This window comes from Rosa chinensis, chromosome 2 (genome assembly GCF_002994745.2).
Source record: "Rosa chinensis cultivar Old Blush chromosome 2, RchiOBHm-V2, whole genome shotgun sequence".
Lineage (NCBI taxonomy): Eukaryota > Viridiplantae > Streptophyta > Magnoliopsida > Rosales > Rosaceae > Rosa > Rosa chinensis.
Genome location: NC_037089.1, coordinates 10,433,257 through 10,490,679, shown reverse-complemented (window position 1 = coordinate 10,490,679; position 57,423 = coordinate 10,433,257). Strand labels below are relative to the sequence as shown.

The 57,423-nt window shown below is 40.3% G+C and overlaps 1 protein-coding gene and 2 long non-coding RNA genes across 3 annotated transcripts; 2 read left to right on the top strand and 1 right to left on the bottom strand.

Moving 5' to 3' along the window:
• Positions 1-41,561: 41,561 nt before the first annotated feature.
• On the bottom strand, positions 41,562-42,923 carry LOC112190419. The gene is made up of 3 exons (XR_005806435.1): positions 42,825-42,923; positions 42,164-42,237; positions 41,562-41,616 (listed from the first exon to the last, which is right to left on the bottom strand). It is a non-coding gene; the product is annotated as an uncharacterized LOC112190419 (long non-coding RNA).
• Positions 42,924-46,952: 4,029 nt separating this feature from the next.
• LOC112185758 lies at positions 46,953-49,346 on the top strand. The gene is made up of 5 exons (XR_002930436.2): positions 46,953-47,145; positions 47,236-47,310; positions 47,642-48,347; positions 48,471-48,506; positions 48,679-49,346. It is a non-coding gene; the product is annotated as an uncharacterized LOC112185758 (long non-coding RNA).
• A 340-nt stretch (positions 49,347-49,686) lies between these two features.
• Positions 49,687-52,368, top strand: LOC112183675. Its single transcript, XM_024322033.2, has one exon. The coding sequence runs from the start codon at positions 50,104-50,106 to the stop codon at positions 52,297-52,299; it is 2,196 nt and encodes a 731-aa protein (XP_024177801.1). The 5' UTR covers positions 49,687-50,103; the 3' UTR covers positions 52,300-52,368.
• The last annotated feature ends 5,055 nt before the right edge of the window (positions 52,369-57,423 follow it).

The window sequence follows — 57,423 nt, the reverse complement described above, 5'->3', positions numbered from 1 at the left end:
CAGCATAAACACATTGCCTGAGGTGCTTTTTCTATCATCATGATCACCGACATAATCGTTGTCCGTATATGCAACCAACTTAATTGCACCTTCTCTTTCATAGAACACACCAAGCTCCAAAGTTCCCTTTAAATATCGAAGCACCTTTTTGGCAGCCAGCAAGTGCTCTTCAGCTGGACTGGCCATATATATGCTGACAAGACACACACTATACATCAAATCAGGTCTTGTAGCCATCAAATACATGAGGCTACTAATCATCTATTTGAACTGAGTTGCATCGACCTTCTTTCCTTCACCTTCCATTGTCATCTTTGAACCTGGTACTATGGGATTCTGTACTGAATTGCAATTTCCCACACCAAATCTATCAAGAATTTCTCTGGCATATTTCCTCTGACACAAATGAATACCCTTCGTACTTTGATAGACTTCAACACCTAGAAAATATCTCATTTTCCTAGGTCTGTCATCTCAAACTCAGACTTCATTGAACACTTGAACTCCTCAATCAAACAAGCATCATTACCAATAAAGATTAAGTCATCTACATAAAGACTTACAATTAAGATCTTCCCTCCAGCTTCTGCTTTGACAAACAAGGTAGGCTCATGACTGCATCTTTCGAAGCCTTCTTTGAGAAAATAACCCTCAATCTTATTGGACCAGGCCCTCGGTGCCTGCTTTAGGTCATATAAAGCCTTCTTGAGTTTGTACACCTTCTCTTCTTCACATTTTTGCTCATAACCTTGTGGTTGTTCAATGAACACAACTTCCTTTAACTCCCCGTGCAAGAAAGCACTTTTAACATCCAGCTGAAACACCAACCAACCCTTTTGAGCAGCCAAAGCTAAGACCATTTGAATCGTATCCCACCGTGCCACTGGAGCAAACACCTCGTTATAGTCTATCCCATGTTTCTGAGCATAACGTTTCGCTACCAAGCGAGCTTTGCATTTATCGATCTCCCCACTTTCATTTAGCTTAGTTTTATACACCCACTTAACCCCAATCTTCTTTGCTCCAACCAGCAGATTCACCAACTCCCAAGTTTCATTTTTCACATTGGCTTCTATCTCCAAATCCATCGCATTCCTCCATTTCTCACTCTTTGCAGCCTCTTCATAGCAGGCTGGATCTTCTTGTGAAACAAACAAAGCAAGATTCTGCATATCTTCCTCTTCAGAAAGACCTTCCCCCTCACGTAATCTTGCATCCATACGGGAGTTTTTCTAGCTCTCTGTTCAGGTGAACTCGAAGAACTATCTTCAGATGAACTTTGTCTGCTACCTTCATTCAAGTCAGTATGAGCAGGTGATTCATCTTGGTTACCCTCTTCTTTGGTACCTTTATTATTCTCATCAAAGCCATTGAACTCATGCTCTCCATCTCCCCAATCAAGTACATCGAGCTTCACCTCTTCTTCACTCCTCCCCCAGTTCCAGCTCTCATTTTCTTCGAAAACCACATCTTTGCTGGTTACAATTTTCTTGGCAATGGGATCGAAAAGCTTGTAAGCTTTTGACTCTTCAATGTACCCAAGAAGCACACATTTATAACTCTTGTTGTCCAGCTTTGATCTCTTGTTATCTGGTATGTGAACATGGCCGATGCAACCAAAAACGCGGAAGTAATCCACGATTAGCTTGATTCCACTCCAACACTCTTCTGGGGTCTTATCTTTCACCACTACAGTAGGGCTTCTGTTTAATACATGTATTGTCCACCGAACCGCTTCTAGCCAGAATATCTTGGGCATTTGCTTCTCTTAAGCAAGCATAAAACCATATTCATGATTGTTCGATTCTTACGTTCTGCAACCCCGTTTTGCTAAGGGGTGTACCCTACCGTAAGCTGCCTTTTAATGCCATGAGCCTTACAAAATTATTAAACTCATATGAGGTGAATTCACCACCTCGGTCAGTTCTTAAACAATATATACTACTCCCTACTTCCTTCTCAACAAGACTTTTGAAATTCTTGAAAGATGTAAATGCTTCACTCTTTTCAGTCAAATAGTAGACCCAATTCTTCCTACTATAGTCATCGATAAAGCTCAATATGTACCTCTTGTTGCTGTTCGACATTGGTGTGATGGGGCCGCAAATATCGGCATGTCTCAATTGCAGCCTTTGCGAGGCTCTCCACTAACTTTTCCTTGGCATAGCCTCTCGATGTTGCTTTCCGATGTTACATATAGTGCACACCTTCTTCGCAGCTTTCATTTTTGGCAGCCCTTTTACAAGTTGCTTGTATTGCAAGGTTCTAAGGCTCTTGTTGTTTAGATGACCATAACTTCGATGCCAGAGATCAGTGGTGTCTTCAGCTATGACTTGGAGACAGTTTGATGTTTGTGGTTTTACAGAGGTAAGCAATACAAACATTATGTTCGTTGTCATCTGAGTGTGAATTATGAGACCTTTTCTGGGATAATAGATCTTGCATGCTCCCTCCTGAATCAGAATGGTCAGCCCCTTCTCTTGTAGCTGACCAATGCTTAACAAATTATTTATGAGCTCAGGAATGTAAAACACATCGGTCACTACCTGAGTTACTCCTTCGACTTCTAGCTTGATATTTCCCTTTCCCATTACCGGTATTCTTGAATTGTTCCCCAGCTTCACTGAATGCCGAAATTGCTTATCAAAATCCACAAACCACTGCTTATTTCCTGACATGTGGTTCAAGCACCCTGAGTCAAGAAACCAGACTCCTTCCCTTTTTGCATCGTTAAGTTCAACATGAGCCATCAAAAGAATCTCCTCTTCTTCATCCAACTCCACATAGTTTGCAGCCTTCTCCCAACTAGGGCATTCGTATTGAAAATGCCCTAGCTTGTGGCAATTATAGCACTAAACCACTGCTTTGTTAAAAATTTGCCTCCCTCGGCCTCGTCCTCTACCTCTGAATGCTACACGTCCCCTTCCTCTACCACCAACTCTATCTTCAAAAGAAACCTTCAATGCTTGTTCTTCGCTGCCACGTTCATGCCCTTTCATCCTTTGTTCATGCACTAGGAGACTACCTTGCAGCTCGTCAATTGTGAGTTGATCCAAATCATTCGACTCTTCCACATAACAAACAACATAATCCCATTTGGAGGTCATAGACCTAAGTATCTTCTCAATAATGACAACTTGAGTCAAGGTCTCACCGTGCATCTTCATCTTATTGGCTATAGTGAGAGTGCGTGCAAAGTATGCATCTACCCCTTCTCCTTCCTTCATCTGCAGAATCTCAAATTCTCTCCTCAAAGCTTGCAACTAAGCTCTCCTCACTTTTGTAGAGCCCTGATATTTCTGCTTCATCGAATCCCCAAATGGCTTTGGCCGTCCCTTTGTCTAGTATGGTCTCCATAATTTCTCTGTCAATTTCCTGAAAGAGAAAATTCTTGATCTTCATATCCTTAAGCTTTGCCTCTTCTAAAGCTTTGCGTTATGCCTCGGTTGCAGCAGCTGCACCTCCACGAGGTAACACCGGATGCCCCTCCTCTACCAGATTCCAATACTCTTTCGATCTCAGGAAATTCTCCATCAACATAGATCAATGGTCGTAGTGACCATCAAATCTAGGTATGGTGGCCTGAAGATACTTCTCTTGAGATGTCGACATCTAAATACCTTACCCCGAGTCACTTTCTCTCAATCTCGAGGTTTTCTCTCACTCTCTTTACTCACGCTTGATCAGGCCCCTAATCGGAGCTCTGATACCAGATTGTAAGAACAACTAGACTCTAAGAAAGAGCGCTTCACAAACTTTCTCAGAATCCCCTTGTTATTCAATTGCAAAAGTAGGGCTGGGATTTTAGACCCGAGAAACCGAGGAACCGGTCCAAACAGACCCGAACGGGTCGGTTCGGTTCGGTTTTCTCTCTTAATTTAGTCTTTTTTTTTCGGTTCGGTTCGGTTCGGTTCTTGTGTGATAATAACGGTTCGGTTTCGGTTCCTGTATTCAGTTTTTACCTTTACCCGAACCGAGGTGCTTTTATTATATTATTGTATATTTTAAGTTTTTTACCTTGTTTGATGTCAGCAAGTGGGGCTCTCTCCCATCTCTCCCATATTATTTTATATTAAACTCATCTTTTTGTCTCTCTCTTTCTTTTCCTCTTTCTCCCTGTCGGCCCTCACCCCCTTTCTTTTTCTCTTTCTACCATTTGTGAGTTGTCTCTATCAGCCAACCACTCACTACCTCCCTTTTTCTTCTCTTTCTCTGTCCTTTATTTCTTTTTAATCATTCTCCTCCATCTCTTCCCTCTTATCACCACAACCATTCTTCTCTTCTTCTTCTTCTTCTTCTTCTTCTTCTTCACTTCTTTGCCACAAGTCCACAACTATTCTTCTTCTTCTGTCCTCCTCCTTCTTCACTTCTTGGCCACAACTATTCTTCTCCTCCTTCTTCTTCTTCTTCTTCTGTCCTCCTCCTCCTTCTGTCCTCCTTCTTCTTCTTCTTCTTCTTCTTCTTCTTCTTCTTCTGTCCTCTTCCTCCTTCTCCTCCTCCTTCTGTCCTCCTCCTTCTTTCTTCTTCTTCTTCTTCTTCTTCTTCTTCTGTCCTCCTCCTCCTCCTTCTTCTTCTTCTTCTTCTTCTTCTTCTTCTTCTTCTTCTTCTGTCCTCCTCCTTCTTCTTCTTCTTCTTCTTCTTCTGTCCTCCTCCTTCTTCATAGCAATTATTCCAGTTTTTCAGATAGATTATGAACCGAGGAACCAAAAAATCGAGGAACCGAACGAGGAACCGAAAAACCGAGGAACCGACCCGAGCATGGTCGGTTCGGTTCTACCTCGGTTCTTGATCCCAAAAACAGCAAACCCGAACCGATAAGCAACAGTCGGTTCCGGTTCCAGGTTTAGTACTAGAAACTGCAGAACCGACTGAGGCCAGCCCTATGCAAAAGTGACTTGGCTTAAAAAGCCATTACAAATAACAGAAACACGAAAATGCAGCCCACTTCTTTTACAAGGTCTAAGATCATGGTAATTAGCTAAGGAAATAGTCAAGTACTTACAGAAACAAAATGAGCTCCTAAACAATAGGAATTATTGACTGACTTGGAATGGAAGAAACCTACCAAACCACAAACTCTAACAACCAGACATTCAAAACTTTCAAACATCTCCAACATTTTACTCTGTTTATTTTGTGTTTTAATTGCATGTCAGATTGTGGAGTGGAAAGTATAGCCTATTTGTGCAACTGGGTTACTCTAAATGGATATCCCCTATTCCAGTTGTATTGAAGTGAAAAGACATGTAAATTGAATTCTAAATTTAGGACCGGAAAGTTAACTTTAACATGTATGCACAGATGGGTTTCAAATGGTGTAGCATAAGTTTAACAGATAAGGCAGAGCTTGTTATTCAGCAATGTATGCATTGCGTTGTGTAGAAAAGCAGGCAACTTATAATCGCAAACAAATTGGAGGAACTTATAAAATGTGAAAATGAATGTACTTGAAGGGCACAACTAACTGGGTCATCATATTTGAATTGCTCTACGAGTGTTATTCCGTCATGCTTTATCTTTCTTATTTCTTTGTCTTTCTATTCTATCCTTTTTCAGGTATACAGGAACATATTTGGCTCTTTTTGTCATTACATTGGTTCAATACTTCGTTATTTCCAGTTCTTCTCCTGGGTAAATCTAATTGCACTTGTGCTGCCTCAGTTGTCAATGTAAATCAGAAAACTTCATGTGATTGTATTCCAGTTTCAGCTCGTTTCTTCTTCTTTTCTTTTTTATCTATGTCTTTAGCTATGTCATTAGTGCAATGAGGCCAGTGAATGAGGCAAATTCAATATTTAGAAAGATAGCACCATTATCGAAGTAAGCGTTACTGTCAATTTCCATCATGGAACCGTTATCCGGAGGCACATGATCAAAAAAGTGAGGGCAAAACAGACTCTCTCTCCCAATTCCCCTAAAATCGATTAAAAACTCAATTCCTTCCAAAGGAAGCTTGGAGGACATGAGGTTCGAACCCCTAACCTCCCTCACAACAACTCAACTCCCCACCACTGGAGCACGAACTATCATCGACAAAATAGCTCCAAACTTTATATTTATACTCTTTTTATGAGATACCGAATAATTATGCAAAATATACAAACCTTGGAAAACATGAGACTCGAACCCCCAACCTCTCTCACAACAACTCAACTCCCCACCACTGAAGCATGAACTGTTCTCAATATAATATCTCCAAACTTCGTATTTATACTCTTTTTAGGCTATACTGAATAATTAAACAAAATATATAAACACATGAGATTCGAACCCCCAACCTCTTTCACAAGAGCTCAACTCCCCACCACTGAAGCACGAGCTGCCGGTGTTATAACCTCTACGAACTTTATATTTATATTGTTCTTAGGTGATAGATTAAACACGAAAAAGAATTTTCCTCTCTCTCTCTCTCTCTCTCTCTCTCTCTGTCCTGGTCTTCGACCTTTCTTCTCCTCTTTTGCATTTAGTTCTGCAATTCTGCTCCATCTTTTTTTCTTTTTTCTTCCTCCCCAATCCCCATCAACGTCGTAGTCATGGCCGCAGTGGGGCGAACCGAGTTGGACCGGAGCGGGCAGCCGGGGGAGAAAGCGAACTCGTCGTCGGCGTAGGAAGAGGAGGCGGGGAAGAGGTCGGAGGAGGCGAGGGAGTCGCGGCGGCCGGGGAGGCGGGGGAACGGGATGGGCGGCGTCAGAGGAGTGACATGGCGGGGGATCATGACGGGAGAGAGAGAGTTGCTAGATGGGGAAATGTCGGAGACGGGAGGGGAGGAGGAGATGGGCTCCGAGGCGGTGAAGAACCCGACTTGGCGGACTTTCGGGTTGCTGACGAAGAAGCTGAAAGAAAGCAGAGGGAAGAAGAAGCTGAAAAAGAAAAACAAGAAAGAAAGAAAGCAAAAAAATAAAGAATATAAAATAAAATAAACTTTTAAGGGTAAATTAGTCTTTTACCCTTATTTTGTGCCACACGTGGTCATAATTAATGGTTCCATGACATAAATTGACCGTAAGTACGACGTTGATATGAAAAAATGAGTTCAGGTATCATATTGATAACTTTGAAAGTTCAGGTATCATTTCAAAAGTTCTCGAAAAGTTCAGACACTGTTAAAGTAAAAAACCCATATTTTAATATTGATAATGTTTAAGCAAAGACAGCCTGTTTCAAGCAAAGGAAGCGTGGTTGTGACAGTGGAAGGCAGTCAGTTGGGAAGACCTCTTCTTAAAGATAGTGGAACACCTTGGAGCAAACTTGTGTTGGACTTGTATCCTCCCAGAACATCTGTTAGGTAGGCTGTATATCATGTGATTGATTAATTGAGCTCTTCTAGTTAAAATGTTAAGGCTAAACTTGTTCATCTTTCCATATATCTCTTGGATCGTTGATTCTGCTCAGTTATAGACTTAGAGTAGTTTTGATTACTAGGAGTGGGCGCGGTGCGGTTTGGTTCGGTTTGTGGCCCAAACCGCAACCAAACCCCTTTTTTCAGTTGGTCTATATATCAAACCGCAACTGCATTACAAAATGGTTGAACCGATTATTTCGGTTGCACAATTTTTCGGTGCGGGTCGGTTTCGGTTTCGAGCGATTTATTAATTTCAACTAGAAAGAGAGGGCCAAAATCAGGCTTATTTTACCTAACAATTTCAATAAGGCATAAATAATTTTTGAATGCATTTAGAGTCCACACAAATCGGCAAATGTCACCCAAATATCAAGCAACTTGCAGAAAGACTATAGCAACTTATTACACACACATAGATATATATATATATATATATATATATATATATATATCAATGATCAAGCAAACATAGCAACTTATTACAAATTGAAAACCTAATCAAAAATGGATTTCTTATATATTGAAAACCAACATTTCCATCAATAGAAAAATAATTTATAAATAAAATGTAATTAAAATAAATTCAGTGTGGGTCGGTTTAAATCGGGTGGTTTATGACCTGAAACCGCAACCGAACGGTTTTATACGGTTCGGTGCGGTGTGATCATAAAACGACACCGTTTTAGTTCGGTACGGTACTTCTGGTCGATAACAGCATGCATTTTTGGTACAAAATGCCCACCCCTATTGATTACTATTTGTTAACCTTCATTAGTTTGCATCATGTCTTTATTGAGATAGATGAAATGACTTATAAATCGTATTCTTAATGTGTTGTATAGGTTGGCTAAAAGATCCATTATTTACTGATACTTGCAAGTAATTAGTTTTCCTATTCTTAATATGTTGTTTAAATGCATGAAACACTAAATTAAAACAAAAGATAATTAGTTGTAAAGGGAGGAAGGCTAAGAGGGCTCCCACTCATCCTTTCTGGTTTTTATGCCAAAGTGGCTAAATGCTTGTCTTTAGCTCTCCGTCTTGTATCACTGGGTACAGTTTATGCCTATTTTCTGCCAGACTTGGTGATGTCTTATCTTTAAGTTCATAATCTTTTGCAATACAAACATAATTAGTGCCTTATAGTTTACGGTGATCAATTTGTTAGTTGATTTATTTCGAATTCCAATTTCTCTTGAATTCCATATCAAATGAAGACAGTCGAGTAAAAGCGCTCTTATTTTAGTTTAAAGTTTGGCAATATCACAAGTGTTTTTATTGATTGCTTCTTTTTCCTTATTGCAGAAGTTTGACTCGCTTCTACTGTAATGTTGAGCAGGTACCGTCTTAGTTTTACTTTTTTATTTTATACATTTATTTATTTTAGATCTCTTGCCATCAAAAATTTATCAAGCAAAAATAAAAATTTCATAAGAAAGTAAAAGATAGTAGGAAAGAAAGATAACAGGTTCATGAGACTAACAGTAGAAACCCCATAATATAGCACCCCCTTCAGTAAGCCATCAAAGTAGGTCAAACCAAAGGGAATGTTCCCAAAATGTTTCTATGAAGGAGGATGATATCTGTTCCTCCCCAAAGAAAATCCTCCTCCTATCATCTCCTGAAAATACCATTGTTTCTTGCTGTCCAAACAGTCCAAGCAATTACAATGTTGCACGACACTGCAGATATTATATATACTAGTGTAATAAATCGCGTTCCAATTTTATTTATTTATTTTTTCCATAAATTAAGATTCAAGTACTGCAATATCTTCTTATGTTCAGTGGCATTTTAAGGGTGCCTGAATATCTATTTCTTGCTAAGCAGCTTGGCATGAAAACCTGTGTTCTTAGACTAGGTGCATTCAAGTGTCAGCTTTCCATCCCAGAAGAACTAGCAAAAGATTCTTCTCTGTTGTTATCGACTTAAATCACTTTCCTCCTTTTTCTCCTGGACAAGTATCTTTACAAAATATTCAGTCAAATGAGCTTGAAACACGAGAGACATTGGAACATTCAAAATAATATGGCGCTTAGCAAACAAGATTGTTGCCGTAACCTTCTACATGTCACACTCCCCCAGCTTTAGTACGTTACAGCTTATGCAGAAAGACAATAATGTATTGTCGCCCTTTCCTTGCAGAAGTTTAGTGGAAAGGGAATCTCACATCTACCTCTGCTATTACTCTGATGATTTGTTATCTTAATATAATGCAAAGTTCATGATCATGTCCCTTGGCTCTGACTGTTGACTTGTATAGCCGTTGGTTTTTTTTTTTTTACATAAAGTTGTTTTTTTTTTTTTTTATTAAGGATGAACTTTATTGATACTAGCATGGAGGTAATAACAGTCCCCAAACTGGTGAGCTGCCCCTTCAAGCTCTTACACTATAGTTTGCATTAATCAAATCAGCTAGCCAAGGAGGACAAACCTCTTGGCAATACATCGAATGAACTAGACTCAAAGCTTTCCTAGCCAAACCATGGGCAAAGAATGGGATTTTCTTACGAACATGTTTCCAAGACATCACCTCTAATTCCACCTTCAATTTCCTGACTTCATCCATCACAGCACCCACCTCACTGACATCCAGGCCACCATAATCCAAAGCATTTATCACATTCAAAGCATCTCCAATCACTTCAAACTTCTTCAACCCCAAGACTCTACAAAATCTTAATCCAAACAATAAAGCAGTTGCCTCAGTAGCTAGAGGACTTAGTTTTGCTTGAATTGGGATAGCAAAAGCACCAATTAAATCTTGCTGCCCATTCTGAATTACTGCACCTAAACCCACCTTATTTGTCTTAGAATCACATGCACCATCAAAATACATACTAACCTATTGGTTTACTGCTTGCGTCCCTCGGTTGTCATCCCTCTCAGCCGCTCCACTATCCTCTGCTTTATGCCTTGCAGCAGCCAAATTCAACCTTGTATCCTGGAATTGCATATTTTCGGCATGCCAGTCTGCTGCCCTAGCCAATAAAGCAGCTGGTTCAAATCCTATCTTGCCATGCATCACATTATTTCGTTGATAGTAGTTTCAACCAGGAGAAATGAGTGGTAATTGCCATAGCTTCATAGGCCAACTAGCCTGCCTACAGTTCAGTAGAGGTCTTTCAAGAGAAGTACAAGGAAGCTGCCACGTGCCTTGTATCAACAAAGTGTCAATTTCTTTGAGTATAGCTTGTTGCCATTTAGAGGGAATTGAATAAGGGATAAATGCCTTGTTTTCTGCAGCATCCTTAGTCAAGTCACTATTTTCTTTTTCCTCTGATCCTTCCCTAGAACATGAACTGATTGATGTTGTAGCAGACGAATCAACTTTATTTTGTTTTTGAGATGTGACAACCCAACTCCTTGAGTATTGTGTTTACTGTTCAACAACTTGAAAGGATTCAAACCCAGCATCCCATCATGATCTCAGACAGCTTGAATCGCTTCCCATCTTACATCATTCACCTCATGGGGCTTGTACATGTCATTGCTCATACTACTGGAGCTGCTCTTATCACTAACATCATTAATGGCTTCACTTTTGTAGACCTGAGAAGAGTTTGCATCTTGGATTCCAATTTTTGTGTCCATCGGCTTACTAGAACTATCAACTGCTGCACTTAGGCTTACTCCATCAGCTTTGACTTGATTTCGCTCAACCATATCCTTGTAATCAACCACTGTAATTAAGCTATCCTCATCAGGCAAGCAAAGTTCAAATGGAAAAGTGTCTTTTTCATCAGAGCTCTCCTCCATAACCTTCTCTGGCTGATTTCCCTCATCACCAGTCTCACTTTCAGACTCAACCTTCTCCTTAGAAACCTCCTTTGAAACCACTTCTTCCTGTTTTTCTTCACTTGTACGCACATACTCGTCCTGTGAAACATTTTGAGTATTTGCAATATTGGTTTCACTGCCATTGTCATCTTCTCTTGTTACAGGAATCTGAGAGTAGCCCTGCACTTGAGAACCACCATAGAGTACTTGCATTCCCACACAATTGACATTTTGTTGCATAAAAGTACCTGGTTTTTCACAAATCTGAAAAACAACTGAGCCCGAGTAACTTTGACAAGTGTTGTAACTTTTGTTGTTGCTGATGTGTGGTCTACTGTTGCTGTTCTTGCCATTGTTATCAGAATAGCTTTGCTGGGAGTAATTCTCACTAGTAGTGTGGCTCACATGTGGGGAGAAGTTACCGTTTTGATGTGAGAAGTCATGTTGCTGCATTAGTCCTCTATTAGGTTGAAAATTGTGTTGTTGCTGAACACTTGCAGTTTATTGAAATCCTCTAAGATTGAATGCTCCATTATGTTGAATTCCAGCATTCCCATATCCATCATAAGGCAGCTGCACACTTTCACCATTTTGAGCAATAAATCCAGTGGGTTGAGCAAAACAGCTACTTTGTTGACTAAATTGAGATGACAGGAAACCAGATGTATTGGTAGCTGAGGCATTATTCATCATATAGGTAGGTGAGGAATTGGCAAGACTATTTTGTGCAATCATGGCTGCAAGAGAGGATAATGACAAAGCATTATGCTTTAATTCAATCTCATACTCAGCAGATAATAACAAACACCTAACTTCCTCCATTTCAATATCATTTTTGCCTCTGATAATCTGTCTAGTGGGACCATATTCAATAGGAAGACCGGCAAGAATCAAACCTTTAACATCTTGATCTGATATTGTAACACCAACAGAAGCTAATTGATCTCTAGCACTCTTAAATTTCAGCAAATATTTTCCTATACAGTCGGAACCCTTCTGAATACTTTGCAATGTAGACTTTAAGTTCATAATATGCAACTCTGAAGTACTAGCATATCTTTGTTTAAGAGTAAGCCATACCTCCATTGATGTCAGACAACCAACGACTAAAGTAAGAGCGTCCGGGGAGAGTGTAATGATAATCAGAGAAATAACAGAACTATCTTGCTCCATCCATTTTTCTCGAGCAACAGAGTTATTCTTGAGAGAGCCATCATCAGTAACAAGAAATTGAGGTGGACAGGGATGAGAGCCATCCACAAACTTTAAGAGACCATGACCTCTAAGGTGATGTTGCATCTGAAAGACCCAAGTCGGGTAGTTGGTCTCATCCAATCGGACTGAGATAGTATTGCAAGTTTGACAACGAGACGCCATTTCTTCAAAACTTAATTGATCTAAAAGATTGAATCTTGATGAAATTTTTCTTCAAGTATCACAAAGACCCACTAATTGTAGCATCAAAATTGCTCAAGAAGATTATGAATAGCCCCAAAATCTCAATTCATGAACACCTTTCCTTGAATTGAAGACAAACACAGAAGATCTAAGAGTATGAATGAGATTGACGAACTGATACAGATAGCAGCGGAAAAAAAAAATGGCGGTCAGCGATGGTCAGGCCTCTATGGGCTCTGATACCATGTTAAAATTCATGGTAGGGTTGATGAAAGCTGAAGAAATCTAGAAGAAAAGCTATGGAGACTATTGAGAATGAAGAAGAAGAAGAACGAGAGAGAGATAGGGAAAAACTGATTATTGGAAATTCAAGGTAGTTTTACAAAGATGACATCCATACAGTAAAGCAAAGTCCCTATTTATACTAACTTGATGTTGACCATTTCTGTTGACTTTGACCCTATACTCTTAACAAATAACAACTACTGGTCTCTGCTACATGCATAAAAAGTCAATAAAACTGGGCTCCAGCCACACTTTATAAACATTCCTCAACCAAGTAAGCTTCTCCATTACCAATCCTCCATCTAGTACCCAACATCAATAAATCTCTCTGACAGGACCCGCCCCGGATTTCACCCCGAAATCTGGAGTGGCCTTGCGGGGCCCACCTTAGTGATAACTCTACCGAGAACTGGTCGAGTCACTCCTAAAGTGGACTACCCAAAACAGTAACCCACAATAGATCAGAGCCAAACAAAGAAGTGCGGAAGCTATTCGTCAACTATGCCTCGAACCACGTACGCACGACCTCAACTAATAACGCCTGCAAACTGGGCATTAGAAACTGAAAGGCCCAGGGGAAAGTAGATGAAAAACGTTAGTGTGAGTGGACAAAAATAAACAAATTAAAAAGAAAAAGATTTCATACTTTCCCACATTTATTTTGTTAAAAAAAATTCCCGATGCATGCAACATTTATAAAACGTATGTCTTTAAAACTCGGAGTCTCGTGAAAACATACCAGTCCCCGCTGGCTAAAAGAATCGGACTAGCCCCGCTATCAAGTAACAAATAATAGAATAAGGGGAAGGGACGTCACCATACGGGTAAAGGAGCCCCTTAGGCTCAACCTACCCTCGACTACCACTCACACATAGATTGTGTGAGGAGGAGAACTAATAACCTCGACTGCCACCCACGTGAGGAGGAGAATAAATCACCTCGACTGCCACTCACAAACACAAAGTAAGTGAGGAGGAGAATAAGCTACCTCAACTGCCACTCACAAACGCAAAGTAAGTGAGGAGGAGACCTAATCGAATGACCCGAGTATGGTGAGGAAATCATTCAAAATCCATAAAATCCGAAAGGCTTTCCCAATATCTCACGAGAAAACAAATAAATATATTCCAATGACGTGACCCCGCACGCCAAATACTCTCAAATTCAGAACCAAACCCGGAAATTAGTACGAGCCCAAATTCCTTCGGAAAAATCTCATTTCCAATAATATTCCAGAATATCTCAAACTTGACTACTAAATATAATATGTAATCCAAAAATCATCTCGGTAAAATAAATAGTCGAAAAATCTCGTAAATCATATTTCCAAATAATAATCATATATTCCAAAACCAATTCCGAAAGTCATACCGAAATAAATCATAATTAAATTCCAAAATCAATTCATATGCTCGGAAAGTGATAGGTTAAATAAATAGAATGTACTTTAGTAAATAAATGCATGCATCACTTATTTAAAAAAAAAAAAAAAAAGTCCACTCACAGTACTATTGGGCGACCACGCAAACGAGTTCCTTCATCGAGCAATAGCTCGGTACGTCGTCCTGTACACAATTATGTTTCCGTAAACGGCAATCCGATAAAATAAATACGAACCTAAACGAAACTCGAAAATCCCTATCTCCATTACTTCTCAAATTCCACCCAAATCTCTTCCACAACACTACTTCCTCAATTTACATATTCCACAATGAAAACGAGGGAAATCCGACGGCCGGATTTCCCACAATTCCATCACAAAACTCCAAACTTCGGAAATTCACAAACAATTCCAAACACCTCCAAAATTCACCAAACTTCACATACAAGCTCTACAACAATATACAATTTAATGGGCTAAAAACTGAAATTAAAACACTGCCATATAAGCCTCCACGCGCCACCAACAGTGGCAGCGCGTGGGCCCCACGCGCCGGCGGCCACCACCTCCGATGGCCACCAAACTCCGGCACTAGCATCTACACAACAAGCCCAACCAACTTCCCAACTACAACATCATCCAATTTTACCTCGAAGTGGTCGAATCAAGCTGGTGAAGAAAAGCTCGAAACTTCAAGAACCCTAAAAAATGGAAAATTGTCAATTCGATATCTACACTGCAAATTGGATTGAACTACCTTAGGGGAAATGATCACCATCAAAAACCGAACCTTCGATGCTAACCTGGTGGCCGGAGGTGGCCGGAATGGCCTGAAATCGGCGAAACCCCAAAACTGCAACCGGAGCAAACCTTGCTTCGATCCGAGCTTTTCCGGCCAAATCGTCGAAAACTAAGGGCACCAGCGTGACCAGGGGGAGGAGGCGACCCTGTGGTGGCCGGCTTCCTGCCGGGTGATGGCCGGACGGCGGCCAATCGAAGGGAAGAAGGATTTCCCGAAGAAGAAAGAGGGGAAAATCGGGGGAGAGGAGAGAGAAAGGTGGGTTTCCGGTTTTGGAAACCTACCACAGTAATTTTCCTTATATATATAATTTTCTTACCATGAACAGTAACCATGAACAGTAACTTTAATCTTTCGCTTATAACTTTCACATACGAACTCCAATTTTTACACACCACATATGCACGCGCTCGGTTTAACGTCCTCTACAATTTTCGTGAAGGAAGTTTCCTCAAATTTTGATCCGAACGAAAAGTCAACTTTTAGGGCCACTAAAAGTACGGAAACGAAAGTAAAAGTGAAAGTAGTTGTCGTTTACCGTCCAAATGACTAGTAAACCGGTGGATTCAGGTTCGGGACGTTACACTCTCCCCCAAACTAGACTACGCCAAACATAAGATGGCCTGGCCTTGTTCCAATCACCGCCGTACCCCAACTGCCTTCTGGAAAGTATTTTGCAGCAATGATTCTGCTTACCAATGCCGATGGATTAAGCACCAACCTCCATACCCTTTTTGCTAATAAAGCCTGATTAAACACTTCTATGTTTCGAAAACCCAAACCACCTTCATGTCTGTGCTTACAAAGTAACTCCCACCTACACCAATGCATCCCTTTTTTTCCATCTCCTTTTCTCCACCAATACTTTGCCACCTTGGACTCATAAGCCTTACTCACACCTTCCGGTAATTGAAAAATAAACATTGTGTATGAAGGAATAGCTTGAGCTACAGCTTTAATGAGGATTGTCTTACCCGCCTTAGAAAGTAGCTTGTTTGCCCAACTTAGTAAATGGAAGTCCAATCTTTCATTGATCCACTGGAACATTTCTTTTCTATTCGATCCTGCCAATGTTGGAAGTCCTAGGTACCTTTCATGAAACGGCACGACTGGAACCCCAAGAATCTCCACAATTTCCTATTGTACCACAGGAAGTAATTTCCTATTGTACCACGTCTTCACTACCTGGGCCAAAAGCTAATGCCGATTTCTGAAAGTTGATTTTCTGCCCTGCTGCATCCTCATAGAGTAACAAGCATTGCTTAATGTGCACCACCTCCGACACCTCAACTCTACCAAAGACCAAACTGTCATCAGCAAATAACAAGTGCGACACTGACGGCGCATTAGGGCCAACCCGGTATCCATGTATCCAACCCTCCAATTCGGCTTTCTGCTACAAACCTGATAACCCTTCTGAACAGAGTAAATATAGATAAGGAGAGAGGGGGGTCGCCCTGCCTCAATCCCCTAGATGGTCTGATTAAACCTGCAACCTCTCCATTCCAGACCACACTAAAAGTCACTGTACTCACACACCTCATCACTAAAGAAACCCATTGCTCAGCGAAACCCATCCTCATCATTACTTTCTTCAAAAAAAGTCATTCCACTCGATCATAAGCCTTATTGATATCTAATTTAAGCACACACATCGGTTCTCCATCCCCTTGTCTAGCTCTAATTGAGTGCACCGACTCAAATGAAGCAATGACATTATCATGTATACACCTCTCCGGTACAAAAGCACTCTGAAATGGAGATATCACTTGCGGTAACAACTGCTTCATTCTATTCACCATCGCCTTAGAAATTAGTTTGTATAACACGTTGCAAAGACTAATCGGTCTAAACTCAGAGACTGACTGCGGATTCTCACACTTTGGAATTAAGGCTATCAATGTATGATTGATTTCCGACACATCAGTTTGCTCATTCAACACTTTCAGCACAACCGTACAAACATCCTCCCCCACCCTAAAGTCTAGCCGTTGGTTTTATTTATTTTTTTTTTTTTTTCACATATGATTGTTTTCATATAATTTTACATATTCAATTTTCCTTGTAACTTTAATTTATGGAGAAATAAATATTTGATAAAAGCAGTAAACCATGTGCCATATTTTCAATCTTTGTTTTATTTATTACAAAAGATAACCTATGCCACATATATAAAATCGTATAAGAATCCGAAACAACATTGCTTGTGAAGCAACACATGGAATTTGAAAAGTACAACCGAAAAAATATTTTTTATAATAAAAATGATTTCAATTACTATAAGTAAGAATCTGATAAAAAATAAGAACATATATATATATAACATATTCAAATTTTTAAAATATATTTTAGGGCTATAATTTAACCTTAACGGGTTGGAGACGGGGTTGATGTCACATCGATGAATAGTAAAAAAAATCAGAGCTAATTTAGCCTCAGGGCTATTTTTAGTCCTTTAGATTGGAGAAGACCTAAGGACACTTCCTCAAAGAGAGAGAGAGCACTGGAGTGAAGAATTAATTGTTGGAGAGGAAAGATCCCACATTGGAAAAGTGACAAATAAAATATAACTTATAAGTGGGTGGCTCTTACCCAATTGTACCGAGGCCTTTTGTGATTAAAACCCAACACCTATCGGGTGGTTAAGTTGGGACAATATCGGTACAATGGTGGGCCACGGGCCACGCTTGTCGCTGTTTAACAGAGCCGCCTTTTGCTTCTGGGAAATCACTGTCAGCACCTGAGCTATTGAAAGCCTCACCACCTTGATTTTGGAGAGCTTGTTGGGGGCTCCACCAGTGACCTTGGCGACTCGGAGAAGAGCGAGCTCCGCCTTCAGATCCTTGAGCTGACCCAAAAGATCTGCCTTGGACTTGTTCCTGAGCTCGTGGACCTTGATCCTCGCCATGGCTGTGGTGTCTGTTCCTCTCAAAATAGTGTCTCTACTGCTGATGGTACTCCAACTCCGGTCACCGGAGAATGTTCTATTGTTGTATCTGATACCTTAACCCTTGAATCTGTCCTAGTTGTTCCCTCACTAGCTTATAATCTCCTATCTGTTGGTCAGATTATTTTAGCACTTGCATGTATTGTGACCTTCTATCCATCTTTCTGTGTGTTTCAGGACATTCTGACTCGGCGGATTCTTGGTTATGGTGTGAGAAGGGGAAAATTATACTACTTGGATTTGACAGAGACTGGAGAAAACCAGAAGCATCTTTTGGGGCAAGCTAATCAGATTAATGGGGTAGAGAATGCAAAGGAAGCAGTATGGTTATGGCATCGCCGTTTAGGTCATCTATCTTTTAGTTATCTTAAGAAGCTGCAACCTCATTTGTTTTCTGTTGTCAGTGATTTGGATTTCCATTGTGACATTTGTGAACTGGCCAAGAGCCACCGTATTTCATATTCACCAAGTCTTCATAAAAGTCCTGTTCCTTTTATGAAAATTCACTCTGATGTCTGGGGTCCTGCAAAGATTCCTTCTCTTTCTGAAGCTCGGTATTTTGTAACGTTTATTGATGATTGCACTCGCATGACATGGGTGTCATTACTGAAGAATAAGAGTGATGTATTTGGAATGTTTATCGAATTTCACAAAATGGTGGCAACTCAGTATCAACAATCCATCCGAGTGTTTCAGTCTGACAATGGTGGAGAGTTTGTGAATGGCCCTATGATTGAGTTTTGCCGGTCACATGGAATTCGTCATCAAACCTCCAATTCTTATACTCCTCAACAGAATGGGTTAGCAGAACGGAAGAACAGGCAATTGATGGAAGTTGTTCGTGCTTCCTTATTTGGCATGAATGTACCTCGGTCCTATTGGGGAGAAGCAGTAAAATCTGCAGCATATCTTATCAACCGTACTCCTTCACGGGTGATTGAGTTTCAGAATCCTCATCAGAAGCTTCATACATTTTTGACCATCCCTTCTATGCCTAATTTGGAGCCCCGGGTGTTTAGGTGCACAGCCTATGTTCATATTCCCAAGCCTCAACGCAATAAGCTTGATCCCCGTGCCCGTAAGTGTATCTTTGTTGGTTATGCTGACTTCCAGAAGGGTTATCGATGTTATGATTCCCTTACTGGCACTTTACATGTCTCTCTTGATGTTGCTTTTCGTGAATCCGAGCCTTATTACTCAGGAGGAGCTTCTCAGTCTTCCCTTCAGGGGGAGAGAGGTTGTGAAGGGAATCCTCGTTCTATTATTGATTTTGATGTCTTTGAAGACTTGGAAAATTTGGAGGATACATTTGAGGGTAGAAAAAATTTGGAAACAGAAAATGCAGTTGACGAACAGAGCATTGTGAATTCCAAAATAGACAATGCGACTGCCGAACAGATGTTGTGAATTCCGAAACAGAAAATGTAACTGCCGAACAGAGTGTTGTGAATTCCGAGACAAAAGAGACGACTTTTCTGGATAGTTTGAATCAAAATCAAGACGTATCTGAAGCTCACACACAAGATATTCCCCCTTCTACATCACCAACTGAAGATCCCGGTCAGAATGATCCTCCTCAGGTACCCCTAAACTTTAATGAATCTTCTGGGTTAGAAAGTGTCGAACCTAGGAAATCACAAAGGGTTACCAAGGGAATTCCTAAGAAACAATATGAACCAGATATCAAAGCCAAAGCTAAATACCCTATAGCTAATTTTATGTCTAACCATAGGATTTCTGGGTCACATGCACTTGTTATTGATCAATTATCTACTGTATCTATTCCTAGTAACGTGCAGGATGCATTGACGGATCCAAAATGGACCAAGGCGATGAATGAAGAATTTGAAGCTCTTCAAAAGAATGCAACATGGGAACTAGTACCTATGCCTGTTGGAAAGAAGACTGTAGGGTGTCGTTGGGTATTTACTGTGAAGCTTAATGCAGATGGAACTATTAATAGATACAAGGCGAGGTTGGTTGCCAAAGGATACACACAACGTTATGGGATTGATTATGAGGAGACTTTTGCACCTGTGGCAAAGATCAATACTGTTCGGATTCTAATCTCACTTGCAGCAAACAAAGATTGGCCCTTACACCAGTTTGATGTGAAGAATGCGTTTCTTAATGGGAATTTGGAAGAAGAAGTGTACATGGATGTGCCCCCAGGTGTTAAGAATTACCCAAGTGAAGTTGGCAAGGTGTGTAAATTGAAGAAGTCTTTGTATGGCCTGAAGCAATCTCCAAGAGCCTAGTTTGGGAGATTTTCAAAGTCCATAAGAGCCTTTGGGTACAGACAGAGCAATTCTGACCATACCTTGTTTATCAAGCGCAAGAATGTAAGATTACAGCTCTTATTGTGTATGTTGATGACATGATTGTTACAGGGGATGATCCGAAAGAGATGAATGAGTTACAAAAGTATCTGTCAAAGGAGTTTGAAATGAAGGATCTGGGGCAACTGAAGTATTTTCTGGGTATTGAAGTTGTGAGGTCTAAGAAGGGAATTTCACTGTCACAGAGGAAGTATGTTCTTGACTTACTTACTGAAATGGGGATGCTGGACTGCAGTCCAATTGAGACACCCATTGAGATGAATCACAGACTTGCCATTTATCCTGATCAAATTCCAATTGATAAAGGAATGTATCAACGTCTTGTAGGAAGGTTGATTTATCTTTCACATACTAGACCTGATATTGCTTATGCTGTGAGTGTTGTCAGTCAGTTTATGCATTGTCCTAGTGAAGAACATATGGATGCAGTTTTTCAGATTTTGAGGTATTTGAAGATGGCTCCAGGTAAAGGATTACTGTTTGAGAAAAAGGATGAATTGGAAGTTGGGGGATACACAGATGCAGATTGGGCTGGTGATAAAACTGACAGGCGTTCTACATCTGGGTACTTTACTTTTGTAGGAGGGAACCTTGTCACTTGGCGTAGCAAGAAACAGAAAGTTGTGGCCAGATCAAGTGCAGAAGCTGAATTTCGAGGTATGGCACATGGAGTCTGTGAAATGTTATGGATTCGTAATGTCCTGAAAGATCTAGGTTACAAGCTTAGACAACCTATGGATTTGCATTGTGATAATAAAGCTGCAATTGAGATTGCACATAATCCAGTTTAGCATGATAGGACAAAGCATGTGGAGGTTGACCGTCATTTTATTAAAGAAAATCTTGACAGAAAGGTTATTCGTTTTCCATTTGTAAACTCAGAAGAGCAGTTAGCTGATGTTCTTACTAAAGGAGTGTCCAGGAAGATATTTGACAGCTCAGTTGACAAGTTGGGCATGATAGATATCTATGCACCAACTTGAGGAGGAGTGTAGAATAGCTGTAAATCTTATGTAATTATGATTCTTATTTATTTAGGTTATCATGTAATTATAGGAATGATTGTTTCCTATTAGGGTTAGACTACTCCTCTTGTCCTTGTATATATACCCCTTTGTGGGATGAATAGTATTATTATTGAAAACCCTAAAATCAAAGTATTCTTTTCTACTTGGTATCAGAGCAGGTTCAATCCTTTGAACTTGCCTACATCCTTTGAATCCTAAATCCTGAATCCCAAAGCACACCACAAACCGCTGCGTACCCCCACCATTAAAATCAAGCCATCCCTGAATTTTTGAAACCCTAGAAAAACCAAACCTGAAAAAAAAAAACAAACAAACCCCAAATCCCTCAATGGCCGTTCAACGCCGACCAGGTCCTCATCCAGGCTTCTCAGGTCCTTCAACATTAATCTTGGAAGGCATTAGGCAAATTGAAGAACTGAAAAAAGCTTCTCAAATCTTGCGAATCCCAAGGACATATCAAGGTGCCTTTTTTTTTTATCCCATTTTGTATCTCAATAATCATTTTAATTTTGGGAATCCTATTGCTTTGTTTGGTTGTTTTCCTTTTCAGGGTTGAATTCATGCTTTGTTATTCTTATTCCGTGAATGTTCATTTGCTTGCACTGACTGAATTAAAGTTTGTCTTTTGAAGGAATGTGCGTAGTGTGGTTTGTTTGTTGTGAACCTGATCAGAATCTAGGTTCAATATAGAGTGTTTTTTTTTTTTTTAATTTTAATTTCTATTTTTTTGTAACAGGGCTGTGGCTGCATAAATGGCTTCTTTCCCATTGATGATAGGGTGTTGTTGTTGATTTCATAGATTTGTCGTGAAACCATATATATAGCTGATCATCAGGTCATTCATCTTAACAAACATTCATAATGATGCTACTTTTCATTTCAATCTTCCAATTGAGTTTGATTTGTATACTACAAGGGCACTACATAACTTTATGAATGCAACATGGTTCTCATGAAATGAATCCTTTGTAACATTAGAATTATTTAAGTTCCAGAGAATTTTGAAAATCTTCTAGGGTTTAGAATTGTGAAGTCCAATTGAGTTAGGGTTGTATGATTTTGTAATGTTCCAGTTACGTTGTCTAGCTAGATAAATTGAACCTACATATAGTACAATATTGATTCCAAATATATTCTACAAAACAGTTGAACACTTAATGTTGATAGCTGGAATCAAGCAATAGAAGCCATGAGTATTTAAGCACTTATTGTTTATGGTTTGAATCATAGTAAATTTGGGACTATCCCTTGTCAGTTTAATTGCCTATCCCTCATTTTTTTCTGCATTATATTTGCAAGTATGTGAGAGGCTGACAAGCTCATTATTCATCTACAGCAAAGATGGAGAAACATCAAGTCCATCCTCAACACCTCCAGCTCAGAAGGTGGATTTTTACTTTTTATTGGCATAATAGAGCACACACTACTACAAAAATTGAATCAGACAACACCTCTCAGACGACGTATTATAGTTTTCTGTCATCTGATTGATTTTTTTTTTTGGACGTCGGTTTTGTAAAACCAGTCATCTGATATGGAATTATGAATTAGTTCAGAAGACATTTAAGGACAAAATTGTTGTATGACCCTAAAAAAGTTAAGTAGCAAGTTTCCCACCTTGTCTGTGGTGACAAACCCCATCTCAAACCTCAAAATTTTGCCCAACATGTATTAGTCATACGATGAGAACAATAAAACTGTGGTCTGATTAATACGTTTGACAGAAAGGAGGGAAATTTCCCACCACTATTTTTCTCCAGCTCCTCAAAGATGCAAGCCAAATTAATAGGCACTATGTCACCAAAGCCATCAGACGACAGATATAATCTGTCGTCTGATTCATAAAATTTCTGTTGTCTCCTGGCGTGATGTCTCTTAGTCCTTCAGACGACAGATATTACCCGTGGTCTATATTTCACTCAAACAACATAGGCCGCCAATAATCTGTTGTCTGATTATGGTGAGATAAGCCGAATTATGACTTTCTGTGGTTGAAAATGTAATGAAACGACAGTTATATGTTGTTATAACGAATTCCACACAACATCTTTTCATAAATCTCTATCGTATGTATTGAATTGAGACAACAGAAATCTGTTGTGTGAATATATGGAGATATGAACTATCTTGGTTATTTTCTGTTGTGTGAATTTATTTTGGACGACATATGTTTACCATGTTCTATTGTTTCTTTTTATTTAAAACGACATAAATAAGTCGTTTGAATATATAGAGACTTGAACTTTCTTGGGTCTTTCTGTTGTGTGATTCAATTAGAAACCACAGTTATATGTCGATGTATAAGACTGTTAACAATAGACATTTGCTTGAATTCTGTTGTTTGATGTTGGTTTAGACGTCAACTTTATTTGGTTCGTATGTCTTAGCAAGTGCAGTTGCACAACACCATATTAAGAAATCTAGTCTGAAAATTTTAATTGTAATGTAAGAGGAACACTTCAATCAAATTATCATTATAATTAATTTCATTTGAAAATGTACAAGTATCCAGATCTCATTACATCAATCAATCAACTATAACTGTACAAGTTAAATCCACATAATCTGAAAATACCAGATCATCTGGTGCTCTAAACTGCTCTACCGACCAGCCACACTTCATCATCTTTCTTAAGCTCTCGAGCTTCTACCCCAGCTCCCCTTTTCTCTTCTATCAGCAATACCATATGAAAGTACCACACCTACAGTTTCAAACAACCCAGAAAACATACAATTAGATAACTGCTAGAAGTGTTATGTACCTAGCAGCTGTATAATATTATCAAAGAACACAAGACTAGTAAGTAATGGGTTTACTTTGAACACAAGAAGTCCACAAAACAGAGATGCAGCAAAAACTCAAGAGAAAAGCAAAGACCCCTAACGATACTCCCAAAAGAGAAACAGGAGCTACTGCTGCTCTCCAATCCCTTACACAAACATATAAATGGATCCACAAACCCCAAAATAAAGATCAAAAGCATACCTTGTATATAGACTGACAGGTCCTATTCGATCTGCTTTCAGTTTTGCTTGGTGATCATGATTTTATATTTAGTGTCCAATCTGACATTCATATATAAATGTTGCAAGTAACTCATGATTATTGAGCTCTGGAAAAAGAAAAAAGAAAAAAAAAACAGAAACATATATATGGATCCATAAACCACAAAACAAAGATCAAAAGCATACCTTGAATATGGGTCAACATGTCCTTATCGATCTGCTTTCAGTTTTACCCCTATGAGTTCTCATATCCATCAACAACTATAATCCGTGTCCGGTCTGGCTTCATTAGTCAATGTCAACTTCAATTTACCATTTTCAAAGTTGTCTAAGCTCTGCACATGTACAATATTAGTTCAGAAATGGAACAAATTATTGTAGAAAGCTTAGTGACTCATTTAATGACAATGTATATTGATTAATGATGAGCTTAGTTACCTATTTTTCTTGCACATGATTCAACTGAGTTCATATTTCAAAAAATTGCCTATAAAATAAAAGATTATACACATACATAATGAAATGTACTGGAAATGGCTGGCAATGAAATGAAAAGAGTTTAACCCTTTGAGCTTGCCAATGACTAATTGTATTCCATGTTACCTTATATTTTCCAATCTTTTCTAATTCAATATGAGTATATCCACAAGTAAAGAAAATTTTTTTTGATCAAGAAGAAACTTCATTAATAATGAACTGGATACAATGAGTTTTGGCATCATCTCATACACAGAAATGGCCACTGGACTTCACACTGGAACTCCAACATGACTGACTAATGGAGCCAAACAAGCCCCGACTCAAAACTACAAACTTAACTTGCACTACAATTAAAAGGCAAAGACAATAGGCACAGGCACACAACTTTGTCAACACTAACTCGCCACCCAGAGTCCTCCTGACCTGCCTTTGATCGACCAAGTCTACACTAGTTGTGACTTCGAACCCAACCAAACAAAAATGCCGGACCGTCAGACCTGAGACTAAATTAAACCTAAGACCATGGCCACCTTAATGTCAACACCGTCAATCCACAAAAGCTCCAAATCGCCATCACCTCCGACTCGAGATCAACCAGGAACAATCCCACTAGAAGGCCAAGGATGTTTGTCTATGCCAGTATGCCACCGCCAGACAATTTCGCCACCGCTGCTGACCTAACTCCAGAATAGGAACGACCTCTAGACCACTGAATAGAAGATTGTCAATGCCAAAATTGTAGTGCACCCGACCCGACCCAACAACTAAAACGTAAAACAAAACCTAGAAAGTAATTTATTGCTGAAAAACAAACCAAAAGAAACTAAACCCAAATAAAAGTGTAAAAAACATAAAACAACTTGGGCCGGACCCAAACAGTGGGCCCAAACCCAAACATAATTCCGAGGGCAGAGGCTGTTCGTGTCACCATGCCGCCATCTTGCAGCATAGACCCCGTCGTCCCACCACCGGCAAGATACCCGTCGCACCGAGCAGGCGCCGACCATCCCTCCGTCCGTCCTTCAACCCCATCACGCTTGCAAGAATCATCTCCCCTCCCAACCTTCTCCACCCCTTGCCACACATCAGTTCCACACAAGATCGAAGCATGCCCAAACCAGATCGGAACAATCCGATCCGATAACAGCACTGCAGATCCCCACCTCGCCGCCACTGACTCGTCGCCACCAGCCAACCTCCCCTCCCCCCGTCTGCACTCCAATCTTGGGGAGATCGAAACCCACCAGCCACCGTCCCACCGTCTGCACGAGAACCTGACGGAGCCTCCCCGCGATCTGGACAACATCACCAACACCATGCAGCCTTCCCTTCGATTGGGATTATTCAAGGGACATCCACATCCGGACACTGGGACCACGATAACCAGTCCGACGACGACGCCAGGAGGGCGTGCCGCCGGACGAGAATTTGAATTCTTTGTCGACTGCAGAGGCGGCTCTCTCTAGGTTTCTTTGTGTGGGCTCTGATGATACGAGACAAGTAAAGAAAATTTGGGATCATTGACTTATCATTGACAAATACAATCCAGAGTAGAAACTTAATTTGATACTGGGAACATTGAAGAACTCAAGGTACCATCCTAAACAATTTACCGGTTGCAAACAAGCACCAAAAACTATATTAATCTAAAATTAAGTTTGTGGAAACTTCAACCACAATACGAAACAAGACTTGTTTATGAGGCATTCAATATGGTTGATTTAAAAATGATGGAAATATATCCTATACCTTGAGAAAGAATCAACATCCAACATTTACTATTCTACACACCAAAAATAAGACAAAAAAAATTCTCGCTCCTTACCAAGGCTTTGTATAGTGCTTTGCTTCAGCATTCACCCACTCTCCTATCGCAGCGAAAGCTTTGACAACATGGTACACATCCTCACACAATAGGCATAGTCAGATGCAAATTTACCTTTGTAATTGGGTAAGGACATTGTGCCCCTCTCTGCAGAGGAAGCCAATTCATAAACATACCAAGTTCATGGTATCTCTTTCTTATATCATCAATCCCAACTGTTTCTTTCACCTGTTTCTCATTCAACCAAAATACTCAATTATTATAAACAAAGCTTTCTTTATAGAAAAACAAAATCTAAGAGCACAGAGCAATGAACAAAACCAATTAAACTCAAGTTTAAACTTCGAATCCCATAGAAATCTAGAACAAAATTGAGCAATAGTATTGGGTAACATACCTTAGTAAAAACTCGAAGCAATAGGGGGAAAGTCTGCGAATCAAACAACCACCCAAAAAATCACCAAAAGTAAAACAAAAAAAAAATCGACCAAGACAGAAAAATTTCAAACAGCCAAGAGATAAAAACGAAGATGGCCAAAGAGGGAACCTTAAAACCCTAAAACCCAATCCCCAATTCGAACATAACCCAGCAAACACAAATCCCAGAAAAACAGTGCTAAGGGAAAAACAACCACATGTCATCCTCTATTCCTCTTGAAGTTCAAACATATAGGGCTCTTGTGGTTCAATTAACACCATGAACTGGACAGTGAATTCATCATTCAAGCTTACACACATTGAAAAGTTAATAACAACTCTACCTAACATATAAATTTGGTTGCAATCAAAGAACTCAAATACAAGATTAGAATTACAGTTAAAGAATCAAAATTTCTCATACCCGTATGAGATGCAGATGATACCAAACACCATTGATACCCACATGACTCCCTCTTATGTTCACAAGCTCTCATGTCTATCGGAACAAGCTCGAATTCAACCTCTTTCTCATAGGGAGCAGCCAAAATTCGTTTAATGAATACCTGACTCTCTGAATCAGGATCTGAAACACCAGCTTCTTCTGAAATTGCTTGTTGAGCTCAGAGACAGAAAACACCAATTTCTTATATTCGATAACCCCGTATCCCCAATTCGACCATAAACCATCGAAAACAAATCAAATTTCAAAGGAAATTTCAAATTAAAACCCTAAATCCACAATCCAACAAAAATCCTAAATCGCTTAATAGTGAATCGAATGGCTTACCAGCATAGTGAATGAATACAGACCCAGACCCAGACCCATGAAACGAGCATCATGATATGAGGTTTGGATGGATTGGTTGTATGGTTTGAAAAAAACTTTCAGATGCAAAATGAGATTTTCTGTGTTTGTCAAACAGAGATGGAGGATGGAGGGGGAGGTTCTTCAAGGTTTTTTAGTTTTCAGAGGAGATCGAGTTTGGATTTGGCAAGATATTTGGGTTCAAGGCGCTGGATTTTCAGTTCAGTGGTTTTGGTTTGAGAGAGTGCACTGTGAAGAAGAGAAAGTTTGCTCTGGGAGTTTGTCGAGAAGGATATTTCATCTAGTGTGGTTTTAATTCCACTTCATGTTGTGCCAAAAAAAAATCAGCTAGGACACAATCAAAATCAAATGAATCTCCATTAATTGCACAACAGAAAACTGTTGTCTGAAAACGAACCTTGTTCCCAGAACTGACCTACCATGGTATATCACTATATTCAGACAACAGTTTTTTTCCACTCTGTCGTTAAAAAAAATCAGACAACAGAAAACAAACATTCTGTCGTCTGATGAGTTTATTGGCATAGTGGGGAGACAAATCCCAAATTTAAATGGCTGCATTCAGAGCACAGTCTTAGAAAAATCTGTTGTGTGAGCCCTTCTTACTCTCTCGACAGCGTCTCCCAAACCCTCACTCAGAGAAGCTCTTCCCAAAACTCTTTCAGTTTCGCGCACAGTATCAAAACTCTCTCGACATAACCATATCGATCTTCTACACCGACACCAAATCCATAAGATCCAAACCCTAGACCTCTCTTCTCTCTCCTTCTATCTTCTACACCTAGACCCCAAATCCATCATACTGAAATCCTAGACATTTCTCCTCTAACAACCAAATTAATTTCTGCATCAGAGCCTCTCCGGCACCGAAGACTTCGCCATCCCAATCGCAGCTTGGGAGGCCCAGCGAGACTGCTCCTCCTTCAACTTCACCCGACGGTGGCTCAGCCTTGAGTGGATCTAAAACCTCTTGTCAAACTTTGATTGGTTTTCTAGATATGGAACACCGGCTCATCGATTCGTATGGCAACAAGTGGTACTCCTCTCGGTAAAGCCATCGTCCCAATCCTCAATCTCTGAGATTAGGTTTCAATTTTGAGTTCCTATTTTCCATTTAGCAGTTTGTTGATTCAATTTCTTTGAATTCATTCTCTGATTTGTTGATTTTTTCTTTTGTAGATTCGGTACTGTGCACCAATTGAAAAGCTTGACCATGGTGGATTCTGATTCTTCTCTGATGCAAATGGAGGTAATTTCATGAAAACCCCCTTTGATTTTTAGGATTTCTCTATAAAACTTGGGTCTTTTCTTCTTTGGGACCTAATTGAACCCATTGATTTGAATTTCTTGATTTTTGTCCATGCAGATTTTGCTCGGGAAAATTGTTCTAGCCCAGAAGTTATTAGCACTACAAAATTCAGGGGTGCAGTTGCAAACGACGCTCTTGATGGTATCATCTTGCTTTTTTTCCTTCTTCTCCGTGTTTCTTATATGCATGGTTAATCAGACTTGGCTAATTTAATGGTTCTCATGAATTTGAAATATTGAGTCTTTAGGTTTTGGTTCAAACTTGGGTTGTTTGTCCAATTAACACAGTATAACCCTTAAAAAGCATGATATGGCTTTGGCTATGAAAGATGTGTGAGTAAAATGGTTGTGTTGAAATTTGAGTTCTGGGAATCAGGATTTTAGTCTTCCTTTACTGTCAGAAGTGTTCTAAAATTGGTCTACAATTCTTTCTTGGAACTTGGTCTTTTGGAGCTGAAATATTCTGTCTTCTATGCCTTGATAATATATTGTTGCTGTCACCACTTTTTGCACCTGCGCTCTGTCCAAACCTTGATATAGGAATTCTTGATTCATTGATGGTATGTTGCATGTTGACATGTTTTTTTTTTTATGATTCCTCCTGGCCATGGCTAAGCACACTCTGATTATATCATTTCTCCATATGTTTCTAGTGTGGCAATGATGCTTCAATTAGTGATGTGCAAATGCTAGGGGAAGTGAGTAGGTTGTAGTCTCTGAGACTCACATTTAGTTGCAGTTTTTTATAGTAGGGCTTCATTTCCCACTTCTCTTCTTCTAGATGATTCATTTATTGTTTAGTTATATTCCTTTACTAATCAGGGTTGTATGTGCTTGCAGGCTTCTTAAACATGGAGGGGTCTATATTTTGGTAAATAAACTTCCTAGATTTATATTTTGCATTTTTCTTTCTTATATTGTTAATTGAAAGTACATAATTTGTTCTTAAAAATTTCCTACAACAGATAACTTATGGTGATCCTAAAGTTAGAATACCTCATTTGAGCCGGCCAATGTATGACTGGAGTATTGTTCTGTGTATCCAACGTAAGTGGAATTGTATGTCCTGTCATTTCAATTCCTCTTTTTCTAGCTGCTCAAATATGTTTAGTTTTATTTGTTCAAATTTCTATAAGTGGTTTTGTTTCCATATTGTGATTCAATTATATTTACTAATTTATGGTGAACTTAGTTATTGCATCTCAAGTTGTTTTCTTCTTTTGGTAGCAACTGTTTATATTTTGTTTGTTTCTATTGGATGAAGTAAAGATTGTTGAAGTTCAGTCAAGTCACTATTCAATGTATAGTGCGTTAGGAGGCATTCTTTGACTTTTCAAATATTTAAAGAACGAACCATGAAACATGTCAACTTTCTTTCTGATTCCATTCCTACTTTAAGGTGATATTCAATTTACTCTGTGCTTTGGGTTGAGGGTTAATACATTCAAATGCATACTGAAGCATAAAACAATTACATCCCTGCTAGAAGTATGTTGTCAGTAGCGCTGTGACTGATAACATTTTGAAACTTGGTCATATTATCTACAAAGTTCTATAGTATCATCCCCATGGTTGATTTTTGGTTTTTGCAGTAATGAGGGAAAATGTTGCTAGTATATGGTTTCTGCTATTTTTATATTTTAGATATGAAAAACCCTTCAATCGTGATGTGATTACTACACTTCATCTGTTAATAGTGGGAAAGCTGGCATTATGAGTCCCCAACATTGGTATATGTGTAATCTGAAAAACACATGAACTTTGCTTTTATTAAGTCTCACTTACTCTTAGCCTCTTAGGGATTGGTAGAACATGGAGCACTTACAGAAGCTTTAGATATAGTCTAGTTTGCACACAATAGAAATGTACATATCCTATATCCAAAGACTTTTGGTGTAAGGATGACCGTCATTCTAATCAATTAAAATATTTCCTGGGCATGCTATTCCAGATGGTGAGAATGCATTTGATTGACCAAAAATATGACGCATTCCTTTCCTAAATGATGATAACATGTATAAATTCAGTATTTCATTTCTTTTTTTCTAATCTCAGGTGCAGGATCCTAGCATTGACTGGTGAGAAAGGGGTATAATGGAATTGCAGATGTAACTAATAGTGTTGTGCCCATATTGGTCTAGCTTCTGTTCTGGCATGTGTATCCCTCAATGAACTATTGATCCATATGCAGCTTGTTGGGGACATCATTGAGTAGAAAAATATGTGCAAAAATGATATCTCCTACTCCCAAGTATAAGAGGTCAAGTTTTAGTAAAGGGGAAAAGTAAGAGTATCGTACCCAAAGGATTGTGTAACTCTACCCTAACTAGATTACCGCGAAAATAAAACCTAGAAAACACATGTGAGTCTATCTTTTTACAAATTAATAGTCTCGGCCCTTTGGAAGCCAAAACTATCAATAATGATATTTACAATGGTAAAGTGGTGTATCGGCTTTGTTGATTTTAATTTCTATAAAGTAAAATAAGTTGCACAAAAATAAACTAAGCTATAAAAATAAAATAAAATAGAGACTTTGACTAATGAGATAAATAGGAGTATAGGTTTTTGCACCTAGCCTCCCTCATGCATATAATGTAAATCTATTTTCTAATAACAACATGCTTTGATAAATTCACCCTTGGTTTTCACTAGAGAAACCGAGATACCAACTAATCATGCAACCTAACCATGTCGCTAGAGCAAAGCTAGATCACACAACCTTAGTCTCATTTACATTCGCTAAAACATAAAAGGGCTTTGATGTCGTAAAGCCTAAGGCCTCTCGACTCTTAAACTCACGGCACCAAGCATTAATTTTAAGGTAAGAAACCCAAGCAATCTAGTTCTTCCCGTAAGAATAAGCTAGACCACCACCCTATTAGCTACACATGCTTCTCGGTTACAAAAGATTGTCAAGCTTAAGTTTCCGATTTCATTAATTCCTACAATATGCTTCTAGGTGACAAATCCAAAAACATATGTAAGAAAGCATTAAAGTAAAGTAGCTAAAGGATTCAAAACATGTATATTCATCAAAAACATGGCATCACATTGTTTTATACATGAGTTTGGCTAGGGCTTACCCAAATTTATTCTACTCACAACCCATAACTACATAAACTAAAGCCATAAACTTGTAAAGCATCAAGTAAAGAGAGAGAAGAGCAGAGAAAGGAAGGAATACCCACGGGTTTGATTCCAAACCGTACCTCTAAGAACACTTTCTATCCTCCAAGATGAAAAACAAAGTGAGAAATGCTTCCTAGTATGGTATCTTTGGTTTCTAATAAGAGAAAGGAACCAAAAACACCATACAATTCCACAAAATCTCTTAAAACTAGGATGAACTAGGCTTGAATATATGAAACTAGAATTGTGATTGATCAAAAGTGTATAGATACTTCGGTTTTGGTAAGGAAAAACCAAGAACCCAAGAAGCTATACACCTATCTCTACACAAAGCTAGGAAACTATGAACTAAAACTCAAAACTAGAGAGAAACTATGCTAGAACTAGAGAAAAGAAAGATTTTGGTGTTGCAAAATGAGAGACTAGAAGGGTGAACAGTTTTGGGGAGAGAGAATGGGCTATTTAAAGGCCAAGGCAATTCAAATCAAGGGTGGAGATCAAAAGGAATGAAGGGCTAGATGTGATTGACAAATGTGTAAGCACAAAATGTGGATCAAGTTTTTAACTCTACATAGAAATGACCTAGAAAACCCATAGATATTTTGGTGGAGGAGAAAAAGTAAGGGTAGAAGGGTCATAGTGTAGGGGAACAAGGTAATAAATAGGAGACAAAGGTGTAAGGTGTAAGAATTGGATCACTTGTCATCTTTCAACTTTTGAATTTCAAAATAACCTAGACCTAAAGTCTTCCCACCTAAAGTCTCTAACCCTAATCAGCTCTTTCCTATCCTCCACCCATGTTCTTGGCCGGCCAACTAGGCTGGAAAAGTCCGGAATCCGGCGTTGACGACCGTTGACCTATTTCTTTGTCCGTTTGTGCATTTTCTTCTCTTTTCTTCCTTCAATTGAATCTCCACCGAAGGTTCTGAATTGGCCTTTGACTTCCTCATACCAAATTTTCCTCCATGAGTGTAGATCATTCAGATAAAATTTCAGAGTTTAGTTCGCCATGGTTTGGCCGGAAATGCTTCCGGAATACGTACAGGTCCGGTTTTGCAGTTTTCATCTTTTAGTCAGATATTTGTGCCTATCTTTTGAAGTCCTTACACTCCAAACTAGCTCTTTCACTCTTCATAATAAATGATCATTAGGATGTCTAGAATGGATCTGGAAAGTTTCAACTCATTTGAAGTTCATTTGGTCGGCCTGCCGCTGCTCCTTCCTTGCTTAGCTCGGTTTCTCCTAGCCGGAGTAGGAAAATGTGCTAAAGTTGACTTTTTAGTGCATTTCCAAGCTTCTCCATCATTTTCTAGCATGATAAGGAAAACATAATAAATATATATAAATAAACACAAAGATTAAGCAAAAGTGAAAGATTAGGGGAATAATTAGTAGGTAATTATGGACCTAACACAGCTGGCTCTACAGAAAGAGAGCAAAAAGCTCCTACAGAAGCTTCCAAAGCTAGACTCCAATGAGGCCATGAGAGCAGCAAAGCTAGACAGTAAAGTCTGGATGTATATTGCTAGGAGAATAGTATTAGATGTACTCCTTTTGTGGATGAAAGATTACCTTTGCACAATCTATTTTGGTGCATGATGTGAATTATAACAATTTCTTCTATATATTGATTAGTTACTGTTAATTTGATCATTTGATTTCAGTTCCAGTATATATAATGCAGTGAATCATTCTATTAGAACAACAATAACCACAAAAAGACTGTCATATGTACACAATATTCACAATGATCACAAAATAAAAACTGTCGTATGAATTTAATACAGAAAACAGATATTTTTGAAAAACAGTTGTGTGAATAAAAGTCACACAACAGGTATAAAGAAAAAACGACTTCTCAATTGCAATCAGACAACAGGTTTTCAAGTTCCCGGTTGTCTGAATAAAGTTCACACAACAGCTAATGTTGTCGACAGCTTGTCGGCATGCTGTCGACATGGATGTCGAGTGGATCAGACGACAGTTCTCTAAATGCACCTTCATCAGACGTCACTGAGATAAACCACAATCACTGTCCATATCAGACGACAGTTTTTAGCTGTTGTCTGATTCAATTTATGTAGTAGTGACAAGTCAATGATCGATGTTGGCTGTGTTGAGTTAATAAAATAGGATTCTCTATTTTCAAATTGTATAAGCATTTAGTTAGATTACATCAGTCTCAATTAGTGAATCTCATGTATTGATTGTTATAGGGCACTGACAAGTCCTAAAAAGGATTGAGCAGAGGTGAATGCTTTGGTATTCAAAGTCCGATTAGCACCTTGGAGAGGTTAGGAGTATGAAGCGCGCTAGACATATTAGAGACCAGCTCAAGGGACTCATGGAGATGGTCGAGCCTGAGCAGGTCTCAAACCTTGGTTTTGAAGTTATAAAACCATTTACATTTGGTAATTAATTTACTATTACTGTCCCTGCATCCAAGTAATGACTTTGAAATTTCAGTTTGATTATTTATTTTGATGTATAGCTAGATAGCTTGATTCTATCTTCTTTCAGCTATATTTGATTATGATTCAGCTTTGTAACAAAATTTTAGTGAGGAGGGAAATTAGAATTAGAGGTTTATAGAAGAATCTACTAATGGATTGATGTCTAGAGTTCAAGTTTAGATTATTTTGATTATAGTTGTGCATCATACACAAGCCACATACTTGACCTTGCTGTACTTATGTAATAAATTAGGTGGTTTTTGAACAGTTTTTCGGGCTTAATTCATCTGTGACAAGCTCTAATCAGGCAGAAACATCTGATTCTACAAAGGAAATTGAAGCACTTTTGGAACAAATACTACTAAATCATTCAGGTTTTCCATGTTTTGAAATTCCATGGAATTAATTCTACCTTATATAGAGGGCTTCTACTCCATTGGGTTATTGGCGTTTAGTAGTTTTTGGGAGAGTATAATCCTGAGTTTTGGGGTTTGTTTATGTATTGCTGGATATGTGAACCTTAGAGTTGTTTAACAAATATACTGCCACTTTTACTCCCCCTCTCTCTTGCTCTGCTAGGGTTAGGGTTTTGAGTTTTTTCGAGTAATGCGGCGTCCCAATTTCATGGCTGCTGCTATCGCATCCATGACTGCCAGACTAGCAACCAAATTGTCGCTCAAGGAAGGAGAAGAACCGGTGGACTTGGGTAATCTTAGGGTTCTGGGGAAGGAGTTTTTGGCCCATAATTTCTATGCTGAATACTTGCAGAGAGGTGGTAATGGACTCATTTCGGAGTGCTGTGAGATTGATGTGGAGGTTGTCTGGGACCGTGGAAGTCCAACCATGGGGTGAACGTTTTCTTTTCACGTTCACTCATGAGAGAGATGTCGCTGGTGTGAAAAAGATGGGCCATGAGGTTTTCAGTGAGCTATAATCCTCTTGAATGATTATGATGGCTTCTCATAAATCTCTACCATGAAGCTAGACTCTGTTTGGATCTAGGTTATGCTGCAGGGTATTCTTCCAGGCATCTTGACAAAACCTACTGTCCAGTTGGTTGGTGGGACAATCGGAGAGGTCTTGGAGGTGGACCGTACGGCGCTACGCAAAAGCTCGAGTCAGGCTGGTTCTTTCCATCAATGATCCGGTGTGTCTTGATTGTAAGGTTAGGGTTTCTCCTGTTGACATCCTAACCCTTTGATTCAGGTATGAAAGGCTCCTAGGGCCCTGCCGCTCCTGTGCTATGCTGAATCATGGCGACTAGAGATGCCCTAGGGAGGAAGAATCAGAGACTGATACAGTAGTGGAGGTGGGGTCACAGCCGATGGCGGGGCTGATCATCCAGCCCTGGTCTTTAGGGCAAATATCCAGCCTTCGATTTCTTCCTCACTGCTTTCTGCTTTCATGGTTCCTAACTTGTTGAAGAAGAAATCAGTGCATATCCAATCGCTTCTGGAGCTGGTGACATCTTTCTGGACTGAAGGAACCTCTGCTCAGGCACCTATGGTATGGTAGGGGTGCATCATCCTAAGGAAGAGGATGATCATGAGGATGCTAAGCATGCCAAACATAATTTGGCTCTTGTTTCAGCCAACTTGCAACTAGAGAACCTTGGCCTTGAGTTTGCTTCAGAAGGTCTGGTTGATGTGAAGGCGACTCAAGCTCCCAAGGTTTACAAGAAGAAGGACAGGCCTCGTGGTCGGACAAACAAAGCAAAAGGTTCACCGGCGGTGTCCACCTGTGGCGGCTCTGAGTCCATGGTGTCGGGGTCCCTGGATGGAGGGTCTGATGGTGTGCATATGGTGCATGATGGGCTGGCATCTTTGAAGACCGTCTCCCAGTCCAGGTAGGAGATGGACCCCTACGTCATCTAGGGTGTGATGTGTCTTCCTTGATTATGGCGACGTACACCAGGAGGGTCTTAGGCGTCAAAGTGATCAAGGAAATGTCTCATGTTAGGAGACGTAGGGTTTCGTATTTTAGTTTGTATTTTATTTTATTGCATTTGGCTAGTAGTTTTCTCTTTTGAACTTCAGTTTTTTTGGATTTCCCTTAGGTTATTAGTACTCTAATGAGCTTGCATTGTAATAAGAGGGGCATATGTACCCTTCATGCTTGACCGAGTGAGCTCATCATGATTTCTATCAATGGATTAGTCTTCCGTTGCCCTCAAAAAAAAAAAAAAGTAATGACATTTTGATTATTCTCTTGTCTTATTTTTATTTAATATTTGAATTTTTTTTTTTTGCCTGGGTATTGAATCTGTCATGGAAAAAAAAAAAAAAAACAATAGGCACAAATGCTGAAAGTGTCCCCAATTGTATTTGTACAAATATATTGTATTTATAATCTATTGTAGTTTGAGAAATTATGTGGCCCACTGTTATTTAGGGACAGATAACTTATTTGTTCCGTTTAGCAATAGGCACACATTCATCATCTGTCCCCTTTGACCAATGGGGACATATATCTGTCTCTATAAGTGGTAAAAGGGACAGATGTTGTCTATCCCCTTAGGCCTCTTTTGCAGTAGTGCTCAAGCTATTATTTTTCGGTGTGCCATCTTAATAGTTGGATTGGACTAAGTGTTTTTTTTTTATTGAAAAATTAATTAATGACTAAACGTATGAACAAAATTCAACTCTTGGTTTCAAAGGGAGGACATATTTAATTAGGAAATACTTTTCTCTCTGACTCTCGTGTGAGAGGTTTCTCGCTCGCGGCTAATCAACCCTAGCGGCGGCGTTATACCTAGGATCGGCTAGGTTGGGCTTGTCTTCTTCTTTGATTATCCTTTTAGTGGCAGTGCTCGTTTGCCCTATGTATCTTTTTCCTTTGCTTCTGGTTTTCTTGGGGTGAAGACTGATTTTGGTAGTGGATCTTCTGGCTGCGTTGATGGAGGCTCTACTATTATTTTGCCAATATGTAGTGGTGGCGGTGGTAGGCTCGATGCTGATGGTGGCGGGTTGATATTTGGATCGGCTATCGAGGGGGGTGCTGGTGGTTTCGACATAGAGGGCTGGGACTTGGATCAGTTTGTCTTGCAACAAGTTTTGGAGGGTGGCGGTGCTGCTATGGTCGGGTCCTGCTGTTGCGGTAATGTTACTGGTTGTCCTTATGGGAATTTGGTTGGCATTGGTGACAGATGCAAGGTCGGTGGCGGTGACTTTGCAGGGGTTGAGGACATGATGCTTGCTAGGGTTCTCATGGGTTGGGGAGACTGGGCCCCAGTTTGGGCTTTGGGTCGTTTCTGTGTGTGGTTTTAGCTTTTTTGGTCTCTAGTATTTTATTTTTTGTTTTAGTTTTAGGACTGCATTCTTTTTTACAGAAGGATGTTAGGTTTAATTCCCAAGTTCTTTTAGGACCTCAAAGGTTTCTCTCTCACATCAAGAAACCCTAAAGCCGCCTCCCGTTGCAATTTTGTTCTTGTCCGGCGGCGCCCGGACGTAGAGGCTAGCCTCCCGCCTCACCGCCGTCATGAGGTCTGCTGCCGGTCGGGAGATCCAAAGCCCATAGGACTCGGTTGAAGGATTTGCTTGGGTTTTGTCAGAAGGTCGGCTGGGAGAGCAGCGAAGGCGGTGTTCGTGCATCATGGTCCGGTGGCGATCCCTAATGCTGGGTTCTTGGATAGGCAGCGCCATGCATTGGGCGATGGCGGTGGAGTTTCGAGGCCTGGATCCGGATTGTTTTCTATGTTGATGTATGTCGCGGCGGCGTGACTCGAAACGGCTTGGATCGCTGGGATGAAGGTAGGGCAGGGCGGGGCGGATCGAGGCAACGCTGGCCGGGTGATGTGGGTCAACTGGAACTTGGCTGCATGGTGATGTATGACAGGGTGAGGGGAGGAGAAGGTGGACTGGACCGTACTAGATTGATGGGCCTGGACCAATTTCCTTGGTGGACTACCCTATTAGGCCACAAACTGTTGGGCTGGGGTTCTGCCCTAGTCCATTGTTATTTTGGGCTAGAGTTTAGGCCCTTGGCCCAACCCTATATTTTTAGCTTTTGTCTAATTACAATAATGTTTCCTGTATTAGGAACCTATATCTCTAGCGCCTTCGGCGTAATACCAATAGAGGATCCCCGCTACCTCTACGTATTTGATTGTATAATGAGTAGGTCTATTTTTATGTGCCACTGTGGGTACTACCACTATCTTCTTATTTGCCTATGTCCTTAAATGGCAACGGAAATGTATGTAACGACATATCCTAACTTGTGATGAATGCTATTATTGCCCCTCGGGCCAATTCAAAAAAAAAAATGTTAGGTTTGTTTTTTTTTTTTCCGTAATCGACAAGATACTAGTAACTTCTTGGTTAATTTTATTTGTTCTTGAGGTTACTTAGTTTCTAGTTTTTGCCTTTAACTAAAAAAGGTGAGTGTGATAGGGGTGTGCTGAGTAGTATGCTTGTGTGAGAGGTGTTCTAGTATAGTGTGCTCTATGTAATGACTCTTTCTGATAGCTCTTTGGGCAAGTCATTATTGTGCTACTTGCTAAATTGTACAATAGATGACATTTTCAACTAAAAAAAATAATTTAATAGGTGAATTGAGTTTTGCTTTTAAGCACTACAAAGCATGGAGTGTTTTTTCCTTTTTCTTTATTCTGAGAATATTTACTTTGTATTCGGTTTTATTCATTCATTTAGTCACTATATAAACCATATTTATGCAAGGACAAAATACTGTTTACTCCCTATACTTATAGGGTTTCGACGTTTCAGTCCCTGACGTTTCAATTTCACCTAAAAACTCTCTGAACTCTTCAATTTCACCTAATTGGTCCTTGCCGTCAACTTTCCGTCAAAAACTCTGTTATCTTGCTGACGTGGCAGTCCTTATACAGTAAAATGGCTATTTTACCCTCACTGACAAAAAAAAATAATATTCTCTATTTTTTTAACTTTCTTTTCTCTGTTTTTTTTTTAACTCTATTTTCTCTCTTTTCTGATTTGTTCTCTTTTTTTTTTTTTTAACTCTCTTTTCTCTCCTTTTTTATTTGTTCTTGTTTTTTTTTTTTTAACTCTCTTTTCTGTTTTTATTTTAATTCTCTTTTCTCTATTTTTTTTAATTTGTTCTCTTTTTTTCTTTCTACTCTTTTTTTTCAACTCTCTTTTCTCTCTCTCTCTCTTTTTTTTTAACTCTTTCTTCTCTATTTTTTAATTTGTTCTTTTTTTTCCTACTCTTTTTTTTAACTCTTTTTTCTCTATTTTTTTTTAACTCTCTTTTCTTTTCTTTTTTGTAAATTTGTTCTTTAATTTTTTTTCCTACTCTTTTTTTTAACTCTTTTTTCTGTATTTTTTAATTTTTTTTCCCACCTCCCTTTCTTTGCCGCTAAAACTGTTCAAACATTTCTCTCTCAAGTTACCATCAGAAACAGCCAAAATGACCAAATCTCTGCCTTGCGCAGGAAAACTCAAACATCTTATCCTCTTGGATTCTCTCTTGGCTCATTATCTCAGCGAACCAACACCATAGAAATATTATTGACATCGAGAGAAAGCTTCTGATATAACTCCAATATCACGAAGCGGTAGGGATCTGAAGGGAAGAGAACCCGACCATTCTGGCGTCCAGGCGTGGCCAGAAACTGGAGCTGTGATCAGAGAATGGAAAGAGATGGCCGAAGAGAAGAGAGGAGGAAGAGGAAGAAGAGGTAAAAAGAAAACAGAAAGAAATATATGAAAAAAAAGTGAGAGAGAGAAAACAAATAAAAAAAGAAGAGAAAAAAGAGTTAAAAAAAAAGTAGCAAAAAAAAAAAAGAGAACAAATTTTAAAAAATAGAGAAAAGAGAGTTAAAAAAAAAAGAGAACAAACAAAAAAAAGAGAAAAGAGAGCTAAAAAAAAAAGGAGAAAAGAGAGTTAAAAAAAAAGAAGATAACAAATTAAAAAAAATAGAGAAAAGAGAGCTAAAGAAAAAGATCAAATTAAAAAAAATAGAGAAAAGAGAGTTAAAAAAAATAGAGAAAATAGAGTAAAAAAAATAGAGAATATTATTTTTTTTGGTCAGTGAGGGTAAAATAGTCATTCTACTGTAGAAGGACTGCCACGTCAGCAAGATAACAGAGTTTTTGACGGAAAGTTGACGGCAAGGACCAATTAGGTGAAATTGAAGAGTTCAGGGAGTTTTTAGGTGAAATTGAAACGTCAGGGACTGAAACGTCGAAACCCTGTAAGTATAGGGAGTAAACAGTATTTTGTCTTTTATGCAACTATGGACCGAAACTCACGGGTGTCACCAAAAATGGAGCACCACCAAACAGATATATGGCTAGGATTCCAGACACAACCTCCATTGAATGGTATTGGTGTAACGCTCCAAACTGCACCTCACCAGCTAGAGCACGTTACAGTGCCGCGAGTCTCTAAAACATAAGCTGGGTAATCCAACTTACATCTTAAAGAACCGCAAGGCGTTTTTTATTTAAAATAAACCATAAGGTTTCTTCTTCTTCTTCTTTTTTTCTTTTTTTTTTAAACTTAGAATTGAAGTCGGAAGCGTAAAATAATTTGAGGTGTAAAATGAGTAAAGAAATCAATTTAACTTTCTTTGAAGTTAAGCTGAAAACCATGAGGCAAAACTAGTATTGAAGTACAATCCAAAAATGACATTTTTACGGTTAACCAAAACATGGCTCATTGACGGTGTAGGTAAATGGTTAAAGAATAAGGCAATCGGAAGACAAACAACTCCGAGCAAGGCTTCCAATAACAGAAGGAAATGTATCAAACACTAGGGTATGAAATGGAAACCTCACATGTAATAACAAAGTTTCATGCAAAGACACTCAACATTAATCAATTATGTCAACCCAGCTTGATCCAGCTCGTTCCCATTCTTGCGCACAGTACCTGCATCCAAAGCTATTATAGGGGTGAGCTTTCGTCCTTGCTGCTCAATAAGGACTCAACCCAACTAGGTTTGAAAACTATTTAATTTACTGGCCAGTATGCGAAAACCATGTATACATATAAAAACCAAGATCAAATCATAAGGTAGAGATTTTTGTCTCAAAAACATTTGCTGGCCCAGAAAACACAAACCTGATGACCGGTCACTATGCCAACTACACCCTTACCAAGATTAACAATATCATAACCGGCAAGGAGTAGCGAGAGTGTCCATGTACATCGTATCACCTAGAAATGGTGTCACACCTCACAGGATGTGTGACACCATACTGTCCATACGGCCCCTCCGGAGGTTTAGGGGATCGAAACCCAAGGTAGTCGCTATGCTCCGCTCACTCTCAGGTCATCACACAATATCAAAAAAATTGAAAACAAGCATGGCCATTAAGATATAAAATCTTTAAATTCACAAAGAAATAACCATAGCCATGCAATCACTATTTAGATATATACGTTACATATGAAAGCCACTAATCGAGGAGAGTCCTAAATTCCCTACCTGGAATTCCTGGAGTTTGAGCCTTTACTCCATGATGCTAGGCAAACACCACCACTGCTTACAATCACTGGTAACTGGAGGTACATCCGACAAATCCGATGTTAAATTCTTATTTCCACAAACAACATTTTGCTCAAGTTCATTCATGCTTAGTACTTGACTACTTGAATCCCGATTGAACAAATTTCGTGCCACATTCCCTTAATGACATCTTGTAGTAAACTGAAGTTGTTTGACCTTTTTAAATCCTTTGTCACTATTCCCAAAACAGAATATGAATTACACTTTTCAAGTTGGACTAATTTCTAACTCGTGCAGCATCTCACCATATGGTAAGGTATGAAGCCCATTAATACTTTGACCAAAAATATTTATAGATCCAACTTAATCAATTATAACCATATATAATTATTCCACTTAACTTCAATACACACGGAGCATGCAAAATCCAAATAGGAAACAGTACAACTCCACGCAACCTTCAGATTTCACCTTAATTCCAATTCCTCTATTTTAACTTGGTCTACTCTATACTTTAAGGTCAGATTAGTTTCACCGAACCAATAGATTTCATAAACCATGCATATTTGTTTCCAATGGAATACATGCAGATCGAAATAGCAGTGACAACAATAACAATCCAAAGTGGTCTCCCACTCACCTTATAAATTCTTTAGATTAAACTTTTCCTTCTTGCTGCGTTGTTGGGTTAGAAGCAGCAGTACGCCTTCTTCTACTTCTCTGGTTCCTTCTTCTCATCTCAGCTCAAGACTCCATTGGAGTTAGCAACAACTTGTTAGCCAATTCCACCCACTTACAACTTAGAGAGGTCTGGGTCTTCTGCCTCAAAGCCCACGAACAAGGGAACACATGCAATCGACTCTGGCCTCGTTGTCACCGGCAACCAAACTATCAACAACAATCAAAACCCAAATTTCTCTTAAAACCAAAATCCAAAATAGATGGCTTCTTGGGTTTTTACCTCAAAACAACAAGAGAAGGACAACGACGATCTTGCATGTCGGGTTCTACTACTCGACTCGATGTCGACGGTGCATCACCGATCGACCCGAACTCCATCTCCGCTGTAGTCTCGAACTGAAGATTAGCGTCAACCCCCAAACTAACTAGCAGCCTTGTCGGCTTGATGATGATCATGGAGTGATGTCGTAAGAGATGAAGATGAGAGAAAGCACGGGAGAGAGAGAGAGAGAGAGAGAGAGAGAGAGAGAGAGAGAGAGAGAGAGAGTTCTTGAGAGGAAGAGTGTGAGGGAGAGTGTAAGGGAGAAGCTTTTGGTCATTCAGACGTGTAGAAGAAGCTTTTGGTCATTCATTTTGTAGTCTAACGTGTGGAATCCCAGTCTTGCCCTCAACTTGACTCTGTTAGCACATTTGTGACCCAAAGTGGATTGGGCTGTTCCGAAGTCTTCTCCATAGGCCTAATTCGAAAATAAAAACTTTCAAGATCAAACAAAATCGAGCAACGTTTGTACATTCACAGTAACAATAGTGAATAGTCTATTAAAATTTATTCGGGATTTCAATTCAAATAACCATAAATTTACCGGGGCTCACAATTGGCTCCCAGAACAAGCAACTACAGCGATTTTCACACAAATCCGAATCTGGTTCACATGGCAACTCTGCATTCAACATTTCAACTTCCCTTTACCACAACAAGCTTTTTTCACCTCCACCAACCCGCCTTGACCAAAAGGATATAAGATGAGGCGCAGCAGCAAGATTTGAGAGATCGCGCATAAAATTCTCTATTTAGATTTTTTTTGTTTTACAGTAATAGTCAGCCACTTTATTAATAATAATAATAATAATAAGAGAAACTACAACTTATAGATGTAGAAACTAGAAACTACATCAACATATAAAGAGAAAAATTCAGCTACCGTTCCAAAACTATGCTGCCAAAGCCAATTTGATACCCGAACTCTCAAAAGTATCAATGTGATACCCAAACACATATTTTGACACCAATGTGATACTTCCGTCCAAAATTTCTGACGGCGCCGTTTCTTTGCTGACGTGGCAAGCACGTGAAGACCAAAAACAAAGAAAAAGACCAATTTGCCCTTTTCTTTTGTTAATTGTTTCTTTTTCCTTCTTCTTTTTCTTTTTCCTTCTTCTTTATCTTCTTATTCTTCTTCTTCTCAGATGATCTGGGACTTAAAAAACAGAAAGAAAATATCAGGGGGACTAGTGAGGGAGAAAAAGAACGCAGCCCACGCGCGAGAGGAAAAAAGAAAGGAAATTCGGAGGAGGGCTTTCTCTCCCGGCCGATCGCCGATGGATCCTCCATCGCTGCGCTCCGGTCCGGGAGGGGAGGCTGTTTGTTAAGCTGTGGAGGGGTGCCAAGGATGCGGCGTGGCTCTGGGTAGGTGGCTGGGATGTTGTGCCGGTTTGGGCGGATCGATTTCAATCCGCCATCTCGGTTCATGGGTGACGGTCGCGGGGGTGCTGCGGCGGATCTCGGGGCTCCGGCGGTGGCTTCTGACGTCATCGCCCCTGCGTGTTGGCTGTGGCTGTTCGGATCTGGTGTTGGTGGGGCCGATCCCGATGGGATCTGACTCTATCTCTGTCTTGGATCTGCTAGGGGTCTTCAGATTGGTGTAGGGGTGTCTTGCGGCGTGTCAGGGCGGTGTTGCGACAGAGGTTTTCGGGTTGGCGCTGTTTTGACGCTTGGTGATGGCGTGGTGGAGGTTTTCTGGAGCTTGCCGGCTATTCATGTAAATTTATGCTTTTACTGCACCTGCGGAAAATTTTGTTCAGACCGACGAGGATTTCTTTGACAAATTGATTGATGATGATGACATTGATTTTTCTGGGTATTCACATAGTTCTGTAGCAAAATTTGAGCTTGATGTGGTTTAAGATATTTTGAAATTGAGTATATCGGATGTAGGCACCAGTGGCAAGAACAGGGTTGAATCTTTGACTCATGGGGAAGATATTCCTACATGAAACCCAAGAAGCATGAATCTTTGACTCAAATTTCAAGGCTTTATTGAGCAAATGATCATAAATAAGTCCCAAAAGAGCTGTTTAAAGTTCAAACAAAAACCCAGAAAACAGAAATGAATGAAAATAAATAAATAAAAAGTTAAAAACACGACTGGTAATTAAAGCAGAGGAAAGAACAAAAACCCAGAAACTGAAACTTGAATAGGAGCTCATAAATGGACAGACAACACATATATGGAGGTGATAGATAGGATTATGTCGGGGATAAGATTGAAGAGAGGAGAGAGCTAAAGTAAAGCGAAGAAAGGAAGAGTTGAATCTGAGTTATGATTGGAGGTAGTGTTGGGAAGAAGAAGAAGAAGAATTGGAGTGGGAGGAGGTAGTGTTGGGAAGAAGAAGAAGAATTGGAGTTGGGAGAGTGTTGAGCAAAAAATTGCACACAGTGAGCGTAAATGTCACCCAACATAATTTCACTCGTATCCATTAATAGAATAGAGTTTTAATTAGTTCGGATTCGACCCATTCAAGACAGAATGTGTCTTTTAATTACAATCCCCATTACAGGGAAAAACCCTTTGATTCCTATTATGAAGAAATCAATTGTAGGGATATGTGTGCTTGTTTATTTTTATGGCTGCACCCTGATGTCGGAATGGGTTGCCTACGTACCCTGGGAGAGGGATCAAGCCATTCGTAGTTCAAGATTTCCAATGGGTGAATGACCCATCAGAAGGTATGGCTTTTTGGAATAAGAATAGTGTTTGGACGAATTTGGTGTAAGTGAACCAGAGATTCGATTTTGGATGACGTTTCCTGGTGTTTGGTAGAATTTGACTGATGAGGTCAGGGATTCGAATTGAATGAACCAGGGAGTCCGGGATTTTGTTTGGATTTGCGGTTGCATCTAGTGGGTCGCTAGATTGCCTACATACCCTGTAAAGGGATCAAACCGTTGTAGTTCAGAGTTTCCAATGAGTGAATGACCCATTGGAGGGTATTGCTTTTGGAATGTGAATAGTGTTTGGACGAATTTGGTGTGAGTGAACCAGGGATTCGATTTGTTTTGGGTTTGTTTGGGGAGGCTATGACGTTTCCTGGTGTTTGGCGGAATTTAACCGATGCGGTCAGGGATTCGGATTGGATGAACTAGGGAGTCAGAGATTTTATTTGGAAAGGCTGTGACGTTTCCTGGTGTTTGGCAGAATTTGACTGATGAGGTCAGGGATTCAGATTGGATGAACCAGGGAGTCAGAGATTTTATTTGGAATTGCGGTTGCATCTAGGGGGTCGCTAGATTGCCTACATACCCTCGGGGAGGGATCAAACCGTTGTAGTTCTTGAGAATTTGTATTTCTTGTGTTGGGAGAATTTGACTGGAGTCAGTGATTCAATTTAGGACTGGCTGAATTTGACTGGTGGAGTCAGGGATTCTGTTTGGATTTGCGGTTGCATCTAGTGGGTCGCTAGATTGCCTACATACCCTGTAAAGGGATCAAACCGTTGTAGTTCAGAAAAATTTGTATTTCTGGTGTTGAGATAATTTTTGTGTCGATGGATGTATATATATTTATTTTTTTTGAATCCGTCGAATGTATTTCTTCTGCAGACACCCCAATTTAATCTGGGCACCCGATGTGTTGAATATTATACTGGGCCGTGTGAATGGGCTTTTGTGTTGTTGACAACAAATTTAGCCAGGCCCAAACATCAGGATCAACTATTTGAAAATAGGCTTGAGTGATCCAGCATGCCCATTTCTTTGCAGGCCCTTTTAGCTTTAATTTGCGTCAGGTCCAATTGCAAAGCCTGCTCTACCCATGAAACAAAACTGATGAACTCTATCCTCACATCAGAAAAGTGAGATCTTTAGTCGTTGCCTCGAGCTAGTAGAGATCGTGTTGGAGATGGAAGCCAACTCTGACAGTTCGTACTGGAGAGGGAAACATGAAGACCGGTTCTGCATAAATAGCGGATTGCATGCCCGTGATGCCGTATTTACGAACTGGGTATGGCCTCCATCATTCTTCTCTTCTTAATGGATTTCAATCCATCGAAACACTGACTAAGATTCCAAATTTGTTTCTTTGCTGCTGCAGGTTCAATTTTCCATTACAGCACTTGATCGAGTAGTCGGTGAGCAAGAACGAAAAGCTGTTGCAACTTTTCTACTGGTATGACTCTTCTGCGAATGCCACGATCCATCAAATATTCTTTTAAAACCACCACTTCAAACTTGGAATCAAGTGTTATGTTCGCCACCGATTTAATTGCATGATTCATCCCTTTTCAAAGGCCCTGGAAATTGGCTCCCGTCATTTTGTGGTTTAAAAAAAGCTACAGCATTTGAGTCTTTTGTCTCTTGCATCTAAAGCACACCACAACTTCATAATCAAATATACATGCTTAAAAGCTTACATATATTTAACTATAATTTTGAGGACTCAGACTTGCAATATGTCTTTGAAAAGTCTATATTTAAAGCCCCTTTGTCATTGTTTGCAGGTTTTGGACACTCCTCCATAATTAAAGTTCCAGAAAGGTGAGGCTGCTTTAATTGCCACCATTCACCACCGTTTGCAATATATATGTAACTATGCAATATATATTTGAAAACTCCTGCCATGCCTTTCATTCTTTTCATATATGCCACAAATATTCTGGTCTTTGTCCTTTGTATATGAAAGAAACCTACAGCACACCATATATTCAATTATGTATTTTGATGGGCCATGACTTGCAGCACACATGATTAAAGATTAAAGCTATTTATTCTTTGGCAAAGCAATTGTCAATTGAACCATGTTGCTGCACTTGTTGTCGTCAGTCCCTCAAAAGAAACAATTAATTAAACATGCCATTGTTTGACTTCATAGTTTGCAACAAACAGCAAGCTTAAGTCTTTGACTGAGCTTTGACCCCATGTTTCTGACCATGTAGAAGCTGATTAATAATTAAAGTTGCCACCATGCCCTGCTTTGATTATCACCACCGTTCACCACCGCTTCAAACACAGAAAGCACTCGCAAGTTTTAGCTTGCCTTTTTGTTAATTAAATCACCAGTTCTGAGAACAAAAAAGATGAATTTAATTATCCTTGTCTTGGTTCCAGAACGTAATTTTGCCTTTCAACTAACAATTGACATGAAAGCTTCTGGATATGTAGGCTTAATTAAGCCACCGCCGCCAAGCCCTGCTGTCGGCTTTCCGGGTAAGCACCGCAAAGAAATAGTAGCCTTCAGTTCTGCTTTCCTTTTTACTTTTTTTTCTTTTATCTCTTTTACTCTTGTCTGCAGCTCTGCCTTCTAACTCTTTTATTTCTTTTGGTTTGCAGGTTACAGAGAAGGATTACAAGAGCAACTTTTAAAGGGTGAGGCTTCGATTATTTCTTTTAGTTGTTTGGCTTTGTATGGGCTTGTTTTTTTTTGTCTGAAAGTGGTGGTGCAAGGCTTCTGTCATGGTGGAAGAAGGAACACGAGGCAGAATGGGAAGCTTTTTGTGTGATGGGTATTACTTCGGACTGAATGTGGCGTCTTGTGCAGGTTTTTAGCATTGGGACTCGGCCGTTCATGAACGACCCTATGTTCCAACGCTGGAAATTGCAGCAGCCAAGTGCTCTAAGACTCCGGCCGTTCATGAACGACCCTATATGTCTTAGCGCAGGAGTAGATCATCATGAAGGTTGGCCGTTCATGAATGACCATGTATTTCTTGAGAGAGCTTTAACAAAAGAATAAAGGTTGTTCATGAACAGCCTATCTTTTGTTGACAACAAGCTTGCTGAACAGTATTTCCTTACCAAAGAGCAAGACATAAATGTGTTGTATACCTGAGCTTCACCTTCTGGGGTTTGAATTGTTGGTGGATCTGCTCCGCTTCACGCTCTGTTTTGGCAGGACTTTAGCTTGTTTTCTGAATATTTTTCTCCTCTCTCTCCGTGTGTCTCTCCGTGTGTATTTCTCTTCGGTGTTGCAGCCTATATAGTGGTGGGATAGGCTCAACCGGATGGTGATAACCACTTTGTATTTTGCATTTGAATTTGAATAACAAGTCTATCCTTATCACTTGTTATCCTCATATATATTTGAACTGGCCAATCTGTTAAACAACAGAACCTATCCTTGACGTCATTCAAAACCAAAGGACTTTGTAATATAATTGAATAACCCCGTTGCTTGCTATTTGAACTTGGTCAAATATATGTGATAAAGCTTATCTGCATGTATTTCTTTTTTCTTTGCCACGGCAGCTGTATATATGTAGCAAAATTTTTTTTTTTTTTTTTTTTTTTTTACGTCTCAACAGTTGCCCCCAAGCATTGTGCGTGGAAAGACTTTACACGTGCGAGGCTTGATATTTCCCACTTACTAATCTGTATTTCTGTGTATAGGTAAATGGATGCTCAAGGATTTCTTTGCTCCGAGCGAGCCCCAAAGAAGCAAGGGAAAGATCTTGACTACGGTCCTGAATACCGAAGATCGTTACCTTTGAACTCGATCAGCCTCACAGTGTCCCTTGAGAGTAGGCCTACCTGGGTTACCACTGCCAACTTGAATTCTGGTTACCTTAGATTCGATCCTCATGCCGAAGACGGTGTTATAAAGAATGTCCGCTATTTCGGTGCTCATTTTGATGCTCACACGTTGATGAAGGTGAACAATGAAGAGGACGGTGACAACAAGTTCCCAGTTGGAGAAGATTTTTACCCAGCCCTTCATAGAATGCTGAAGTGTAAGAAAGACTGAGGTGAAGACTTCTGTTTTCGTGGTCGGGCCGTATTTGAGCATGGCATTCTAGAATGGACGGAAACCACCCTAACTGAATTTGAAGAGACATTAGACAAAGCTGGTATCTTCGGTGCAGTTGCTGTTTCCCGTTATCCGTATGAGTATTGCAGTAATGTGTGGAGGGCATTCTGTGAGCTGTGGGGGCCTTTAACAAACAGTTTTCACCATGCAGATGGGGAAATGAGCATCTCTTTGCATGATTTGAATGTTATTGGAGGATTGCCGGTTTCAGGAGAACCATACGAAGAATTCATTCCTCCAAACAAAGATCTGGTGAAGGTTGAATTATACCATTCTACAGTTGCAGAGCTCTTGAGGATTTATACCTATCTGTGCGCTGCTTACAAAAGCAGATATGTCTACTGGCCATGGTGGATAGAACATTTTTATCGTGGGGAGATAATTTACGGAGCCTATGGTGAATGTAAGAATTCTGGGGTTCCGAAATTGAGAGAACCAAAGCTTGAGTTGAAGATTTCAAAGCAAGGAAGACTGGCTGCATTCCTCGCGTTCTGGCTTAGCAGGTTCGTTCTCCCTTCCAACAGTAAGAAGATAAGGCCTGAGACTTTCTATATGGCCTCTTTGATGGCACAGGGCATCAGAGTATCTCTTGCACCCACAGTACTGGGTTATGTGTACCATGGTCTTGGTGAGATGGCTACCCACTCTGCTGGTCCTGGCTCTTCCAACTCTTGTTTGCCTATCCACTACGTCATTGGCTGGCTCGGAGAATATTTTCCTTATCTGTACTCATCACGCTCTGATAAAGAATTCCCAGGAGGGTATCCTCGTTTGGCCAGGTATGCAGGTATTCAAGGCAGGAGTCTAAGCATCACAGAGGCTCGTATGGTTTTCAGGACCAACAAATCTGTCGTGCATCGCCCTATCTCTGTAGCCTGTGAAAAAGACCGTTTTTTGCTTGATGACGACAAATTGCCTGATGTGTTATTTGAGGTCCTCGTCTGTATGCGTTCTGCAGTGCTGCCTGTGCGAGTTGGCGAGAGTCTTTTCCTTGAGCCCTATTATCCGAACAGGTTTGCTCGTCAATTTGGTCTTGATCAGAGTGTTCCCTCCAACAAACTAACCTTTAGTGTTTCCAAAAGGCAGCAATGTGGTGTTGAGGATCTGCTGAGGGCACAGACTATCCTGTATAGGAAGAACACTACCTCTCGTTTCTTTATCCCACGTTCTTCTCGTTCTGGACAGTGTACATGGTGGTACTGCAGGTGGTGGTCAAGAGCTTGTACTCCTTACTTGGGGTTATCAGTGTCAAAAACCTTCACGACTTTGAACAAGCGCCCTCCTGAAAAGTCACAGAGTGTTTTCGTCGTGCAGAACTTGAGAGAAATTTCTACTGGTTTGAAACAAGAGATTAAAATCTCAAAGGTGGACAAGTCTCTCGGGAAATCTTCTAGAAAGGCTCCTCGAAAATCTCGTGACGGAGCTTCTTGTTCTAAGGCCAGCAGGGCCCATCCCACAGATGAACGTGGTGGACACAAAAGAGTTAGGCTTGAAAAGGTAGTTGAAGAGACTGTCGTCATCCCAGTGAAGTCGTCTTCAAATGGTGAGCATGAGTTGGATGTTCACAGTCCTTTGAGAGCGGAAGCTCCAAATCAGGTCATTGAGAATGAAGCGGTTATGCCAACCATCTGTTTGAGTGAAGCTTCTTCAAACCAGGCTCTGTCACCATTGTCAAATCTGGAGAACTCCATATCTAATTTGCTTGGTTCAGAACTGCCATCCTTCAAGAAGAATTACCTCATTGCTCAGGTTGTAGACATTTACGCTAAAGTTTCTTCATCTTCGACGCCAAAGGAGCTGTTAGTCCATGTTTTGGACATTAGATCAAGTCTTGACATGCTTCACCCTGCAATTAAGCCTCTGAAAGCTGGAAAGTCGCAACTTGAAGCGTTCGTAACTGCTATTGAGAAAATGCTGGAGGTGGCGGACCAGTCGTTAGCTACTACTGAGGTCCTTGAGCAGAAAACTACCATGGATGTTGAACTTGAGAAGTGTAAGAAATCCAAGGGAAGTTTAGAGTCTCAGCTTGCGGGATCTTCCAAAGAGCTTGAAGCCTTGAAAGCCACGGAATCTGATATCATAGCAGATGAGCAGCGTGTTCAGAAGAGGCGATCAGAATATAATGCTAAGAGACAATCTCTTGAAGACACTCTACAGGAACTGAAGGATTCCTTGAAAGAGCATGATGAAAGAGGCCAGAAGCTTCAAGAAGACAGAGCTGCTTATATGGAGGAGAAACTCCCTGAGATTGAGCAGGCTTCGGCTTCGTATAAGTTGGAAACAGAGGCGTATCAGAGCCTGTTCGATTCTTTTTTCCCGTTATTCCATGTGTGCACCACCCCAGTACAGACTTGAGGTAGTTTAGGATTCGGTTTTGGGAGCCTGTTCCCACCGTTTGCTCTTTGTGTAGGACTTTTGTTTCCATTTTCCATAGCTAGTGATCGATTTTGTCCTTCTCTTGATTCTAAACTTTGATGAGATGTACTTCAGCTTTAAAGTAGTTTCCAAATGTATCTTCTTAACCTGGAATAAAACTGAAGTATTTGTCCATTTATTTCTTTCCTCTGTTTGCTATGTGAACCCTGTGATAATTCAACCTATGATTGTTGATTTAACCACAAATTGAATTAATTAAAGGAAAGCAGATGTGTTGGAAAAGATGGCTGGATCCAGTTGTTAGGACTGCCTACGTACCCCGTTAAGGGATCAAGCCAAACGTAGTTCCCCCTGCTTGAATCAGGGAAATGATTTGTTTTAAAAATTTTTTGCAGCTGCACCTAGTTAAAGCTAGGTTGCCTACGTACCCTGTGAAGGGATCAAGCTACACGTAGTTCACCTGATTGATTCAGGAATGGGTGTTTAAAATGGGTGGCTGCATCTAGCTTTGAGACTAGACTGCCTACGTACCCCTTTTGAGGGATCAAGCCGTCGTAGTTCTGGTGGGACTGTATTTCTGTGCTCTATCTTGGCCTGGATTATTCTTTTAGGTTGTCAATCCAGCGAGCATCTTAAGTGAAGAACTTTTTGACAAACTTCCCGTTCACACAAGGGTAGATACAGTCTCCGTCTGCATTTGAAAGCTCGTATGCTCCTTTGGTGAAGACTTTAGTAATGACATAGGGTCCCTCCCATTTTGGCTCAAATTTTCCCTTTGACTTTCTGGTAACAATTATGGGCCTTCGTATTGTTAAGACTAAATCTCCAACTCTGAATGATCTGAACTTAACCTTTTTGTTGAAGGCACCAGCAACCTGTGCTTGGTAGATCTCAAGCCTTTGTTGGACCGCCAGTCTTTTTTCATCAAGAGCTTCAAGTTCTGCAAGCCTGATCTTCACATTTTCATCTGAACTTGCAAGCTGAGTAGCAATCCTCAGTGATGTCAACTGGATCTCTAGTGGTAACACTGCTTCAGACCCGTATACCAAATTATATGGCGTGCACCCCGTTGCTGTACGAACAGTAGTTCTATAGGCCCACAATGCCTCAGGTAGGCGTTCATGCCAGTCTCTTTTATTTCCTGAGACCATCTTCTTTAAGATGTTGCAAAAAACCTTGTTGAAAGCCTCAGCTTGCCCATTAGCTGTAGGGTTGTAGCTTGCAGAGAATGCATGCTGAATATGGTATTTCTCACACAGCTGGACCATGGCCTTACACTTGAAGTATGAGGCGTTGTCAGATACTATCTTTGTAGGTACACCGAAACGGTAAATGATGTTGTTTCGGATAAAGCTTGCAACATCTTCTGCCTTGACTACCTTCAGGGGAATTGCTTCAGCCCACTTAGAAAAGTTATCAGTCGCTGCTAGTATGTACTGATGTAGTCGTGAGGATTTAGGGTTTATGGCACCCATGACATCTAATCCCCATGTCTCAAAGGGGTATGAAAGGACAGAAGGATGCAGAGGTAATGGGGGTTGATGTATAAAATCCCCATGTACTTGGCATGCCTTGCAGGCTCGAGCGTAATTCACTGAATCTTGTACCATTGTCGGCCAGTAGTAGCCTATTCATTTCAGTTGGGCTGCCAGTTTTGGACCAGCTTGATGAGCTCCACAAATACCTGCATGGGTGTCCCTAAGAGCTTGAGTTGCCTCTTCTTTTGACAGACACCTTAGGAGTATCCCATCAAAGGACCTTTTGTACAAAGTGTCATTTAGATAAGCGAACCGCAGGGCTGTTCGTCTCACATACACCCTTTTTCTAGGATCGCTAGGCAACTTTCCTGTTCGGCAGTATTCGATCATGTCTTTTCGCCAATCTGGCACCTCCTCGACTTCGAACACTGAGACTGTATGTATTTCTTGAGATTCTTCCATTTGTTCAAATACTGGAGGCAATAGGCGACGTTCTCCAACTGTTATCTGAATATCTCTTTCATTTGGGAGTGTTAAGGATGCCGCCAAGTTCGCTAGTGCGTCAGCTTTGTCATTCTCTGATCTGGGAATGTGGCTAACATATACTTCGTAGAACTGTGCCATGAGGTATTTGGCTCTTCCATGGTACGGAATGAGGTTCTCATTTTTGACTGCGTACTCGTCATTTACTTGCTTGACAATCAGCTGAGAGTCTCCATAGACCTGCAAAGAGTCAATCTTCATTTCCAGTGCTATCTCAAGGCCAATGATCAAGGCTTCGTATTCTGCAACGTTATTCGAACATATAGCCATGAGAGAGAATGAGTATGGGATTAAACCCCCAGATGGTGTAATAAGTATAATGCCTGCTGCTGCTCCTCTTTTCCTAGCCGCCCCATCAAAATAAAGCTGCCATGTGGATGTTTCTGTTGAGAAAACCTCTTCATCCGGTAGGTCTTCTGGTAGTTCCATACAATCAGGCACAGGGTGTGCTGCTAAGAAATCAGCAAGTGCTTGCCCTTTTATGGCTTTTTGAGACACGTATTTGATATCGAACTCTGATAGGAACAAAGACCATTTTGCTATGCGTCCGGATAGCACGGGTTTTGACATTAAGTACCTGAGTGGATCGGCTTTGGAGATTAGAGTAATGTTATGAGCGAGCATGTAGTGTCGTAACTTCTGAGCGGCAAAGACCAAGGCTAGGCAAACCTTTTCGATGGGGGTGTAGTTGTGTTCTGCCCCCACAAGTGTCCTGCTCAGGTAATACAAAGCATTTTCTTTTCCCTCGTCATTGTTTTGAGCAAGCAATGCCCCCAGAGATCGTTCGAGTGCCGCAATATAGAGGATGAGGGGTTTTCCTTTGACAGGTGCCATTAACACTGGAGGCTTAAGGAGGTACTCCTTGATGCTGTCAAAGGCATTTTGGCAAGTTTGATCCCATACAAATGGGACGTCCTTCTTCATCAATCTTGTGAAGGGTTGGCATCTTCCAGAAAGGTTTGAAATGAACCTCCTTATGTAAGCCAGTCTACCCTGTAACCCTCTTAGCTCTCGCAAATTTCTGGGAGGAGGCATTTCTCTGATCGCCTTGATTTTGGTGGGGTCAATCTCTATTCCTCGGTACCTGACAACGAATCCAAGGAACTTTCCAGATGTTACCCCGAATGCACACTTCAAGGGGTTCATTTTAAGTTGATGTTTTCGGAGCCTTTCAAACACCCTCCTCAAGTCAACTAAGTGGTGCTCCCTTTTTCTTGACTTGACCACCAACTCGTCGACGTAACACTCAACTGTGTTGTGTAGCATGTCGCTGAAGATGACTGTCATAGCCCTTTGATAGGTTGCCCCTGCATTCTTTAAACCGAAGGGCATTACGGTGTAGCAGTATACCCCTTTTGGTGTACGAAATGCTGTGAGCTCTTCGTCTTCGGGTGCCATCTTGATCTGATTATAACCAGAGAAACCATCCATAAAGGACAAGGCACCATATCCCGTTGTAGCATCAACCAGTAACTCTGTAATTGGGAGCGGGAACTCATCTTTTGGGCATGCGTCGTTGAGATCTCTATAGTCAACGCAAATGCGGATCTGTCCGTTCTTCTTCTTCACTGGGACGATACTTGCCAGCCACGTGGGATATTTAACCTCTCGGATGAAACCAGCGTCAATGAGCTTATCAACTTCTGTTTTAACTTGAACAGCGAGCTCTGGGCGAAAGCGTCGAGGAGCCTGTTTTACCCAGCGTTTCTGATCCGAGACTGCTAACTTGTGAACTGCCACTTTTGGATCTAAACCTGGCATGTCTTGATAGCCCCATGCGAAGACGTCCTTATATTCCTGCAGAAGAGATTTGTAGCCTTCCAATTCGTCTGGCGTCAACAGGGAACTCACAAATACAGGCTTCGGGTCTTCAGCTGTCCCAAGGTTGATCTCTTGGAGGTCATCAATGGTTGCTTGTCCTCCATCTTCCATTTGTGGGGGAGCAGGCTGGGCAGTGTCAATGAATTCCGGCGCTTGTTCTTGGTCTGGATCCTCTTCAAAAGAAAGACAGTTCACTAGCACTGATTCTTCCGTATTTTTATCTGGCTTAGAACCCATCATCTTTTTAAAGATCACCTTTGTGCGTCGTTTGACCTTGCATTTCTTACTTGCTTGTGACTTGCTGGACTGCAATGAAGGCGTGTTGCCCAAACGCTGGAAAGCTGAGACACGGGGTTGCTTTTGAGTTTCCAAGCGTTGAAAGATTGGGACACGGGGTGGATTTCTCGTCCCTAGGCGTTGAAAGACTGAGACACGTGATGGCTTCTCCATCACCTGTTCTTCCTGAAAAACAGCCCTTTCGTGATCTGTCAGTATGTCTGCTTCGGGAACTTTTGCTTTAAGCATGCCATTCACATGTTGAACTGTGATCTTGAGTGCATTGTTCCCTGGCCTGTTCCTGAGCCTTCTTGATTTGACCCTTAGCGGAGCAGATGATGTATTTCTGAATGAGACAATGCGCTTGTTCTGGCTTTGCTTGTTCCCAAATTTTGTGGAAATGACCAAATTGCCCCCTGGGATAGACTGATCAATCTTGTGAAGAGGCTTAGTGTAACTTGTCATGAGTGCCTCAATTGTATCTCTGATTGGAGTTAAAGCCTTTTGTCCAGGTTCTCGCTGGTCTTTCTTTGAATATTTGAAGATCACTTTAGGTCGTATTGCTGTTGAGCTTGAAGGCTTCTCATCTTTTGGGGTCATCACCTTGACTCGGATGGGCTTTGGTGGCTTAGCTACCTTAGGTTTTTCAGACCGTCGTTCAACTACGTTATCCTCCAATATTCCAGTCTTTGGCTGCTGTGTCAGACCAAAGGTTGGAGACTTGTAGAATTTGGCATCAGAGTAGTTTACTTCTTCACCTTTAAAGGGATTTACATCTGCCAATACTTTCTTAGCCTCACCATCTGCCAAATACTTGAAGCACTGATGTAATGTCGAAGGAACAACGCCATATGTGTGGAGCCAAGGTCGTCCCAATAGTACGTTAAAAGATGTCGGAGCATCAATCACATGAAATAATGCGTCCGAGCATAGCCCCCCAATCTCCATCTGGAGTGTAATAGTGCCCATGGCCTTTTGCCCAGAT

What these genes read in the sequence shown, in the direction of transcription:
- LOC112183675 (XM_024322033.2), top strand. Translation starts at nt 50,104, where the DNA reads ATGAGCATCTCTTTGCATGATTTGAATGTTATTGGAGGATTGCCGGTT.